The sequence below is a fragment of the Pleurodeles waltl genome, chromosome 3_1, assembly GCF_031143425.1.
Source record: "Pleurodeles waltl isolate 20211129_DDA chromosome 3_1, aPleWal1.hap1.20221129, whole genome shotgun sequence".
Classification (NCBI taxonomy): domain Eukaryota; kingdom Metazoa; phylum Chordata; class Amphibia; order Caudata; family Salamandridae; genus Pleurodeles; species Pleurodeles waltl.
Window position 1 is genome coordinate 825,421,972 of NC_090440.1, and position 72,089 is coordinate 825,494,060.

Sequence of the window (72,089 nt, forward strand, 5' to 3'; positions counted from 1 at the left end):
GGGGATTCCTCACTGGGGTCAATAGCCAGGACAGGTTGGGGTAACCAGAGTCACCAATTAGTCACACACGGTGTCTCTGAAGTAGTTCCATCACATAAGGAATGCTGCTATTTCGCATGATGTAAGCGTCATGCACTGACCCAGGGAACTTGGCATTCACATGGGAGATGTACTGGTCAGCCAAACAGACCACCTGGACATTCATCGAATGATAACTTTTTCTGTTCCTGTACACCTGTTCACTTCCTCTGGGGGGAATCAAAGCCACATGGGTCCCATCAATGGTACCAATGATGTTGGGGATATGTCCAAGGGCATAGAAATCACCCTTCACTGTAGCCAAATTGCCCACCTCAGGGAAAACAATGTAGCTCCGCATGTATTTCGTCAGGGCAGACAACACTCTGGACAACACCTTTGAAAACATAGGCTGAGACATCCCTGATGAAATGCCCACTGTTGATTGAAATTACCCACTTGCCAAAAAATGGAGTAGTGACAGAACCTGCACTAGAGGTGGGATCCCTGTGGGTTGGCGGATGGGTGACATCAGGTCTGGCTCCAGCTGGGCACAGAGTTCCTGTATAGTGGCTCGGTCAAGTCTGTATGTCAGTATGACATGTCTTTCTTCCATTGTCGCCAGGTCCACCAGCGGTCTGTACACAGGAACATTCCTCCATCTCCTCGCAAGTCCCAGCGGACGGTGCCTAGGAAAGACAACATGGAGCACAGAGTCAAGCAACCCACAGGTACGTTCACACAGCTTGCACAGTACACGATTCTCTATGCAGTGAATGGCTTGTATGAGTGGCAATGCAAGGCCTAGGCCTGTGTGACGCAGTAGAAATTAAGCCATGTGGGCCCTTGAAATGGCGGCTGCCTGACCTGTGAAGTGTGACAATGGGATGTGAGGTCAATGCGCTGGCGTGGCACACCGTGGTGGTAGACGGTTGAAGACCGCGGGGCAAAGCCGCATTGGTTAACATTGAACCCTATGGGTTTCAGGAGCCAATGACGATGTGCGCCGGTGGCCGCGGTACGCACCGCCGCGGGCATGACCGCCATTTTCTATCTGCTTAATCACTCGAGACCTGATCATCCACAGGAGAGGCCCTATACTGCAAGTGCTGCTGTGACCTCGGTCTGGAAGAGACAATGGCTGCTGCGACTGGGGAAAGGGCCCCTGCCTTCACTTCTGAGGAATTGGAGAAACTTGTGGATGGGGTCCTCCCCCAGTATGCGCTACTCTTCCGTCCTCCAGACCAACAGGTTAGTACACTGGGACCATGCTTTGTGGGCAATGCCTGGGTTGAGTGGGGTGAATGAACGATGGTGGGGAGGGGAGCGAATGAGGCATGCATCAAACGACAGATGAGAGCATGTGCCACATGGCAAGGGTGGGGAGGGGGGGCCACTCACATCGAGCATGCAGAAAATGTTGAAATAATTTTTTTTCTCTCACTGTACATGTCACATAGGTCAGCGCCCATCAGAAAATAGACATTTGGCGTGCCATCGCCAAGGACGTCCGGGCCCTGGGGGTCCACAACAGACGGGGCACCCACTGCCGCAAGAGGTGGGAGGACATCCGCCGCGGGAGCAGAAAGACCGCGGAGGCTCTGCTGGGGATGGCCTCCCAATGTAGGAGGGGGGCCAGTCGTCAATTGACCCCCCTGATGTCCCGGATCCTGGCGGTGGCCTACCCTGATTTGGATGGGCGCGTGAGGACATCACAGCAGACACAAGGGGGTGAGTACAAGCACATTCTGCTATCTTAGCACGCAGTGGAGGTGTCTGGGTGGGGGAGGAGGGATGTGGGTATCCCTAGGCCAGGGCGATTTCTGTAGGCTAGGCCCCTCCGTAAGGCATTGCCCTGTGCCCCCGCTCCCCACCTCTGTAGGGTGCCAAGTACAGTTATCCATGGCCCTGTGTCACCTATGTGTGCAGTTGTCGTCCTTTGCCTTGTAGGCCATGTCCCACGGATTGTGTAGTGTCCCTAAGTGCGCGGCGTAGTGCAGGGGGCTTCTGTGTCTGTCCTCTCCGCCAACTGTGTTGCCAATGCATGCACTCAACATGTCTTTATTCCCCCCCCCTTTTTTTATCTGCTCTTCCTGTTCCTGTATGCATTATCATCATCTGGCGGAGGAGAAGTGGCATTGGAGCACGAGGGAGCTGCATCTCACATGGCCCCGGAGGGCCATGCAACGGACTCTGATTTCACCAGTGAGACTGAGGGCGAGGGGGGCTCCACAACGGGGACACGTGGAGACATCAGCAACACCGACACGTCCTCGGAAGGGAGCTCCCTTGTGGTGGCAGCAACATCCGTGCCCACCGCAACAACAGGTACAGCCGCCACCCAGCGCACCAGCTCCGCCCTCCAAGCAGCCCCACAGCGTTCGCCCCGTGCCCGCTCGCACACCAAGGCGGGCATCTCCTTCACCCCAGGCACCTCAGGCCCTGCCCCAGTTACCCCTGCTGCCCTCAGTGAGGAGGTCATTGACCTCCTGAGGACGCTCATTGTTGGGCAGTCTACCCTTTTGAATGCCATCCAGGGGGTGGAAAGGGAGGTGCATCGGAGCAATGCATACCTGGAGGGCATTCATTCGGGTCAGGCTGCCCATCAGCGATCGTTCAACGCTCTGGCCTCAGCACTGACGGAAGCCATTGTCCCTGTCTCCAGCCTCCCTCCTCCAACTCCCTCCACCCAGTCCCACTCCCCTGTTCCACTGCCTATCCCAGACACACCTACAGACCAGCCTGCACACACCTCAACACCCAAGGGCAGCTCATCCAAACATAAGCACCACACATCCCACAAGCATTCACACAAGCAACATCCACATGCAGACATGCCAACATCCACTGCCTCCTCTGTGTCCCCCTCCTCCTCGTCTCCCTCCTCCCTCCCTGTGACGTCTCCACTCACACTAGCATGCACTACATCTTCAGCCACTACGTCCATCACCAGCACACTCACCAGAACACTCCGCACACGTGCAGTCACCACCCCCACTGCCATTTACACGTTCCCTGTGTCCTCTCCCACTGTGTCTGTCACCCCCTCATCCAAACCACACAAACGCAGGCAGCCACCCACCCAACAGCCATCCACCCCACGACAGCCTCCAGCACAAGCACCTGCACCCAAAGACACCAGACTTCACTCTCCTACAGCCACATCCTCTTCCTCCACTCCCATACCCACTCCACCTACCCTTCCCATTGCTCCGAAAAAGTTTTTCCTCTCCAAAATTAACCTCTTCCCATCACCTGACCCACCCCCTCCATCTCGTAAAAGTCCAATCAGCACCTCAGCCACCACAACCCATGGACCTACAAGGACCATAGTCCAGGGATATTGGAGTCCACCACCTTCGAGGGCAGCCACATCGGCCAGCAGCAAAGGGACAGCCAGCCCACCCCCTGGGAAAAAATCTAAAAAAGGGAAGGCCCGGCGCGAGAGGACAGAGACAGAAGCCTCCACAGCCACCACCCTGGCACCGTCAGGAAGTGGGGTGCCACCTGGCACATCTACAAAGGGAGGCAAGGGCCACAGAGACTCACAAAATGATGGCAAGGGCAGCACGGCCGACAAGTCCGGCAGCAGGCGAGCAGCCCAGGAGGGCCCAACCTGCCCCATTCCTGGGGTGAAGGAGGACACCCATGGGCACGGGACACCAGCACAGGAGGGCCCCGCAAGCGAAAAGTCGGATGGCGAGTGAACACCATCTATTGTCCCGATCTGGTGCTCTGGAGACACATGTGACCAGCACCGCTGAACAGGGCACCGCCGTCTCAAGAACCGCTGAACAGGGCCCATCAAGACCAGCACCCCTGAACAGGGCCCTTCAAGACCAGCACCGCTGAACAGGGCCCATCAAGACCAGCACCGCTGAACAGGGCAACGCCGTCCCAAGAACCGCTGAACAGGGCCCATCAAGACCAGCACCCCTGAACAGGGCCCATCAAGACCAGCACCCCTGAACAGGGCCCATCAAGACCAGCACCGCTGAACAGGGCACCGCCGTCTCAAGAACCGCTGAACAGGGCCCATCAAGACCAGCACCCTTGAACAGGGCCCTTCAAGACCACCACCGCTGAACAGGGCCCATCAAGACCAGCACCACTGAACAGGGCACCGCCGTCTCAAGAACCCACTGAACAGGGCCCTTCAAGACCAGCACCCCTGAACAGGGCCCTTTAAGACCAGCACCGCTGAACAGGGCCCATCAAGACCAGCACCGCTGAACAGGGCACCGCCGTCTCAAGAACCGCTGAACAGGGCCCATCAAGACCAGCACCCCTGAACAGGGCCCTTCAAGACCAGCACCGCTGAACAGGGCCCATCAAGACCAGCACCGCTGAACAGGGCACCGCCGTCTCAAGAACCGCTGAACAGGACCCATCAAGACCAGCACCACTGAACAGGGCACCGCCGTCTCAAGAACTGTTGAACAGGGCCCTTCAAGACCAGCACCGCTCCGCTGGGCCCTTCATCTCAAGCACTGCTGCGCTGGGCCCTTCATCTCAAGCACCGCTCCGCTGGGCCCTTCCTGTCAAGCACCGCTCCTCTGGGCCCTTCATCTCAAGCACCGCTCCGCTGGGCCCTTCCTGTCAAGCACCGCTCCGCTGGGCCCTTCATCTCAAGCACCGCTCCGCTGGGCCCTTCATCTCAAGCACCGCTCCGCTGGGCCCTTCATCTCAAGCACCGCTCCGCTGGGCCCTTCATCTCAAGCACCGCTCCGCTGGGCCCTTCCTGTCAAGCACCGCTCCGCTGGGCCCTTCATCTCAAGCACCGCTCCGCTGGGCCCCGCCGTGTCTGCACCGCTCCGCTGGGCCCTTCATCTCAAGCACCGCTCCGCTGGGCCCTTCCTGTCAAGCACCGCTCCGCTGGGCCCTTCCTGTCAAGCACCGCTCCGCTGGGCCCTTCCTGTCAAGCACCGCTCCGCTGGGCCCTTCATCTCAAGCACCGCTCCGCTGGGCCCTTCATCTCAAGCACTGCTCCGCTGGGCCCTTCATCTCAAGCACCACTCCGCTGGGCCCTTCCTGTCAAGCACCGCTCCGCTGGGCCCTTCAACTCAAGCACCGCTCCGCTGGGCCCCGCCGTCTCTGCACCGCTCCGCTGGGCCCTTCCTGTCAAGCACCGCTGGGCCCTTCCTGTCAAGCACCGCTCCGCTGGGCCCTTCATCTCAAGCACCGCTCTGCTGGGCCCTTCCTGTCAAGCACCGCTCCGCTGGGCCCTTCATCTCAAGCACCGCTCCGCTGGGCCCTTCCTGTCAAGCACCGCTGGCCCATTGGCAGAAGGGGCAGGCCCGGATCAGTGTCGGGCAGGGCTGCACAATACACTCTGGGCACCAAGCCTCCTCCAGTACCAGTGGATTATGTCATCCACTTGAGAGACTGTGGCTTTGCACTCCCCAGGATGGCACAGTGGGCAGGCCGCCCACTGTAGAGACTTGAGAGACTGTGGCTTTGCACTCCCCAGGATGGCACAGTGGGCAGGCCGCCCACTGTAGAGACTTGAGAGACTGTGGCTTTGCACTCCCCAGGATGGCACAGTGGGCAGGCCACCCACTGTAGAGACTTGAGAGACTGTGGCTTTGCACTCCCCAGGATTGAACAGTGGCCATGGAGGCCCCTCGTGGATCTGGCGTCGTGGACTCATCTGTCTGAGGTGCCCCCCTTCACTTCCCCCTGAGGTGCCTGTAGTTTTTCTATCTGACGCCCCTTCAGTGTTCTCTCCAATGGATTCGGGTCTCTGGTGTGGGCTTTGCCCATGTGTGGAGGACCATTGGCCCACGTACGATGACTGTAAGACAATTTTGTCGGGACAATTTACATATGTGTATATAGTTATAGGATGTTCGAATTACTTATTTACTTAGCCTTACAATATATTTGGATTTCGATATCATATTATTTTGTCTTTGCATTCTTCCGGGGGGTTTGGGGGGTGTCACTCTGAGTTGTTGCTCTGCATTGGTGTGTAGGTAGTTGGGGGGGGGGTGAGTGTGTCGCGTATGTGTGTGCCCGTAACCTTTTCTCCTCCCCCCTCCCCTGTGTCGTAGGTGCAGTACTCACCGTTGTCTTCTGCACCGGCGTTCGTGCTCCTGGTAGAGGAGCAGGTAGAGTGTGTAGAGGTGAGCGTTTTCCCGTTCGTGATCTGTTTCCGCCGTGTTTTTATCGGCGGGGCTCCCGCCCCGGAAAAGGTGGCGGATTGGTGAGTTGTGATAGGGTGGGCGGTACATTGTCTGCCGCCTGTCTGTTGGCGGTGACCGCCGCGCTGTTTGTTTGTCCCGCCGTTGCAGTCGGAGTGTTAAAGTGGCGGTCTGTGTTGGCGGTTCCCGCCAGGGTCAGAATTCAATTTTTTTGACCGCCTGCCTGTTGGCGGGTTGGCCGCCGCTTTAACACCGACCGCCAGGGTTGGAATGACCCCCATATTTTGGACAATATGTTGTCTCTGATGCAATCCTGCAGCTTTGTTTGGATGGTCCCCCTCATGTTGATGGGCAACATCCTCCTCTTCAGGCATTTGTGGGTCGGGTTCATAGGGGAATGTTCCTTCTTACACATATGTTGTGCAGGATGGCACAGGTCAAAATGATTTTGCACACCATTTCAGGTGAGTATAGGAGGCTGCCTCCAGTGATGTTGAGGCACCTGAATCTTGACTTCAGGATGCCAAAGGTCCTCTCGACTATGGTGCGTGTCTTCCGATGTGCCTCACTATAGGCACACTCTGATACTGTGCTTGGGTTTGCAAATGGAGTCATAATCCATGGCTGTATCCCGTACCCCTGATCAGATGAAAGAGAAAATGAGTGAGAAAATGTTGATGTTGCTTGCACCATGATTATCACTTTGCATGGCAGTTGTTCTCTTGTGTTGTCTGTGACTCATCTGTGTTTGTGTTATTGTGTGGAATCCTAGTCATCTAGGATGTAACATCAGCATTGGGTTCTTTCCTTATCTGAACGGGTGTTTGGCTGATTGACCAGATGTCAGCAGTTTTTTTTGTAGCGTTGCTGTACATTGTGTACTCCCTTGCATTCTGTACTGTGAAAGAGGTGTCCATGTGTCTTAACTGGGGGTGACATGATACTTCCATACACAGAATCAATTCCACAGTGGTGATAACACGGTTGAATCTATATACCCTGGACAGCCCATCCAATTTCACATATGCAATTGAATCATTCAAACATCAGTGAGACCCTTAGATTTGGCAAGGTGACAATATACAACATATCTCCGTACGTTTTCAGCACTGAAGTGTTGAAATTTGAGTAGGCACAAATTTCACATGTGTGACAAAATCTCTGCAGACCTATTTCTCTGCCCTTGCCAAGTCGACTGAGGTTGTAACGTGTACCTATACCACTAAACATGTTCTAGTTCAGCTGGCTAACTTGGTTGTGAGGTTGTCATTTGGAGTGTCCGTATGCCTGTACATCTGTTGTGTGTGTGTGAAATTGCCTCAATCTGTATGTGTAGGAATGTGCACTTTCAATATTGTCCCATCAATATGTGTTCTTCGCACAGTCCACTTGCTTATTGGTAGTGGGCAATGTGAGAGCAGGAGTGATGTGAGATATTGGTCCAGCCTCAATGATTCCATGTCACCTTCATTGTAGTCATCATCATGCTATGTGTCATGGTGTTTGACCTGCAGCACAACACATTACACACCCTTACACAGTACATATTGGTTGGAAGGGTGTTGATTGAGTGTTATTGATGTGATATTGAAAGATTAATCTTCCAAGTTGTACTGCCAGTTGAGGCCATGTCATTGTCATTGTGTTGTTTTAAATTGTTCCCTTGTGTCTGTGGAGTGGCATCTGTTATTATTTGGTTCTGTCATTTGTCCATAGGTGTATATCCAAATGGGTCAGGATATCACACATGCCTAGCAGTGTCACAACCTCATTGTCTTCCTGGCCACGTGTCAATGTAGTGGTGTATGTGGTGTTTGTCCTAGAGGGTTGCTGTGCTATGTGTATATAAGTAGTTTTCTGTACTTACCAAAAAGTAGGCCATTTCCATATCGTCCATCCTGGAAGTGTTGATTGATGGTGCAGTGACAGAATATGAATGAATCAAGTATACTCCCAGGATACTTTGCAACGATGATGGTGATCAATCCCCGGTGATCGACAATGGCCTTGCCATTGATGGAGTGTGTGTGCTTCCTGTTGCGGTATAGATGTTCGGTTGCAGCAGGTGGCACTTTGCATACATGTGTGCAGTCAATGGCACCAAGAATGTGTGGGAAGCTGTTGATTTGGTAGAAGCCCTGTTTTGTCTCCTGCTGCTTCTGCTGTGTGTTGGGGAAGCTGATTTGGCGGGTGTGAGGGAGATGATGGCATCCAGTACCTTGGGTAGGAAGGCAGAGAATGAGGGCTGTGAGATCCCGGCAACCAGGGCACAAGTGGTTTGAAAGGAGCCACTTGCCAACATGTGGAGTACAGCTAGCAGCTTGGTTTCTGGTGGAATGGTGCAGGGTGTCTGCAAGCTGGGTGAGAACTGTGGCTCAATGTTGCGCAGCAGCTGCTGAATGGCTTGCCAGTTGAGCCTGTACCTCTGGATGATATTTTTGTTGGCGGAGTCTCAGAAGGGTTGTCCTGGTGCGGAATATCCTCTCCTGCCTTCTGCATTGCCCTTGGGGTCCCTGCTGGTGTTGTGGAAGCTGCTATTGCTGGTTCTGTGCTCTGCGTGTGCGTGCATGCTGGATGAAAAGCACCTCCATGTCTTCCTTTTGGAGCTCTGCTGTTGCTTCTGTGTGTTTTCATTAAGTACAGGTGTGTTTGCCCCATTTTAATGCCTGCCCTGACCCAGGCATTAATTTTTGACGCAAATCGGGCTGTGTGTCATTTTTCGACTCTGCCTCCCGGCCGTGCGAGATTTTTTCGCGATTTAATAACTAAGGCACACAAGTGTTTAAGTCATTTTTTGGATGGGAACTCCTACCTTGCATGTCATTAATGCAAGGCAGTTTCCCGCATCCAGATAATGACACAAACAGCAGAATTTTGGCATTCAGGGGCGTCAAAGTTTAAATATGGTGCACGGTTGGTTCTGAATGTGCGTCAACATTTTTGACGCGCATTCGGCGCAAACAGAGAATAAATATGCCCCTTATTTCCTTGGATTTAGTACTCCTCATCAGATGGGCTCATCACTTTTGCCCTCCCCCCAGTTTGGACCTAATATTACCAAGTCCAATTGATCACGTGGTCTCCTCAATCATTGATTACTCTTATTCTGGATTTTAGGTGTCCCTCTTATTTGTTGGTTCTGATGAGACCCCACATCCGTTAGAGGGTCGAAATTCCGTTAACTGTGACCTTTTGAATCTAAATTGGGTCTTGTATGTGAATGTTCTACTAACTTAGGTCGTTAGATGAATTTTGGAAACCTTGTTGCTCTGTGACTACTTTTTGTTTACTATTTGTGTTGATTGTGGGTTCCATTTGCAATTGGGGTATTTTTTGTTCAACTTCAGAGCAATATATTGAATAATACATTAATTAACTATTGTGTCTGGCCTTATTCTTTGTATTACATTTTGGCTTTGGCTCCTTTTGATGCCATCTTACCATTGTGCTATTGTTAGACCTGACAACCTTGGGTGGTCACCCCTACCTTTTTGCCTGCCTCCCTCCACTTAATATTTTTGCTGGTTTTTAGACTCTGTGCACTTTACCACTGCTAACCAGTGTTAAAGTGCATATGCTCTCTCCCTTTAAACATAGTAACAATGGATCATACCCAATTGGACTATTTAATTTACTTATAAGTCCCTAGTAGTGTACCCTATATGTGCCCAGGGCCAGTAGATTAAATGCTACTAGTGGGCCTGCAGCACTGATTGTGCCACCCACTTAAGTAGCCCCTTAACCTTGTCTCAGGCCTGCAATTGCAAGGCCTGTGTGTGCAGTTTCACTGCCAATTCGACATGGCATTTAAAAGTACATGCCAAGCCTAAAACTCCCCTTTTTCTACATATAAGACACCCCTAAGGTGGGCCCCAGGTAACCCATAGGGCAGGGTGCTGTGTAGGCAAAAGGCAGGACATGTACTTATGCAGTTTACATGCCCTGGTAGTGTAAAACTCCCAAATGTGTTTTTACACTGCTGTGAGGCCTACTCCATTCATAGGCTAACATTGAGGCTGCCCTCATACATTGTCTGAGTGGTAGCTGCTGATCTGAAAGGAGTAGGAAGATCATATTTAGTATGGCTAGAATGGTGATATAAAATTCTGCTGACTGGTGAAGTTGGATTTAATATTACTATTCTAGAAATGCCACTTTCAGAAAGTGAGCATTTCTCTGCACTTAAATCTTTGCCTTACAATCCATGTCTGGCTGGGTTTAGTTAGCAGCTACTTGTGCAATCACTAAGACACACCCCAAACACAGGATACTCATCCTCACTTGAATGCATCAGCATTTTGAATGGGTCCTCCTGGGCTGGGAGGGTGGAGGGCCTGCTCTCCCACAAAGGACTGTCACACCCCCTACTGGGACCCTGGCAGACAGGATTGAACTGAAAGGAGACTTGGTGCAGTTCTAAGCCACTCTTTGAAGTCTCCCCCACTTCAAAGGCACATTTGGGTATAAAAACAGGGCCTCTGCCCTACCACCTCAGACACTTCCTGGAGAAGATAACTGGAACCAGAACCTGCATCCTGCCAAGAAGAACTGCCTGGCTGCCCATAGGACTCACCTGACTGCTTTCTGTGAAGGACTGCTGCTTTGCTGTTGCCCTGCTGCCTTGCTGCTCTCTGGCTGTGGTGAAGCAGTGCTCTCCAAGGGCTTGGATAGAGCTTGACTCCTGTTCCCTGAAGCCTCGGGACCAAAAAGACTTCTCTCTTGCAACTGGACTCCTTGTGCGGCGAAAATTTGACGCACAGCTTCCTAAAAACGACGCACAGCCTGCCCCGTGGTGAGAAATTCACCACACACTGAACCAGAATGACACAGCGCGACTTCTCACGGAGCAGATCGACGCGGTGCCTGCATTGCGACTGGAACTTCGACGCACGGCCCACCGGATCGACGCACAGCTGACCTGGGATGATGCGGCCCGACTTCCAGAGGGGAAATCGACGCAGCACCTGCCTTGCGGAAGAAACTTCCATGCAACACCCACCGGAATGATGCAGCGCTTGTGACTTCAAACTCGCAAGCCCAGGATTCCACGCACAGATGCCGGGGCGTCTGAAAACCCCGCAACCCAAAGAGGATCCATGACCGAGCACCAGAAATCGACGCACAGCTGTCCCTGCATGGAAACTAAACAACGCATCGCTGTGTGCGGCCCAAGAAATAGACGCACATCCCTTTGTTTCCACACTTTTCCTCCTCTGCGGCCCTCAAGGTACTTTGTGCTTGAAAGAGTCTTAGGGGGTGATTCTAACCTCGGCGGGCGGCGGAGGCCGCCCGCTGAAGTTCCCCCACCAAAATACCGCTCCTCGGTCGAAAGACCGCTGAGGGTATTTTGGGATTTGCCCTGGGCTGGCGGGCGGCCGCCAAAAGGCCGCCCGCCAGCCCAGGGCAAATCAACCTTCCCACGAGGACGCCGGCTCCGAATGGAGCCGGCGTAGTGGGAAGGTGCGACGGGTGCAGTGGCACCCGTCGCGTATTTCAGTGTCTGCATAGCAGACACTGAAATACTTTGTGGGGCCCTCTTACGGGGGCCCCTGCAGTGCCCATGCCATGGGCATGGGCACTGCAGGGGCCCCCAGGGGCCCCACGGCACCCCCTACCGCCATCCTGTTCCTGGCGGGTGGATGGCGGGAGGGGGTGTCAGAATCCCCATGGCGGCGGAGCGCGCTCCGCCGCCATGGAGGATTCTGCAGGGCAGCGGGAAACCGGCGGGAGACCGCTGGTTTCCCGCATCTGACCGCGGCCGAACCGCCGCGGTCAGAATGCCCTGCGGGGCACCGCCGGTCTGTCGGCGGTGCTCCCGCCGACCCTGGCCCCGGCGGTCAGAGACCGCCGGGGTCAGAATGACCCCCTTTGTTTGCTTTTAAAAGACTTAAGACCCTTTACATCACTTTTCGGTAATATCTCTACATTTACTTAATGCATCTTTGATCGTTTTTGACCTGCAAATATCCAGATAAATAGTACGTATTTTTCTAAACACTATGTGGTGTATTTTTGTGGTGCTATATTGTGTTATTGTATGATTTATTACACAAATACTTTCACATTGCCTTTTAAGTTAAGGCTGACTGCTCAGTGCCAAGCTACCAGAGGGTGGGCATAGGATAATTTGGTTGTGTGTGACTTACCCTGACTAGAGTGAGGGTCCTTGCTTGGAATGGGGGTAACCTGACTGCCAACCAAAGACCCTATTTCTAACAGCTATTATTGTGATTGTGCTTTTACTTAATGGAATACACTTTATTACTAAGAAAAACCACTCTTGTTTGAACATATGGATATGTTCCTGGTTCTTATTGGATAGGGCTGTCTTTGTTGATTTGTATAAGGTGGCTGTGCTGCAAGGGCAGTATTCCTTTTTTTGTAATGTCAACCTTCCCTATATAGTTACAGGGTTCACTCTGATCCCACTGGTCAGATTACCGACAGGAAGGCCCCTCTCTCACTGATGAATATAATTGCAAAAATAACAAGTGGCCCATACCTATTTATTTCACAACCCATCAGACAACCTAATCCAAAACAGATATTTTTAGAGAAGCTTGAAAATCTAAGAAAACACATGTGTGAACAAAATGATAGGCCCACATGCTAACAGAATACCTGAAGGCAGGAATGATCCCGAAGGATTAATAGTCAGGAATGTGCCAGGCATTTTCAGGGATGACAAGAAATTTAAGGGTGAAATCGATCATGTTTCCATCACATGCTCACATCATAGGATGGTACTCAAGTTAGAAATAGCTCTACAGCACTCGAAGGATAAGCGTAACAAAATGGAGGCCTTAGAGAAAGATCTTCTAGGAGGGACTGGTGTAACAGAGACTAACCAACAGCTGCTTGAGAGCCTAAATAAGACAATAGATGAGTATTGAGCTTAAGAAAAAGGTAGACAAACTCATGAAAGATATTAACAACTATTCAAAAGAAAAAGCCTTCTCTTATTTGAGAGACGATTACTTCTCTGCAATACCAGTTCAAGATAAACAATATACCTGTGGAAGATATAAAAAGGACCAACCTTCACCTTTTTTGATAAATTAGCAGACTCTGACGACTTGGATCCCCAAAAGGGATCGAGGCATGTCTAGGCCGGCCTTTTTTGACCTGTCTGGCCACAGGGCAGAGGGAGGGACAGACCTTGGTACCAATTTCCAGGAGAGCGCCAGACGGGCAGGAAGTTATACAAATGGGGCCTTCAGGCACTGTAAACACATTCATCACATCCACCAACGAAGATTCACGAATACCCATCTTTAATTTATCACAGCATATTCTTTCCTCCTAGGAAATTAATTTACTGAGTAAGGAGCTATTGTTTGTGATCACTGAGAGAACAAATTTCTGTACGTTTAATACATCAATTTTGCAATTTTTCGGGAAAATAAGATTGCGGATTTTTTTTTCAGGGTGGAGTGGCCCCATTTTGGAGTCAGTAACTGGCCTTAGACCTCCTTCAGTTTTTTGTACCTATCTAATTCCATGACGCCTTGCCAATATGAAGACCACCAGATAATTCATTCCATACAGCATTTCAATTGCTGAGAGACAGGCATTACAGACACTGAAGAATAATACGTTCCTAATTATCAAACCAGCCAATAAAGGGGGTGTTATTGTTCCAAAAGGATCCAATGCTTATAACCTTGAACTACGCAAACAAATTTTGGATGTTTGGTATTATACCAAATTATCTGCTAACCCCCTCAGATAAGATCAGAACAGACGTTTTGAAAGTTACCTCAAGAGGCAAAAATCAGGGTTGCATTTCTGAATTTTTTTAATGTTTTTTAATAATGATAATCCTAGAACACTTGTCCTGTATGCTTTGCCCAAGATTCATAAAGACAACCAGAATCCCCTTGGTAGATCTATTCTATGTGGATGTGGCTCTACCCTGGAAGCATTAGGGAGATAAACCAAATTTCACTACCTCAAGCACAAGCTAAAGTAAAGTCCAATACTAAAGTCTTCCTGGTAACAAACACAAAAATGTCGATTCCAATTCTCAGATCTACTGTTTATTAAGATTCATTGCCCTCTGCCAACACGTGTTTCGGCATTTATGGTATGTAGCCTCTACGACGTCATCAGGGCTAGGAAATAAAACTATCATAAGTTATTTTCACTTTCTTTTCAGGATAGTAAAAAACTGTGTCAATCACATTTATAACATGCCAAATATTAATAAACAGCTTGGTGGGAAACACATCTGTTGTCAGAGGATGAAGGAGCTTAATAAACAGTGGATTTGCGAATTGGAATGGACATTTTTGTGTTTGTTACCTGGAAGACTTTATTATTGGACTTGAGGCATTGAAATTTGGTTTATCCTTTGGATATGGGGATGTGGGGTGGACGTCCTCCCTCTGAGCACCATATCGAATATTGGATTGGAAAATTAGTGTGTAATATATAAATGAGCGCTGGCTCTTCCATTTTCACCCCATACTTGGTCGCATTAGGAAGATACATTAACTTTTTATTCAGGAATATGTGCCCCAGCAGGAGAACTATGTAAGAGGTAGCACCTTTATGGTTAATTTGATGGAAGAAATGCCGTTCAATACTGACACTGATTGGTTAGTCACACTAGACATTGCTTCCTCATATACGAGAGAAAAATTCGCTTGCTTCCAATAGCATTTATCTGAGGGTTCATACAGATGGCTTAACTTTTGGGCAATTCTTAAAACTACACAGAAACTGGTCACTGAAAGACGATTATTTTAAAGAAGCCCACATTTTGCAGGACAGACTTTTCTTTTCAGGGGTTACCCCAGGAGGACCATAAGAACAGGCATGAAGTGGGGCTTGTATTGCTCCACAGAAAAGTGACCACACACCAAAATTAAAACACCATTAAAAAGACTTGTATGTGTATCTACTCCCCCCCAAGACAAGTACAATTTGAAAGATGGTAAACAAGAATTGGCAAATGTATACGAAGTACTGATGATGAACTACAACCACCTATGTTTGCCTTCAAGAAGCAAGTGCATTAAAGATTATTTTGTTTACTCTACCAGTAGAAATGTAGCATTGAGAGATTCTCGAACATTGGAGTCTTCGACCCCTAGCACATGCCTTCACAATTGATACGTAGATGGTTGAACATGGGTCATTGAGAACGATTTGTTCCTTCAAATTGCAACTCTAAAAATGTATATGCTGTATGGTGTCCCTGAAAATTAATTTGTATAGGGCAGACTTTGCAGCCTGTGAAGAAACGCATTTGTCAACATCGGAGCCTAATTAGATCATCGTTGACTGCTGCTCCGATGGAATCCCATTTCCAGGAAAAGAATCATACGGCTGATGACTTGAGATGGCAAGTAATTGACATTTCTTCGATTGCTACGAGAGGCGGAGACATTGCGATAATTCTCAAACAAATAGAGGTGACATGGATTAAACGCTGTAATTCTATACCAAGGAGTGAATACAACAGAGGAATGGCGTTCATATGTCTATTGTTGTCCTCTAATTGGATTTTTGGGGTCCCATAATAACTCTCCAGAACTCCGATATGGACATTAAGGGAACCATGGACCTTTTACCTTCCTGCCTCTTACATTTACAGATGGCAGTATTGCTCTCATACTGCAGTAATATGTTTTCAATCTAGTTTTCCTTTTACTGGTTATATTTTAGACTATATCGTGCAAGTATGTAATATTGGCTCTGGTCTATATTTTCTCTATTGGGTAGTGTTGCACAGTCAATGGTATGTTCCTCATTCTGGTGGATCTCACATCCTTTTCTCTTCCTTTTCTGGCAGTCACCTCTATTCTAATTATGTGCCTCATCTGCCGGGGAATCTCTGTAATCCTTCATTTATTTCACATTCACAGGTGATGAATTAAGCACTGATCATTGCCTTGATAGTGCACTAATTTCTAACTGTAAGCTTCTTCTGCTAGGTATTTCTATCATCCCTATTAATTATACATTTGGTTATATTCTGATGTATTAAGCTTTCGCTACTAACCTTGATAATGCTATTATCTTTTGTGACCACACCCCTCCAACACCATCATACTGTTGGCCATTAACTTTCAAATTTTTTACTAATTCCACGTTGGGTACACAAGCACGGCTTCCTTTATTTCCATACTGCTCTCTATGTGATGACCACGCTGCCTCAGGCCACCATAAACTGAAGCCATGCAGTTCTAGCCTCGCTTTCACTTCTCAATTTATCTTTAGCTGTGAGACACAGCGCATGTCAAGGTTAATTCCACTAATATGTTGTGTGATGAGGCTCTGCAGACCGCCGTCTTTATTCTGCCAATCAGGCCAGTTTACAGACATGTAGCGGACCTTTTTCCTTCCTATACGGCCTCAGGCATCAGATTATACCATAACCTGATATATTGAGTTGATGTATTCCATCACTTTTGAAGTCTTCTTGCTTGTGGGTAAGTTCTTTCCCTCATGCGGCATACTTTTACATTGGTCATGACTCTATATATTATGGTAAATCTTTTGTTGTCTCCCCTTCTTTTGTCCCCCTTATAAGTACTTTTTAATATTGCGTACTCTGGATGAAGAACACTTATTCTTCTTGGTCTCATTACATTTAGAGTCTTCTTCCTTGGGGTTAAGTTTTTTCCCTCTAGAGACATACTTTTGGATCAGTATGACTCAACATTTATTAGTTAATTAATTGTTTTCCTCTTTTTTAAATTATTTTGAGAAACGGGGTATCTAGTTGGCAGTGGTTTGCACCTTGTCCAAGTAGGGGGCCCTCATTCTAGTCAGATTAAGGGAGCCTCACAGCTAATAAAACCCCTTCTCCCCCACTTGGAAGCTTGGCACAAGCAGTCAGGTTTATCACAGAGGCAATGTGTAAAGTATTTGTACACACACACACACACACATAGTAACACAGTGAAAACTACAAAAGGACTCCACACCAGTTTTGTGAAAAAGGCAATATTTGTCTGAATAAAACAAGACCAAAATGACAAAAATCCAGTATACACAAGCAAAGATATCATTTTTAAAAAGTTGCAAAGCTCCTAAATACAGAGGAATCAATGGTTGTCTCTTTTTAACACACAGTACCGGAGATGCATCAAAAGCAAAGACAATGCGGGCCACAGCAAAGGTAAGGCACTGGAAAACAAAGCAATTTGTTGGTTCCTTACTGTGCAGGGGACATGATGCGTTGGTTCCTTACTGACAGGGGAGGGGATGCGTTGATTCTCTCCTCGCAGGAGAGGTGATGTGTCGGTTCCTTACTGGCAGGGAAGGTGATGCATTGGTTCCTTACTGGTAGGGAGGTGATGTGTCAGTTCTCTTCCCGCAGGTTTCCGGTCACGTAGACATGGTTCCTTGCTGTGATGCAGGGTTGATGCGAAAATGACACCCAGGAAGGATGTGTAGGAAAATCCAGATGCATAGTGATGATAGAGCTGCAGTGGAACAACACTGCGTTGGTCATACAGGCGCTGCGTCAATCTTTCCACCAAAAGGCAGGTCCTTCATCGATTCTTCTGCCACAAGTCCAGTAATGCTTTGATTTTTAGCCGCAGTGGTTGACCACATGGTCTCCTCAATTCATGATTACTCTTGTTCTTTATTTTAGGTTTCCCTCTTATTTGTTGGTCCTGTTAAGACCCTGCATCTGATAGAGGATTGAAACGCTGTTGACTGTGCCAAAACAAATTATAATAATGTGATTTTTTTAATCTAAATTGGGTCGTGTACACAAATATACTACCAACTTTTGTTTTTTTTTTGTTACATTTTGCAAACCTCTTTGCTCTATGACTTTTTGTTTACTGATTGTGTCAGTTGAGCATTCCATTTCACTTGGAGCGATTTGTTTTTTTGTACAACTTGTGCACCAATGTATTGTTTATGATATTAACTACTGTCTTTGGCCTTATTCTTTGTATTGTGTTTTGGGGTTGGCTCCTTCTTACTATTGTGCTTTTAATGTGATTGCGCTTTTACTTCATTGAATAGAATTGTATTACCAATAAGAACTGCTGTTGTTTGAGAATATAGATATGGCCCTATTCTTATTTTAACTGAATAATTACCAGTTATTGAGATTCATTCAGACTTTCCACCCATCATTTTATTTGTCTAAGTGAGACACCCTATTCTTAAAGGGTATTCCCAGAGATGGATCCTAAGCTCACTGTTCCATAGTGCTTGTGCTCATCTCACTGATTAGGCCTAGTAGACCAAATGTCTTTGTGGGGCTGTTTCTGTTTCCAATGTTCATGGCCTTGCAATTCAGGCTGTAATGTTCCTATTGGAACAGGTCAAAGTCTGATTTTCATATGACTAGTCTCTAGGGCTCATTAACAGTTTGGAAGTCCCAAAATGAGACCGCCAACCTCGCAGGGAGGACGCCACAACCATGGTGGTGGTGTCCTCCCTGCCCTATTACAATGTTTCCACCTACCTGACCTGGCTGACTAGCAGAAACCTTGAAATAAAGCGTTCCCACCGGGCTCCCATGGTTCAGCATATGTCAATTCCAGCTAATCCACATACCCCAACTTCTCTGCACCACAACTGTTTATGCTACAACCTCAGATAGAGAGCCTACCACCAAGTGACTGGTCTTATTCCCCAAGTCCCAAGTACCCCAGACCTTTTCCAATTTCTTCTCACAGCCCCTGCTCTTATAAACCTCAAGCTCCTCAATTTCGCAGCAATTCATCTCTTCGCCCTGCAGCCGAAAAGATAGAACCACTTTGCTTCCCCACTTCTAGGCAATATTTAGTTTGGCCAATAGAAAGCCCAGCTTTACCAGTATTGTTTTTATATTTGGTGAGATCTGAGGGTGGCAATGCGCCCAGGAGGGCCAGCCACAGTGTCAGCTCAAGGGTACCTCCCACTGCTCATTACCACTCATTCCCAGAAACAGCATATACGTGAGCAGTACCAACATGGGTGGATGAATGTGTCTTCTGCTCTGCAGTTTCTATGGCATAGGGAATCTCCTGCTTTCCTGATCTAGTGCAGTAATAATCTAGTGTAATATGTCCTGTGTAGGAATTTTAGTTGAATGAGTCTGTAATTTGTCTTAATTGCTCCCTAAGCTGGAAAGCGGAGGGTGTCCTACCAATCCTCATTGTGTATTTCTCCAGTGTCTTACTACCATCTATTTTTGAGGTGTGTCAAGGCATCATGGGTGTTCTGCGTCAATGTTCCATATGTCAGAGAGATCAATTTACGTTTAATCCACCCATCTAGCAGTCTGCTTTCTAAGAGAGACTCTTCTTGGGTCTCTTCATCCTTAGCAGCACTATGTGTGAGTGTGTGCCTTCACTGCCTGTATTTTAGCCATTGTGTAGAAGACATTTGATGCTGCCTTTGCAGATAAGCAAATGGAACTGTGCCATTGGTGTCCCATACGTCCACCAATGTGGTTACGTCTATCCTATCCCAAACCTGGAAAATTTACAGAGTGGTCTACCTTTGAATCCATGTGCTTTTTCAGAGTGGGATCTTGGGTGTAAGTCCTGTGTCCCACTTCATCTCTCTAAGTAGTTTCTTCCAAACTTCTAAGACCACCCCTGTTGCCAGATATGCCCTATTATTTAACCTGCCTCTGTACAAAACATGTATGCAGCTTTGATCGCCCATCCCCCATCTGTCTACCCTGGTTGCCGGGTCATCTGTATCCGCATCATTTACCACGCCAACTTGCGCTGCCTTATAGTATTTCCTGATATTGTAGAGCATGATGCCACCATCAAATTTAGAGCATTAAAGGGTCTTCAGCGCTATCCGGGGCCGCCCCTGCCCAGGCAAAAAAGGTTCTTGGTAATGTTTATGGCATGTTCTGTAAAACATACTCCAGCTGAGGGAGGGCTATCATTTTAAACATAGCCGCTGTACCCAGTAAGGACAGTGGCAGCCTTGACCAATGCTTAACGTCGTTCTCCAATCTCTGGAGCAAGGGGTTAAGATTTGCTTGTATGTATGAGTCTACATCTCTGGTTATCCAGAAGCCTAGATATTTAAATTTGTGAGGTTCCACCCACAGGGGCAGCAGTTGCAGGCTACTCAGTGCCCACCCTACCATTGGGAAGCGGAGTGATTTTTCCCAATTGATTGCAAATCCTGAAAGTTCCCCAAAGATCTGGAATATTTCTCAGATGCGGGTCAGGGAGTCTTCCGTTGAGTCAAATAAAGAAGTGTGTCGTCAGCATACAATGAATTTCACTCTTCCCAGCCTGAGCCTCCCATCCAACCTTAGACTCAGGCGTCGACCACCGAATCAAACGCCTTGTTTGCATCAAGTGATATGTTTGCCCAGGGGCCATCCTTCACACCCGGCTGTGTCACATTATTATGGAGGCATTGTGAATTCAATTTAGTCAAGCGATAAGGCATGAAGCCTGTCTGGTCCACCCCCACTAGGCCCAATATCACCATACGTAACCTATTGGCCAGCACTTTTGCAAGTATCTTTATGCCAGCATTCAGCATGTATATCAGCCTGTAGGAATCACACCTATGCCTGGGTTGTCCGGCCATAGGTATAAGGACAATGGTTGCCACACCATAAATCTGGTGGTCCTGACACTGAGGGCGTCTCAGTACATCAGTAACAGCGGCTTCGTCACTCGTCTAGCCAAATTGTGAAAAAGCTCTGCGTGTAGTCCATTGAGGTCAGGGGATTCCCCTTTACAGCTGAGCAAGTGCCACAGTAATCTCAGCGTCTGTTAGGAATCCAGAGACTCACGCTGCTTGTGGCTCAAGGCCTTCACCAGGCAATCTTTCACAAAGTCCCTGATCTCTTTATCCGATGCCTCTGTTCTCGGTGCGTAAAAGGCAGCCATGTAGTGCACGAAGGCTTCTGCTATGTGTCTGCTACCTCTTACAGTCTCTCCCATTTCAAATTGGACCTCCCTTATCTGCATAGACTCTCTTTCCCTGCTACCAATCCATGCCAGCAGCTTGCTAGTTTTTTTACCAGTTTGTATAGCTGCTTCTGTTGAGCCAGAAAAGTAGATTTGACCTCATGGCCCATCATTTCCTGGCACTCCATGCATTTGCGTGCCAAACCCTGACTAAAAGACTCTGTGGGTTGGGTAGCCTGATCCCTTTCCAGAGCCTCTGTATCCTGCTGTAGTTCACCCAAGCACCTACACCAAGTTTTCCTATCGCCCACTTCTGTTATGGTCACCTCTCTAAATGTTGCCTTATATGCTTCCCACATTGTACTAGCACTAGTTACCGTGCCCTCTTTTTCCCAGAAGAAGAGTTCAGTGGCCTTATCTAAAGCCTCCACCAGTCGCAGGTCACCGGGGTCATAGGGGGCGGCACAGGGGAGGGGGTGGGGAGGACATTAAAAACATTTTTTTTAAACTAAATTTAAGAAAATGTACCTCCGCTCCGCATGCCACTCCTCTCCTCCGTTGCTGCAGGTACAGGCTTCCAGCCTGCCCTGCGGCCAGTCCTGATACTGCTCAAAGCAGCGTCAGGATTGGCTGGGAGTGCCCAGCCAGGATGCTCCCAAGCAGACTGGAAGACTCTACAGGCCTCTCCAGCCTGGCAACTGTATTGCCGGGCTGGAGAGAGCCCTGTGGGTATGTGTGTTTGGCCAGCCCGAGACGGCCGAACAAACATACATGCACAGTGAGGGGAGTGCACAGTGACCTCCCCTCACTACTCGTCACCCAATATGCCCCGCCCTTTAACAAGGAAAGGATAATAAACGTAGTTAAGGTATTTGCAGTGGTTGCTGCTGGGGGGGTCGCTAAGTAGCCATCCTCCACTCATTGGGCTCTCTCCACCTGGCACTGCTCACAGTCACCTGCAGGGGGGAGTGATCCGATATGCCTTGTGCTAAGTGACTTGCTGTGAACCTACCCAGTGGTTTCTGTGGGTGTCTTGATGCAGTCAAGCTTTGAAGATGTTGCATGTGTGTATGAATGAAAGGAATATTCCTCTCTGGCCCAGGTAAGGTTCTCCATACCTCTGTCAGACCCATTGCCTGTAGGAATCCCTCCAGTTTCCCCGCTGTTGTTTCCTTTTCAGATCTCTTACTGACCCTGTGTAACTGTGAATCATGGAGAAGGTTAAAGTCACCTCCAACGATTGTAAAGACCTGTGGGAACCCTGTCAGGAGCTGCCCCAACTTTTGAAGTATCTGTGATTGGAGGCCTGGTGGTACATATATATTGAGAAGCAGCAATGTCTCCCTTTTCCATTCCCCCAGCACATCTGTCTAGCACCCTGCAGCACCCGACCATGTCCAGAGGGTGTGAAAAAACATAGATTTTCAAATCAGAATTACTTTCTCCGGGACCCGAGGTGTGCTGTGCATGATGCTGCTGCATATTTCCCTCTACCTAGGCTATTGTGTTGTGCGTCCATCATGTGACTTTCCTGTAGGAAGGTGAGGCCGGCCTTATATCTGTTTAGAGCTGTGGTAACCAGACCTCTCTTCATCTTGTTGCCAAGCCCGTTGACGTTCCATGAAATTATTGTTAAGTCTTGGGTCTGTATTTTAGCCATCCCCTATCAAGGGGGATACGGTCTCCTCCCTGAAACTGGATGTGTTATACTCATCACACTATATTTGTAGCAATGTCATTGTCTGGCAACAGGTAGCATAGGAAGAAATCATTCTTCTAAAGTATTACCCCTTACAATGATCAGTATACTTTTTAGCTTGTTATATTTGATAAATGTCAATAGGTTCACCTGTTGCTGCATTTCCAGAAACTGTACTTTTTCAAAGTCGTCATGCAAATTGCTAGTTCTACCAAATCAGGTTTGATAAGTAGGTCAACATAAAATGCATTGTTTTGTTTGTAATTTTGGGCTATCTCAATCTTGCTTATATTTACTAATCATTGCCATTTTTATATATGTTCCAAGTACTCTATGAGGTAAGTTTTCAATATGTTTATTGAAAAGACTGCAATCTATGGTAAAATGGTAAAATGCATGAGCTGCAATGATTAGGATAATAAACAATAAAAGGAACATAATTGTGAAGATGAGAGTTGTGAATACAAAGACCCCCGCCATCTTGCAGTAAGCATGAAATGTAAAATCCCTAGCATAGAGAACCTAATCCCTAACTTAATGAGAGATAGGTGTGATAAGCCTAACCTGCCAGTACCATGTCCATGAGAAGCGCCCCCAACCCTCGTTACTCTGGAATGAGGTCTCTAGGTCAGACTCCGTGGCGACATGAAGGCTGATTTCTGCAGCAAGGTGAGGTGCAGCATTGATGACATCAATGGCATTTGATAGGAATCCCTCTGATAACCCTGTCTGTGTGAGGTGTATTTATAGAGACCATGCAATTCTCTTGATGCAGGTGTGTTCCAAAACAATAGATAAGGAGGCATACTTGTGGGAGCAATTCTGTAGACAATCCCCGACAAGTGTACCTTATGTTCCTGTCACCCATAAGTGAGAAAGGGACATGATGTGCCTACCTACATAACTTGATTATGGCGCTGAAAGTGACACCTTCACAGTGGGACTGAGAACGCAAAATCAAAACATTTCTTGAACTATGAACATGGCAGCCATTTAAAAATAAATAATAAAATAAATGGGCTGAAACAGAGCATACTAAGGGGCATATTTATAAGCTTCTACTGCCACCTTGCACCACATTAGCGTAATTTTTTTAAGCTGATGTGGCCCAACGAGGCCAAACTCCTTGCATGCATTGCGCCACTTTGTAACCCTTTGTGCTACATTTTGCCTGCATCAGGCATAATGTATGCAAAGGGGGCGCTCCCCCATTAGATAGGGCCAAAAAAATGGTACAATAAAATCTAACAGATTTCCTTGCAGCATGTTTTACAGCACTTTTAACGCCTGCTCAGAGCAGGGTTTAAAATGGGGCTTCCATTATTTATAATGGGCCCCTATGTGCTCTGCAGGAGTAGCACCAATATTTCGGCGCTACTCCTGGAGAGTACATCAATAGCGTCAATAAAAATTATGCTATTACCCCCTACCCTGTGCCTTGGTGCACTGTATCTTAGATATGGCACACACCTGGTGGCGGTAGGGGGGTACTAAGGGGTGCAAGGAAAGTGGTTCTAGGTGCAAAGTCACTGCATGCCCCTAAGTAGCTTAAAAGTCACTGCAAGCCTATAGGCTAAGTCCCAATAAAACTAACAGGATCCACTACACCCTTTGCATTGACGGAACAAGGATGATGCCATAAAGATGATGCCATAGAATGTGTACGAGTCCAAGCTAAAAATGCTCTGAGGTAAAAATGTTAAAATCTATCTAAAACTAGCTAAAACATACAAAGAGACAAAATGTCGTTGATGACAAGCACAGCAGGCCAAAGTTAATCTCATTTAAGAAGGCAAGTAGGCATAAACTTTCAAAACTTTGAAATAAAGCCAATAATCAAATTAGTTAACAATAATCGTGATCTTGAAGAATGTCTCCGAAGTCATCAAATGGGAGTACATCCAGCAAAGACTCCACATTGTCAGACGTCAGATAAATGATAAGTGACAACAAAAAAACAGTGGCTATGCATAAGGTTTGCACCTCCTATATATGAATGTAATATGAATAAAGAAAGCAATGTCCATAGGTTATATGAAGTATTGTAGAGGGTGCCAAACTGGTGAGCACCCAGCCACCTCGGGCGCAGTTGTGTTGGTGGAAGATCAATCAACACATGAAGATTCAATAGCGGTAAACCAAGGCACACCATCAACATCAGTTCCTTATTGTTGTAGTAATCAAGTTCCAACTCAGCATGAGTAATATAGTAGATATTTTTTATTCCTCAATGTGCTTCAAGGGAGTACCAGCCATCATGAGTCCAAACAAACATCAGCCAACACGTCTTTCGTCAACAATGACTTTTTCAAGGCTGTAGAATATATACACAAGAAACAATATGCATCCATAAACAGAGTACCAAACAAGATACAGGGAATGAGGTTCACAAAAGTCTCCCACTAAGGAGACCCCTATCAAACATATTTAAAAAATGTGTGCACTCCGTGCATACAAAAAAGTGCCACAATCATGAAGAAAAGCAATCCAACGTGACTTGAGTTAACAATATCTCAATTAGCTGGGCCCAATACCTATTTCTGTGAAAAGTTATCATCCACAAGCAGTGTACAGTGACAGATGCCATGAGCAGAACATTAAAAACCTATACTGTGAATCCCCTAATGCTATAGAGAAGTCGTAAAACTAAAAGGAAAGGAAAAAGGAAAAAAGAAGAAAATAGAAACCAATATGACATACCCTAAGAGTAGATAAACTCTGAGATCCCCAAACAAATATGCATATACTGCGGGTTCAGAGATTGTCTGGACGAATCAAAAGTCCTGAAATACAAGTATCAAATCCTCCGTGCGTACGAACTGTATCCAAAAGGGTACGGCCATGATGAGCCTAGTTACACAAAAAAGAGGGGGAATCCAAATCACACCACAGAAAGAAAAATATGAATTATACATTATAATCAGTAGCACACGAACCATAATGTGCCTAAAAAAAGGAAAACGTCACGATCGTGAAAAAGAACAGGAATGGTGCAAAAACTCAAGATGTTCACTTGCTTATACTACGTGAACATTGCTCTACACTCAGGATAGAAAGTAGAGAGCGAAATGCTAAGGTGAGCGATTGTCATGCATAATCGAAAAAAAGTGTGTTTGTAAAACACTCACACCAAACGTTTTAACAAACTCAGGAATGTTGACCAATAAACACTCCACACGCACGCACCAAAAACACAAAGGCTGGCCAGATATTTATGTGTGTGACCAGACCGGTATGAATATAAAAGGATGTCATAATATAGAATTATGTAAGTCATCCCAACTCATATTTGGATAAAAAAAACAAATACAAGCATAATTTGGGGAACTTCAAGTTGTCAAACTTGTGAACGCTAATCGTATAATTGGAAAAAACACACACCAGGCCCAATTGGCTTGTAAAGAACAAAGATTCTTCTTACCGTTAAGTAAACGCGACCCCAATACACGATGTTTTGTTGATAGGAGCATGCCACCATTTTCACACATATATTAAGGAAAGCAGTCGCTATGGAAAGAGGACTACAAGCGTCAGTTCCAATTATGCCGCTATGTGAGTACCGCCCTTTTAACATATATATAAAAGAAAGCGGTCACTATAGAAAGAGGACTTAAAGCGTCAATAAATAACAATAATACCGAATAGATAATACCAAAACCAATGTGCAATAAAAAGTGTCATGAATAGAGTATCATGCAAAACGAGGGAAGGAAAAAGAAGTACCTTTCACATTACATAAAATAACATAAGACATAACGCAAGTAAGGAAGACTATGATATGTACATTACATATTACAAAAGGGATATCAGTTGTAACATATGCAAGGAAAAGATAAACATACGGCATCCCAAAAGGCATATATTGATAATGAAAACGGGATTGTAGGAACACAAAAATAAACAAAATGACAAAAAGAAAAAACAATAGACAACATACGTACAAACAGATATATACATTCCATACTCAAAAGGATATTACAAGTACATATAAAATAACAAACCTGAAACCAATTAAATATATGTGTCAAACGACTCTTTCAGATATAGAGTAATAAGTTACAGCATAGTACACATTAGACTACATGTAATGTACCTGCTTACAAAAATACATGTAAATCTTTATCCGTATTGAGCCCCTTCTCTACAGCTCTTAATTTCAAAATCCATTTGCTCTCCATTTGCCTCAGAATTAAGGTCCTTTTCCCACTGCGTGGGCAACTCCTCAGCATGTCACTGCCATGTACAGTAATCCCCAAAACTTATCTCTACCCATGCATAGAATTGTAGTGGGCTGCGAAAGGATAATCAATATTATTGTGCCTAACGACCCTAATATGTTCCTGAATCCTTTCCTTGAAGGCCCTAATTGTACTGCCCACATATATAAGTTTACAAGTACAAACTATGCAGTAAACCACATATTTGGTGCTACAATTCATAAATTTGGAGATCATGTAAGATCTTCTGGTATTATACTGAAAGGTCAATAATTTGTCTTGCACATAACAACAAATGCTAACATGGCCAAATTTATGGAAACCAATCGGTGGTTCAGATAACCATGTCTTAGTCACTGCAGGTGCCATAAAACTGTGACACAACCAGTTACATAGTGCACTTACCCTGCTGTGTATAATACTTGGTCTGTCCGAAGTCCCTTTTTTCATAGTGTCATCTGCTAGTAAAAAGGACCAATTTTTAAAAAAGTTTTTGTAAATTTATGCACTGAGAATGCTGTAAGGGATAATTGGGGACAATTTGTTGTGTCGTTTACATCTTTCCTTGGTAGGTGCCATGAGAAGAGTTTGTCGATCAATCTTGGAAACCCTCTTATTAGTGTTTGTTAGGAGGGTCTTCGTGTAGCCCTGCATCTGGAAGCGTTGTTCTAATCCATGAAGTTCATGCAAAAATATCATCCTGGCTGCAATTACATCTTATCCTTATAGCTTCACCACAGGGAATAGCCTTAATTTGCGATTGAGGGTGCAAACTCGTGGCATGTAATATTGAGTTACACGCTGTCGGTTTCCTAAATATCTTCAAGCATATTTTATCGTTTTCGATATAGAGGGTGACATCCAAAATGTCAAGACTCTTGTCTCTTTGCACGCTCATAAATTTAATGTTAAATGTATTATTATTGAAATGTTGAGTAAACAAACCTTAGGAATTGATGTCTCCAGACTAGAACATTAAAACATCGTCTATGTATCTACCCCAGTATAGGACATGTTGAATCAAATCAGGGGGACAGTTCGGCCATAGATGTTCCATCTCAAAGAAACCCATGTATAGGTTGGCAAACGAGGGAGAAAATTTCACCCCCATGGTTACTCCTTGTACTTGACGGTACCATGAGCCATTGTGTGTGAATATGTTATTGTCTACAACTGTCTCTATAAGATCAACCAACATGTTAGAGTGTTCAAGTAAAGTGGCATCCCGTTTGTCAAGAAAATGCTGTACAGCAACCATGCCTCCTATTCTGGGGATACTAGTATAAAGTGAGGCAACATCTAAGGTGATCAGGGGGTGACCCCTCATCCATTCAAAATCACTGACTTTGCAAAATAGGGCCCATATTTATAGTCCCTTTGTGCCGGATTAGTGTCTTTTTTCTTTTACGCTAATCCGGTGTAAACTTAACACCATATTATATTTTGACGTTAGACCCGTCTAGCGTCAAAATATCGGAGTGTGCGTCATTTCCTGGATGCGTGAAACCGCCTTGCGTCAATGAGATGCAAGCTAGGCATTCCCGTCCAAAAAATGACTATAAACACCCATGCACCATATTTATTCAACCGGGCAAATATGACGCACGGATGGGAGGCAGAGCCGGAAAATGACGAAAATCGTGATTTTAATGCCTGGGTCAGGGCAGTTGGTAAAATGGGGCAAACACACCACAACTTAAGGAAAACTCACACAAGCAACATCATTGCTCAAGAAGGATGACATGGAGGTGCTACTCATGCAGCATGCCAGAAGACGCGGAGCACATGACCAACAGCAGCAGTTACCACCACACCAAAGTGGACCCCAAAGGCAACACAGAAGGCAGGAGAGGCTTTTCAGGACCAGGACAACCCTCCTGGGCCTCAGGGAACATGATATCATCCAGAGGTACAGGCTCAACTGGCAACCCATATAGCAGCTACTGCGCCAAACTGAGCCACAGTTAACAGCCAGATTGCAGACACCCCACATTATTCCACTGGAGACCAAGCTGCTAGCTGTCCTGCACATGTTGGCAAGTGGCTCATTTCAAACTATTGGTGCCCTGGTTGCCGGGGTCTCACAGCCCTCATTCTCCACCTTCCTTCCCAAGGTACTTTTCCTTTAATCCTTCTGTCTCTTATTTATTTTCTTTGCTTCATTTCTAGGGTGTCTTCTTCTTTGGCCGGAGGCTTGCCGACATCAGGGGGGAACAGCAAGGATGAGCTGTCAAGGGGGGAAAATAACAAAGAGGAAGACAGGTAAGTGGTTTGCTTCAACTGTTGTTTGTAAGGTTTAGGAGGGAACGTGCGGGGTGGTGGGTGACGGAATTGAACAGAGAATAATGGTTGCCCAGATTCTCACCGCTGTGTTGGGGTGCTTTCTTACAGATTTAATGCTTCCTTTGGTGGGTTTTATGTCTGAGCCTGTTACCGTCACAGGCTCTGCTTAGTGAGGGTTAGTAGCGATGGGAAAGTAAGATACTAAATCAAATACACAAGAAAAAAATACCAATCGTATTGTTGCCTTTCTACCTTGCAGACGTTTAGGTAGAACAACAGCAGACACTGTACTCCCTTCCCAGCATTTGCCCCCAAACCACCCCCCTTCCTCTCCCACCTGTAAAATATGTTATTGGGCTTAGGAAGTAGGTATGTACCTTGCGATAGCCAGGTCCCTCAAGGGATGTGTCGGGACATTGTCTCTAAATGCTGCTCAACCGCCGGGGTACCTGTGCTTCGGTTTCAGGTTGGCTAACCGGCTTCTCGGATTGCCCTTCTACTCTCTGGGTCCGGTCGCTCTCCCTGGCTCGCGTCTCCGTTTGTCTCTTCTGCCTTCTCTCCTCTTCCCCGACGTGCTGGTCGTCCGTTGTCTAGTTCTGCTTTCACACGGATATCCGGGTTTGCGGTTGGCTGTTCCGTTTCTTGCCTCTTTTCTGTGCCCCTGGGGTACTGGTTGGTCGGTCCAGGACCGGCATCCGTAAACAGGGCCCGTGACCCTGGTACAACCAGTTTTGCTAGTCAAACAACCCAATGCAGAAAGAACCTCACAGAAGCCTAGGGTCCCACACATTACCACAAACACATATGAGTCACAGACGACACAAGATAATAACTGCCATGCAAAGTGACTTTCCCGGTGCAACCAAAAACAAAATACTTACCCCCATTTTCTCTTTCAGCTGATCAGGGTTACGGGATCCAGCCGCGGATCATGACCCCATTTGCCAACCCAAGCACAGCAGCAGAGCGTGCCTATAATGAGGCACATTGTAGGACACGCACCATAGTTGAACGGAATTTTGGCATCCTGAAGTCCAGATTCAGGTGACTGGATATCACCGGAGGCAGCCTCCTATATTCCTCAGAAATGGTCTGCAAGATCATTTTGGCCTCTGCCATCCTGCACAACATTTGTGTTAGGAGGAACATTCCCCTATATGAACCTGAACAACAACTGCCTGAAGACGAGGAGGATATTTTTTCTAACAATAGTCACTATCACCACTTTGGATGATATGGAATTAAAAACCTCACTTCATCACTCAATCATGCTCTGGGTAATTATTTATGCATCACATGATCTCTAGGAATCATAATCAGAGTATTGCCTCATGGAGCATTGCAGAAAGACACATTTGCATACTTCAGATGCCACATCACATTTGATGGGTATGAATGTACAGCAAACATCACACACAGTTTTTATGAAATACATCCTGTCTATTTCACACTTGAAGGGCAATTTCATAGGACCACAACTATGAGACACATCCATGTTGCCAACATGGTCCATTGCAGCATATGACACCCAACTAAGACACCATCAATCATAAGGTAAAAAAGTGCATCATACACGAGGCAGTGGATGTGAAATTGCATTGGTAACAGGAAGGTATGACCAGACCCTTGACAGCAGTAAGTGTGACATCAGTTATCTCTCCACGGAGCATGTGTGACAAGAAGTGCATCAAACCTGAAAATGGATAGCACAAGTGCTCCAGGTATGACAAGCAATGCTCACAAGACATGCCCTGTGCAGTCCATCCCAGGTAATAAGTCCTGCTACTGCCATGTTTTAAGTCTCTGGCCACCCTTCTCTAGGGGGCGCTGTAAATGGACTATCTGTACCCTGGGAATCATCATCTACACTCACCCAGACTCCCATTCTGACTCCTGTGTGCTTCCCTCTTCAATATGGCATGCCATAGTTCTACTTCATCAGTCTGTATGGACTTCAGGTCCCATAATGCACTGCTTGGTAGTCGGTAAGACCTGTAATCTGCTGTCCATTGCTTCCCATGTGAACGGTCCGGTTGGCCCCTTATACTGGATTCTCAACTCCAGGACTTGTGAGAGACTGAAGCTGCACACATCTGTGAGCACTCTCATGCAGCCCAGCCATTTGACTCTGCCCTGCCCTTGCTGCTTCCTGGAACTGCTTAGAAGCTGCCATTTCCTAAACCGCCTTGTTGTTCATTGGAATACAATTCATTTGTGTACTAGAGCCCTTGTGGGATTGTGTTACAGTGCAGAGTACACCAGAAACAGCTCTTTGTTTCCACAGTGTTGTTCCTGCTTGTTCCAGTCAGACTCTGCTCACTGTGTATTTGCCTTGTTCATGTTTGTTCCTGACTGAGCCTACATTCTGTTAGCCAGATTGGTTCCAGTCTTTGCGTTAACCAGAGACGTTCCCTGTGGCTACATTTGCCTCATAGTTGGTTTCCATGCCCTCTGTTTCCTCTTGGGGTATTGTGTCTGGTAGGTCTACAATCAGTCATCAAATTTATGGAATAGTTGAATTTGTTTTCTTATCTTACTTTGTTCTGGGACATGTTTTCAAAGGGGCGAATCCAGCCCCCAACCCTTGTCTGGTTTTGCATGTATTCATTAGTGCCAAATAGAGACAGTGTGCTATGGCTGTGTGCCTGGAATTGGTACTGTGCCACCAGCCCAACAAACAAGGGCTGCTAATGTGTATGTGAGGACAATACATGTTTGTGCCCTGACGGTCCAGACACAGATTCACTTCTGCCGCCACCTTTTGATGGGGCTTGCGTGTTGACTAGCTGTGAGATTAATCAGGACAGAGGCACTGATGTCCCCTGTTGCAGTGGGAATTTCAGAGCCCTACCCTGTGTACAAATGTAGTGATGAAACGTGCCTGTTTGTCTATTTCTGATCCATAAAGTATTTGACCAGACCAAGGTTGTTGCTCTGTCATCACCCTTCTGAAATTTGTGCTGTACCATAGCTGCCCTATCCCATTGTATGCCGTTACCTGATTTTTGGCTTTAGGTCAAATCTGCTTCAAAGGATACTCGGTTAATTCAAGGGTTGGCTCCACAGACTCCTGAATAGACCTGCACGTAACTGTTACACCATGGAGGCCAATACTGACACAGGTACACATGGCCACACACTTGAAATGGACACTTTTGTGCAATGAACCACTGGAAATATGTGAACACATGCAGCATGGCCTGCTGGTCCACCACAGCCACAGGCGCAACATAGGTCATTTACATTAGTCAAACTGTGGTGTACATAACAACGTTATGATTGGATTTAAGACTCTGTGTCACAAACACTGTACCGACGTAGCATGTTCAAATGCCTGATTCATGGGCAGTATACACAAAAGTGGAGTGGTAGCCAACATTTCATGAGATGTGAGGAGTAACATATCTGACATAGACCTCATCAGCTGTCCTCGATCTTTCCTGTGTATAGTTTGTCATGGAAAATGTATTGTCCCCATGTCAAGCAAGTACACACAGCATAAGAAGCAACAGATATTACAAACACATATCATGACTGATGTACCTCATCGATTGGCCTCTGATGGTTATACCCATTGGTAACACATTCATACATGAACATTACGCCAAATGTTTTGCATGCCGTTCCCACAGAGGCACACAAATAATTTTAACAGACAATTCACACACAAAACACACAGGCCATGAATCGTTTTTTAGTAGCGTAGCCTTGCTGTCCTCTACTGATGCAACACCTGCGCAAACTTGAAAAATCAAATTTCAATTTCCAAAGTTTGTGCTGCTGTTGCATCAGTTAAGAGAGCTAATCCTGCACAACAACATGAGTATTATGGGCCGCAGTAGTATGGTCTGCCACATGTGCCCAAACACTAGAACACACACTGCAGGTCATACCATCCTATCTTTGTCTAGTTATAGGCTGCATGCAAGTTAAAATTTGAAAAATGACGCAAACACAGTTTAATACAGAGTTTTTGACGCTATTGCTGCAAAAAATGACACTCCTGCACATTATACATCAACTGGTCCCTAGCGTTAATTCCACCAGCGCACCCCAGGCATGCGGATATTCATTGAAAATGTATTGATCCATGAATGCGTGGGATTTTAGCGTACATGCATCAACAAATATTGACACAAACCCCGTAAGCGTAAATAATTTACATGCAAGATAAAAAAACAGCTGCAAATGAGACAGGAAGTGATGTAATAGGATATCCTGTTTGCAGAAATGGTACAGTGGGTGTACTTTCACTTTCACTTTGCAGTCTGTGTATATCCTATACTGTGTGGCTGTGTTTTTGATTGTCTCTCTGTGGATTTTGTGATTTTGTCTCCTGTGTGTTCTGTATATTGTCTTTTGGTGTTTGGTAAGTGTCTTTTGTATCCTGTGTAAGTGTATTTGAGTCATTAATTGTAGTTAGATTTGTCTTTGTACTGTTGGAAGTCCGTTTGTGGGTAGTATTAGTTGGGGTAGTTTTGGGCTGTCTTTGGGTTAGGTAAGTTTCCTTTTTCTACCTCCTTTCCCTGTCTTTCCCTCTTTACTTTTGAATTATTGTTTTGGTGTGATGTCGGGAAGGCCACAGCTGAGGCGAATGGGTGAGGAGGAGCTATTGGCATTTGTGTGGCTGGTGTGCCACTTCCTCCCCCTGATGTTGGAGGCTAGGGGCCGTGTGATACAGGCAAGGTGGCTGAGGTGGGCAAAGGTGCTGTTCCACCTGAGGCGTATTTTCAACACTCAGCGTAATGATCACCAATTGAAGCATCGCTGGGCTGACCTGGTGGCCTGAGAGCAGGACCTGCTGGGTCACCTGGATGTGGTGATTGGTAGCCCTGTTGGTGAGTACCAAATTGACTAATGTGTACATTACAATGCTCTGGAGTGACAGTAGCAGATGCTGTGACATGCTGCATGCAATGTTTGTGGACATGTGGAATGAAAGTTGAACAAACTGTGAGTGTACCAGGAATGGGATGTATTTCACATGGTAATACATGGAAACAATGCAATCCAGAGTTTTGTGGAACCATATCCGAACATTATTCAGTGCCATATGTATCAAGCTCTTCATAACCTTCACTATTATCTTAGGCCCATATTTCTACTTTGTTTGCGCTGCATTCGCATAATTTCTGGATGCAAAAGTAGCGCAAACTTGCTACATTCAAATTTATTTTGCTAAATTGCGCAGCTGTTGTGTCAACAAATAAAGCAAATGCAACACAAAATAAATTACACATCTGGGCCTTAGTTCACTGTTTCTGTGTGTTTACGTCTGGACAAATAATTATTCACATGGCCAAACCCAAATGTGCCATTATGCTACCAGATTGCATTATCACAAAACAGGGTCATCTCGTGGCAGGGCCCAATGACATTTTTTGCTTGGGCACAATTGCCGGGACTGAGCTATTGCAGTTACCATCTGTGTCACTTTGGTACCAACCCATTTTCTAAAGTGAAAGGGTCAGCATGGGATCCCTGCTCTTTGTAAATGCATGGTCACAAACTATTTTTGTGCCTGATGTTGCACAAGGGACCACTGGCTGCTTCCATACTATTTTAGTGAAGAAATAGGTTGTTAAATTACTCTCGGTACACCCCTGCTGAAATACAGCAGCATTTCTGCAAATGTAAACTTCTCAGTATGAAGGCAGTCACAGACATGGTGGTCTGCTGAGCTCAGCAGGCTAGCATTCCTGTGAGGGCCGTCATTCTCAAGGTGTTTTAAAATAGAGACCTACCTCATCATGATTGCAGAAGTAGGACATTTGCTACCCCATTTTTCATTAGCGAACAGTGTCAGTTTGGGTGTTCTACCTCTGATCACCTAACTTGCTAATTGTAAGTTGATGAATCTGGCAATGTGTGATTCACAATACCTGATATAGGGCCCCAAACTATGAGTTGGAGTGACTACATTATGCGACAGTCAAATCTGCAGCATGTTCTCTACTATTTATATTATTGTATTATATGTTATTATGTAGCTAGTTTGTAATTTAAGCACACGTGATAGAAAGAATAAAGCTATGTAGAATACAGCAATTAAAAACAAAAAAAGAAACAATGTGTACAGCCTTTGGGTTGAGTAAATGAAGGATATACTCCCAATGAACACTTCTGGATATCTTTCCTCCTCCACCCCTCCATTACTCCAGTCAATCTAACTAACAAACTCTCATATCCGAGGCTCATATTAACTCATAATAATACTAAAACTGTACTCATTATTTCCCGATACTAATCCATCACTAATTCTTTGTTGGGTTCCAGAGTAGCGTGCTACTCACCGAAAAGCGCTTCATGCCTCGTCAGGGGTAGTAAGCGCTATATAAATACAATTACAATACAATACAATACAATATACGGCTTAGGGTACACTGCCAATGTGGCATATGTAACCTACATAAAACACTGGCACACCTATTATGGACCACTGAAAGCACAATAATTCATGAAAGTAAATCAATCCACATGTCTATAACACAGTTACTCATTGTTCCTTGATGCACAGGCCACAATACCTGAGTCACTGGTATTGTAGTGCACCCGGAATGTGGCATTGCATGTGTCTCCCAGTTACAAAAGATGAAATGGAGTACCATCTAGAATGTATTATCCACAAAACTGAGTAATCATATTTGGCACCACATGATTGTTAGGGCCAGTGCATGTGTGCATATGTGTGTCTATCACTCACTGGAGTGACAGTGTCAATGCATGTTTGCAGTGGTATGTCTGTTGGGGTGTCTACATGCCTGATGTGCAGCTCTATCATATAAAATGTAACACACTGTGATTTGTTGTTTCAACTTTTGCACAGTGAGCAGACATTGAGCACATATCACCCTTCCATGTTTTACAGGTGGACCAGCCCCATACACCATAGGAAAAGTGGCTCAATTTGAGGACCCAGACGTATCCAGTAAGTGTGAAAATGTTTGTCCTGTGTTTTCAGCTGTTGTGTGATTGACTCCTGTGTGTTGCAAGATGTGATGAGCTCGCACATGATCTGATATGTGACTTGACAGGAGGCTGACATAGGCCCTCATTCTGACCTTGGCGGGCGGCGGAGGCCGCCCGCCAAAGTCCCGCCGTCAGGTTACCGTTCCGCGGTCGAAAGACCGCGGCGGTAATTCTGACTTTCCCACTGGGCTGGCGGGCGGTCGCCTTCAGACCGCCAGCCAGCCCAGCGGGAAAGAGGCTTCCACGATGAAGCCGGCTCGGAATCGAGCCGGCGGAGTGGAAGCTGTGCGACGGGTGCAGTTGCACCCGTCGCGTATTTCACTGTCTGCGCAGCAGACAGTGAAATACATGTAGGGGCCCTCTTACGGGGGCCCCTGCAATGCCCATGCCAGTGGCATGGGCACTGCAGGGGCCCCCAGGGGCCCCGCGACCCCCCCTACCGCCATCCGGATCTCGGCGGTCCGACCGCCGGGATCTGGATGGCGGTAGGGGGGGTCGGAATCCCCGCGGCGGTGCAGCAAGCTGCGCCGCCGCGGAGGATTCAATGGGGCGGCGGTACACTGGCGGGACCCCGCCAGTGGTGCCGGTCCGACCGCGGCTTTACCGCCGCGGTCGGAATCCCCATTGGAGCACCGCCGGCCTGTCGGCGGTGCTCCCGCGGTCCTCCGCCCTGGCGGTCAAACACCGCCAGGGTCAGAATGACCACCATAGTGTTTCATGGAAGAGTTAGACATTCACTGGCAGATGAATGGCAGGTGAACAAGGTGATTTGTAGCTACATGTATGCCCACAATTGATTTGGAGGTGGCCAGTGTCATAATTTAGTCAGCAAGTCATACCCTAATTCACACAAAACAGGGATGCATCATTTTTATACACACAATTGCGCATCCCTGTTAAGTGATGAACATGTAGGACTGTATGGGTGACTGTCCCACAGCATTGAGCTCCACATGTTGTACTCCATTTACGTGGCACTTGAGTGATATGTCATAGGCTTATGTAGGTCAAGGCCAGATGGGTGCTTGCATCAATGTGGTTGATTTAGTAAATGTGTCAGTGACATCTGATGTTGATGGTTGTCCACAAATAGAAACATGAATGTGGATGGGATTGTCCAACGGTTGGTTCAATCCTAGTTGGCAGGCCTCCTTCCCTGTGGTATACTGACTAAAATCATGTACAGCTGAGCAAAGCTTCGTGCTTGTACTTGATGTTTGATAATATGTATTGCATGCCCATCCCCCCTGAAGCACAGGGTTAGGGGGAGGAAATATATGAAGCTAGGTGTGCTGGTCACAGTGTAGATGACAGATATGTAATTCAAGCATTCATGTGTACCAAACTACAATGCCACCTTATGATTACCAACTGCATACCATCCTACCAGTTCCATATACAAATCACAGGTCTTGTGTGCCTTGAATTTGATTAAGAAGATAGGGATTAGTTGGCCTGTCACATGCTGAGTACTTGTAGCATTTATGTGACCAATAGCACTACATATATGCACAGAGCAGTTAATTAAGTACACACCTTGTTGTGTATTGCTGTGCTGTTAGATAGTTGATAGGTAGGCTGCGCTGGCATGTCATTCCTCAGGGACATTCTGTCATCTGTACTGTGATTTGGACTGCATGTGCTATTTGTGAGGAAGTTTTAGATTATGATCTGTACATGTATCACACAATTATGTCACTAATGTTTGCCTGTCTCTATTTTTACAGCTGCCCACATGAATGCACAGGAAATCTGTGAATTTCAGCGGCGGGCAGCGCAGTACAGACACATCCTCAATGTGGAGGCTGGGTACCGTATGATGGCTAGGTGGTATCGTCACGAGAGAGCCACAGGGGCATGGAGGGCTTTTAGCCAAAGGAGGCCAGCACTGGCCACAACAGCCGCCATCACACTAAGTCCAAGCACAGTGGACACTGGGATGACAGCCACTCCAGCTGGTCCCTCAATCTCATCAGCACAAGGCCCAACAGCAGCACCATCTGCACCACCACCTCCAACCACAGCACCAGCACCTGCAACATCAAGTGCTACTCAGACCACCATAGCTGGAGTAATGGACATGGCAGCTTTCTGCAGCCTCCAACGTGACATGCAACGTATGTTGCGGTGCATGGACAGTCTACAGCAGGAGGTGGCCTGCAACAGCAGGAGACTGCGATCGATAAGAAAAACGCTGAGAAGGGCAAATCTTTGAGTTGATTGTTCCTCACCCCTAATTCCGTCCCTCCCTCCTCTTTCCTCATACTGTTTTTTAGTGGGTTTAGGGGGCTTAGTGATAGGTTAGAGTAGGAGGTTAGTTTAGTTAGGATAAGTGGGTTGGGGGTGGGGGGAGTTATATTATTACATGTTGGTTTGTGGGTTGGTGGGTCGGTTTGTCCCGCTGATGTTGGGGTTCATGTGTATTCTTTTTTTAAATAATTAAAAAAGAATACAAATAACTACAAAAACGTATATTTGTTTAGGATTAGTTAGTATGTGTTTATGTTAGTATATGCTGTCCTACATGTGGATGTGGGGGGTGGAGGGTTGATGTTTAGAGCTTTTAGTTACAGGTGGTAAGTACGTTTAGCTTAGGGTAGTTAGGGCCAGTTTTGGGTAATGTATAGTTAGGATAGGTTAGGTTAGTTTAGATGTTTGACATAGTTTAAGTTTCTTTTCATGTCATATGCTTGGGGATCAGGGCCTTTGCATGAGTGTCAAATTTGTGTTTGCCAGTGTGTTCCATCCTGCATCCACATCCCATTCTTGACATGGTTATTCCCACTTCCAAATGAGCTGTCACATTGGCAGCTACAACAAAGCTACTTCTCTATGCATCTGCCATCCATTGGGCCCACCACTCAAGGTAACTATGTTCCCAATGTATTGTGAAGGTTGCTGTGATTTTAAATCTGTCATCATGTGAGTCTTGTGTTGGAATCTTGGGTACTGTGGGACGTCTGCCTGCAGCCTGATGTTCATGTGAACTCTGATAAACTGAGTGGTGTCATAATCGTATGAAGTTCAGTATACATAAATCACACCTATGATTTATTACATTGTACTCCCAGGTGACGTTATTGTCCAAACACTCGTACACATCCATTCCTGCTGTATGGTGTGGGTGTGGGATGAAAGTTTAGAGTCATATGTCACATACATAATGATTGTCTTGTAGAGGATGTGGGAAGCACTGAGTTTCATCTTGTAGATACTTTGGGCCTAACATATACATTTCTACACAGCATTATACTGTTTGTGATGCTTTAACTTCATAAATAACACAGATGATGATAAAATCCAGACCCTTGTGCATATATATCAGTCCACATTCTTTCTACACTATTAGATTGACATTCTGTGGCCATTGACATTTTACATGCATCACAAATCTCCTGCACAGTTGATGTGGCACTTTACGCAGAGACAAAGTGGTTGTGTAGGTGCTGTTTATTTTAAAGTGCTGTAGTGCAATATTTACATAGTCCAGGATTTTAAGTCCCTAGTGTGACGCCTTCTATTGTGACGAAACACAAGTGCAATGGTGAGGGACATGTCATTGGACATGCTGTGATGGTGTGTCATTCAGTGCAGAGGAACATGAATTGGCAATTAGGTAGTGAGAGATAATTGCAATCCATAGTGGTAAGGTAAACGGTGTGTTGGAGAACAGTGCATGTTATCAACTGTAGCAAGACTGGCATGTTATCAAGCACAGGACATAGGAAAATCACTGCCCATGTGGCATGGACTGGTGCTACCGGGTACTCCTACGGCTGACGGCAATCTGTTCCACGTCTTCATCTTCTGATGTGTGTGTAGTCTCCTCTGCCCTTGGTTGTGGTGGGTTTGAGGGGGAAACACACACTTCAGTGTTTGAAGAAGTGGACTCTGAATTCCCGGTTGCTGCCAACTGTGGGGCTATTAAGGGCATAACTGCAGTACGGAGGAGCTGCTGGTTATTGAGTATGGCAGCTACATCGCTGTGGTAGGCAGACAGGTTGGCCCTAAGGGGGTCATGATTGTAGTCATGCACGCAGTGAAATGTTTGGGATGCAAAGTGTTGTGGCAACTCCCTAACTGCTGTGGTGAAGACCCTCACACACTGTTGTAGTCCTTGCAGTAGGGATTGTTGGACTTGCCTGGCTGCTGACTGTCCTGCGGATGTCATCATGCACATGCGCATCCCCAAAGGGCTGACTGCCATATTCTGCGTCCTCACCCGCATCTCCTTGGCCAGCTCCCGCTGTACTCCCACTACTGTCCTCTCAAAGGTGGTACCAGTGTTATCAGAGTCCTCAGCTGTGTTTGTTCTGGCAGGTCATACTATTGGGGTGGTGGGTGAGTTCTCTGTGATGGCTGCTACATCTGTGCTCCTCCTTGCGACTGAAGGTGGGGTCTGGAGGGTTCCCAGGACATCTTGGAGGGTTTCCTGGCTAATGGTTGTCAGCTCATCATCCATGTCATCAGGGTAGTCCAGGACAGGCATATCCACAGGAGAGCCATCGTCCTCTGCAATGAGATATTGTACAATTAGTGTGTCTGTGTGGTGCCAGTTGTAATGTGACGTCACTGATTTCCTATTAGTGGAACATTGTAATCTTGGTTCCTGTTCATTGTTCCTGTCATTAATATTGGCATTCTCACAGGCCTATGCCCCACCTGCATGTCAAATGAAGTGTGGGCAATTTGGGGAATTGTCTGCGTCACATCCTCTAGGTGTAGGTTCTGTCCAAATTGTGTCTTCCTACCTTCTTGTCATACGCACCCCTTCCTCCACTTCCATTAGCATGGTGAGGCCTTGCAATGCCTGTGGGTGTTCTGATGCCACTTGTACCACACATAACAATATGGGACTGACCCAGTCTATGATATTTCACATACACCTATACGTTGCTAAGACCTAGCACATACAATGTATTGCATTGGCATGACATGATACAGGTGTCAGCATTGATAGTGTGTCATGTTCATGTTTGCCAACATGTACTACATTGGATTGCACTGATGGGCCCGGAAGTGTTCCATTTCTTCTTATGACTGTGTGGGTGTGTTTCAATAGCTAGACACATATGTCCTCCCCCTCAATGTTGTTGTCTTAACAGTATGACAGTTGAGATGTTGCAAGGTGGCATTGCAGCTATTGTAACACAGGCACGGGGTAGACCCTGGAATGGGCAGCATGGGTATGACATTAATGCTGTGTACTTCATAATGTAAGTAACAATACATGATGTTTATTGCGCCTACAGACATGAGCATTTGACAGGATTTACACTTTGTTAGGAATTGGAGGGGATTGATCTCGTCATCATCCTGAACCCTCTATTTTGGTTGTGTTTGTTCCATGGGCACCTAACTGCCATTTCCTACTTGACCAGCACACACAACACAGGTGGTAGTGGCAACTGTTGTCAATTGAAATGCTGCTTGAGTAAATGGCCTGAGACTGGGCATTGTCCCCTAGTTCACGTTGTGACAATAACAGCTGTCCTGTGACAGCAGCCCAGTTTTACGTTCTACCCTACCCTACCCTCCTGGACTGGCTTTGCCTTTCAAACAGTCTTGGCATGACGGAGTACCCCCATGCAAAGGTTGTTGGTGTTGTGCTGTGCCCATGGATTTCCCTGCACAGCCCATGCACCCGTGCCATGCCCCTTTCCACTGCCTGATTTCCATGGCTGACATGCATTGTGTAGTAGGTATGTACTTCCCCCTACTTGCAGTTAACATTTAGGCATTTTGTCCCCCATGCAACTTACCCTGCATATGTGTTGTTTCCTGGTAGTCTGCGCTGTCCTCTCCTGTGATCCCTGTGACGATCTCCTCGGGGATGACGGCTGCCACCATCTCCTCCATCTCATCCAGGGCCTCCTGCGGTGCTGGACTCCCACCTCCAGTCTACAGTGCTGCCTTCCTGTTCCTTGCCATTTTTTCCTTCGTCCTGCGCTTGTAGTCATGCCAGCGTTTCTTGCACTCCGTGACAGTTCTCTGGACCTCTGCCACACTGTTTGTCTTGTTGACAATTTGTTGGCAAATTGCATTTCTTCTCCCAATTGGCAATTTTTAGGTGATGAAAAGTTGATGCTGGTGCTCCATCACCTCTCTGACCAGTATTTCATGATCCTCTGCACTGAAACAACACTTCTTTTCTTCTTGTCTCTCCCCTGGGTCTTGTCTGTGTCCTCCTGGTTGGTTCCTGGTAGATTGGGGTCTCCCTGGAGTCTCTCCTGGCTTCTGGGATCCATTTTGGGGCTTCTTAGCACTGTTTGCTGCATTTGCACCGCTTTTTGATGCTAATGCGGTGGAAAATGGCGCATATCAGGTTTGAGGCATCACAAACCGGATTAGAATCATTTCCCCCGCGTTGACATGGGTTTGCTTTACGACGCGGCGAAATGGTTAGAGTTAAAAGACTCTAATCCGTGCTTTGCGCCACGGTGCGTCAAAGTATAAATTTGATGCACGGGTGGCGCTAAGAAATGGAGTTAGCCCGCGTTAACTTTTTTTGACGCAAATCTGCGTTCGCTCAGATTTGCATCAAAAAGTATAAATATGGCCCTAGATCTTTTGTGTCCCTAATATATGATGGTAAATTAACAACAAATGGTTGTAAAAAGATATCAATATATTCTGATAGTCTCGCAGTAGGGAGTCCTATCCCTGAGATAATGGGCCTAGCAGGTGGAAAAGCATCCGTCTTGTGAATTTTAGGAAGAATGTAAATACATGGAGATTTCGGTATAGGATTAAACAAGTATCGATATTCAGCATCTGTTAAGAGACAATGGTCCTTCCAATAGCAACGTTTGTCCTGTATGGTCCTGTTAACGTCTTTGACCGGAATCTGAGAAAGTTTGCAATAAGCCAATGAGTCAGACAACTGCCTGTCAATCTCACAAATATATTCCTCTTTGTTCATTAAGACTATGTTGCCTCCCCTTATCTGCCTCCTTGATGACGATATCTTTTACCTCAGAAAGTGACTGTATAGCTTCATGTTCTTGTTTAGTAATATTGTATTTGATGCCTTTACGTCTAGAGACATACAGATCTTCCAGTTTATAGAGATCCAAAGCCACACGTTTGTAAAAAGTGTCAATCATATTATCAGGTGATAAGGATGGAGTAAATTTAGAGGTTGTTTTGAGTCCATTATCAACACTAAGAAAAGGGTCAACATTCAAATCTGCCAAGATCTCGGACAGGGACAGACCAGAGGTTTCATTAGTGGCATATTCCAAAGACAATAGTGTCTGTATATCTTTTACATCCTTAATGGTGAAATCACTAGATGCATGAATGTCAGTGATGGAAGATGGAGACTATAAGAATATATTGATATCTTTTTACAACTATTTGTTGTAAATTTACCATCATATATTAGGGAGACAAAAGACCTACTTTGCAAAGTCAGTGATTTTGAATGGACGAGGGGTCACCTTGGATGTTGCCTCACTTTATACTAGTATCCCCAGAATAGGAGGCATGGTTGCTGTACAATATTTTCTTGACAAACGGGATGCCACTTTACTTGAACACTCTAACATGTTGGTTGATCTCACAGGGACAGTTCTAGACAATAACATATTCATACACAATGGCTCATGGTACCGTCAAGTACAAGGAATAGCCATGGGGGCGAAATGTTCTCCCTCCTTTGCCAACCTGTACATGGGTTTCTTTGAGATGGAACATCTATGGTGGAACTATCCCCCTGATTTGATTCAACATGTCCTATACTGGGGTAGATACATAGATGATGTTTTAATGTTCTGGTCTGGAGACATCAAATCCTTAGGTTTGTTTACTCATCATCTCAATAATAATAAATTTAACATTAAACTTACGAGTATGAAAAGTGACAAGAGTGTTGACTTTTTGGATGTCACCATCTAAATCGAAAATGATAAAATATGCTAGAAGATATTTAGGAAACTGACAGCATGTAACTCAATATTACATGCTACAAGTTTGCACCCTCAATCACAAACTAAGGCTATCCCCTATGGTGAAGCCATTAGGATGAGACGTAATTGCAGTCAGGATGATATTTTTTGTTCATGAACTTCATGGATTGGAACAACGCCTCCAGATGCAGGGCTACACAATGACCCTACTAACAAACACTAACAAGAGAGTTTCCAAGATTGATCGACAAACTCTCCTCATGGCACCTACCAAGGAGAGATGTAAACGACACAACAAATTGTCCCTAATTATCCCTTACAGCATTCTCAGTGCACATATTTACAGATTTTATAAAACAAATTGGTCCTTTTTACTAGCAGATGACACTATGAAAAAAGGGATTTCGGACAGACCGAGTATTATACACAGCAGGAGACGTGCACTACATAACCGGCTGTGTCACAGTTTTATGCCACCTACAGTGACTCAGACATGGTTATGTGAACCACCGATTGGTTTCCATAAATGTGGCCACTGTAGCATTTGTTGTTATGTGCAAGACAAACTATTGACCTTTCAGTACAATACCAGAAGATCTTACAGGATCTCCAAATTTATGAATTGTAACACCAAATATGTGGTTTACTGTATAGTTTGTACTTGTAAACTTATATATCTGGGCAGTACAATTAGGGCCTTCAAGGAAAGGATTCAGGAACATATTAGGGCCATTAGGCACAATAATATTGATTATCCTTTCGCAGCCCACTACAATTCTATGCATGGGCAGAGAGACGTTTTGGGGATCACTGTACATGGTATTGACATGCTGAGTAGTTGCCCACACGGTGGGAACAGGACCTAAATGCTGAGGCAAATGGAGAGCAAATGGCTTTTGAAATTAAGAGCTGTAGAGAAGGGGCTCTATACGGATAAAGATTTACATGTGTTTTTGTAAGCAGGTGCATTACATGTAATCTTATGTGTACTATGCTGTAGCTTATTACTCTATATCTGAAAGAGTCATTTGACACATATATTTCATTGGTTTCTGGTTTGATATTTTATATGTATTTGCAATATTCTTTTGAGTATGGAATGTACATATCTGTTTGTACTTACATTATCTTGGAGGGTTCTTTTGGTTGTTCTTTCTGTCTTTTTGTTTATTTTTGTGCACCTATTATCCCTTTTTCATTATCAGTATATGCCTTTGGGGATGCCATATGTTTACCTTTTCCTTGCATATGTTACACCCAATATCCCTTTTGCAATAAGTAATGTACATGTCATAGTCCTGCTTACTTGCGTTGTTATGTCTTATGTTATTTTTTGTAATGTGAAAGGTACTTCTTTTTCCTTCCCTCGTTTTGTATGATACTATATTCATGACACTTTTTAGTTGCACATTGGGCTTGGTATTATCTATTCGGTATTATTGTTATTTATTGATGCTTTAAGTCCTCTTTCTACAGTGACCGCTTTCTTTTATATATATGTTAAAAGGGCGGTACTCACATAGCGGCATAATTGGAACTGGCGCTTGTAGTCCTCTTTCTATAGCGACTGCTTTCCTTAATATATATGTCAAAATGGCTGCACGCTCCTATCGACAAAACATTGTGTATTGGGGTCGCGTTTACCTAACGGTAAGAAGAATCTTTGTTATTTACAAGCCAATTGGGCCTGGCGTGTGTTTTATCCGTTACACGATTAGCGTTTATTCACTTGACTACTTGAAATTCCCCGAATTATGCTTGTGTTTTTTTTTATCCAAATATGAGTTGGGATGACATATATAATTCATGACATCCTTTTATATTCGAAACCAGTCTGTTCACACACATAAATATCTGGCAAGGCTTTGTGTTTTTGGTGCGCATGTGCTGAGTGTTTATTGGTCAACACTCATGAGTTTGTTTTAACGTTTGGTGTGAGTGTTTTACAAACACACTTTTTTTCGATTATGCATGACAATCGCTCATGTTTGCATTTTGCTCCCTACTTTCTATCCTGAGTGTACATCAATGTCCACGTAGCATAAGCAAGTGGGCATCTTGACTTTTTTGCACCATTCCTGTTCTTTGTCACGATCGTGACTTTTTCCTTTTTTTAGGCGCATTATGGTTCATGTGCTACTGATTATAAATGTATAATTCGTATTTTTCTTTCTGTGGTGTGATTTGTATTCCCCCTCTTTTTTTGTGTAACTATAATATCATGGCCGTACCCTTTTGGATACAGTTCATACTCAAGGAGGATTTGATACTTGTACTTCAGGACTTTTGATTCGTCCAGACAATCTCCGAACCCCGCAGTATATGCATATTTGTTTGGGGATCTCAGAGTTTATCTACTCTTAGGGTATGTCATATTGCTTTCTATTTTCTTCTTTTTTCTTTTTCCCTTTACTTTTAATTTTACAATTTCTCTATAGCATAAGGGGATTCAAAGTATAGGTTTTTAATGTTCTGCAAGTGACATTTGTCTCTGTACACTGCTTGTGGGTGGTAACTTTTCACAGAAATAGGTATTGGGCCCAGCTAATTGAGATATTGTTAACTCAAGTCACTTTGGATTGCTTTTCTTCTCTATTATGGCACTTTTTTGTACGCACGGAGTGCACACATTTTTTAAATATGTTTGATAGGGGACTCCTTAGTGGGAGACTTTTGTGAACCTCATTCCCTGTATCTTGTTTGGTACTCTGTTTATGCATACATATTGTTTCTTGTTTATATATTCTATAGCCTTGAAAAAGTCATTTTTGACGAAACATGTGTTGGCTGATGTTTCTTTGGACTCATGATGGCTGCTAATCCCTTTAGCACATTGAGGAATAAAAAATATCCACTATATTACTCACGCTGAGTTGGAACTTGATTACTACAACAATAAGGAACTGACGCTGATGGTGTGCCTTGGTTTACCACTGTCAGATCAATGATAGTATTGGCAGACGATCCATGGAGCAGAAGTGCGCAGAAGCCTCAAGCGCAGGATCACCCGCAAAGGCAGTATCATCCATAATGCTTGGTGGATCCAAAAAGTTCACAAGAGGTGGCTCATAGGTAGCCTCGGGAATCAGCCTCAATCTCATGGAGCACGACCGTGAATTAATTCTCATCGGGAACATCAGCTGTTGTTTGTCCACAGGAGGCACTGGCGGAACAGCAAGACACACTGATTGTAGACACTCAAAGAGGCGCCAGGTGCAATGAAAGACTATTTGCATGTACCACAGGACTGGTCAAAAAGACAATGAGCAATCATGCTCCAATTCTTTCAGAAACGGAGCACCAAAGAACTGTACCATGCAATCACGGAAAAGCTGGGCTGGTGGTAGTAGCTCTATCACTCCGCTTAGCTGAGAACAGCAGCAGCGTATCCCGCCTATCAGTGCCAAAGGCACCCGGAAGCTACCAAATACACTTGAGAAGAGTGAATGGATAGCTGATGGAATGACTCCAAAGACAGTGTGGATGATGGAAACAAATTCAGACCCTACATCCTTAAAGAAATGTACAATCCCAGTAGTGCTCAAAGCATTAAATATTCTGGAAACCAGCTCTCTAAAGTGCTTAGGGATGTTGGTATTTATTAGGGATTGTATCTCGGCTGACGATCTTGCTTTTTGAACAGCATACATCTCTCCGGATGATGTCAATGCCACTTGTTTTGGAACAGTAGTGCCTTTAGACTGCTCAGCTTCTTGTAACTTACATTAGTAGTATCAATGTGAAGCCACATTTCTGCTACTCTTGTCTCTTGTGTGTGGGGGAATAGAACATGTCCACAACAAGTTACAATTGGAGAGACTGAAATTGCGTAGGCAATTCCTGGTCTCATCCTGCAGCAGCTCTGTTCAATCAAAACCACATAGCTTCCATTCCAAAGTATATGAAATGCTGGATGAATTAAAGGGACAGGAGTACCATTCAGAAAGCAGGCCAAGTGTGCGACCCCGCATTGCAAAAGCCATGAGGTGACACCTGTTTGCAAATCATTGAATGACTAACAGTAGTCTCACATTCACTTCTGCTCAAAAAGACCTCTTTTTCGCCATTCAGACATTTGAACTCTAAAGGCAACTCCCACTCTGCTTTAGTATAGCTATCTCCTAGCCGCTCCTATCTGCTCACAGTAAAATGTTTAGAACATTTTGTGAAACGAAGGGTGGAAATTGGCAGATTTATGACACCATGTACAAGCCATACTGTTGAATCACTTTTTGCTACTGTGAAAGGCAGCTTTTCTAACTTTTTAATATAAAGCATAGTGTAACTCGCTTCTTTTTTAGCCATTATCTGTTGCTCTCTGGAGAAATTAAAAGCAGAAACAAGTCACTACTGTTAATATATTTCCAGAGCACGCAGCTATTTTTCAGAATCTGCCCATGATTAAATAGGGGCATGTCATTCTGTATGATTACAATTGCAGAAGACACTATGGCCCTCATTACAACCCTGGCGGTTGTTGATAAAGTGGCGGTAATGCCGCCACAGGCTGGTGGTAAATACCGCCAAATTATGACCATGGCAGAAAGAGCACAGATAGACAGCCACTTTACCACACCGACTGCTAGGATGGAAACAACAGCCACCATGGCGGTAGCTGCCTACAGCCAGGCAGAACACAATGTTCCGCCGACTGTATAATGACAATCCAATCCTCCACCTTTTCCGGGGTGGTACCAATGACATCAAAAGCCTGGTGGAAACACTGTACAGAAGGGAAATGACTCACCTTTGGAGACACAGGGAACAACCACGCCGCCATGGAACCAAGCTAAAGATTTTTCCAATTATCTTCTACGTCCTGCTCCACCACAAACACCAACGAGGGCGAAGATGACCACGGTGAGTACAGCCACCTAGCACACAGGGGAGGAGGGGAGGAAAAAGAGAGTGACACACACACACGCACAACACCTCCTCCCCACCCCCAGCACCAAACACACAATCAGATGCAGTAAGAAAACATATTTACCCCGTACCCCTCAGGAATAATGCAAGGACAACACAAATAGATGAAAGAGAGTGTAATAATATAAATACATCAAAAATACGTACATCCAATCTAAAAGTATATACATATGTACAAATCAAGGGACATTGCCCAGTCCTCAATGTGCTTGTGCCATAGAGCCACATGACAAAGTCCAAGGCCCCACTTGCATCCTGCAACAACACGGAGAGAACACTGTAGGGGCATCAGTTCGAACATAGGCAGGCACCTCAGGGTACAGGGAACGGGGGGGCACCTCAGCCTGCAGATGGAACAACACCACTGCAGGCTGCAGGTCCTGGAGGGGGCATCGTGCCCTGTGATCTTCATCCTAGGGAGGATGGGGGGAGTGGGTGGCTTCCCCACTGGTTCTGGAGAGGCCATGATGCCCTGTGATCTTCATCCGGGGGAGGATGGCATGAGTGGGTGTCATACCCACTGGTTCTGGAGGAGGCAACATTCCCTGTGCTTCCGATCCTGGGGAGTGCAAGGTCACAGTCTCTCAGCTGTGTGTCATACCCACAGAATTTGCAGGGGGCAGGCCGCACAACAGCGCATGGAGGCAGGTCTACAGAATGTCCACAGGCATTGACGCTGCTCAGTAGTGGCAGTGGTGCTGCTGCTGGTGGTGGTTGTGGGGGGAAGCTCCAGCCCATCCCCGGCAGCCTCAGATGGCTGTCCACTGGTGCTGCTGCTGGTGGTGGTGGGGGGAAGCTCTAGCCCATCTCCTGCAGCCTCGGACGGCTGCACAACCATGGTTGGTGGAGGGGGCTCTGACTCAGTCCCTGCACCAGGCCTCTTGTCCTTTCTGCCTGCTGGTGCAGGCCCCTTGCCCTTCCTGGCTGCAGCTGGGGATGGCTCCTTGCTCTTCAGAGCAGCAGCTGGTGCAGGCCCCTTGCCCTTCCTGGCAGCAGCTAGGGATGGCTTCTTGCTCTCCAGGCCAGCAGCTGGCGCAGGGCCCTTTCCCTTCCTGGCAGCAGCTGGGGATGGCTCCTTGCTCTTCAGAGCAGCAGCTGGTGCAGGCCCCTTGCCCTTCCTGGCAGCAGCTGGGGATGGCTCCTTGCTCTTCAGAGCAGCAGCTGGTGCAGGCCCCTTGCCCTTCCTGGCAGCAGCTAGGGATGGCTTCTTGCTCTCCAGGCCAGCAGCTGGCGCAGGGCCCTTTCCCTTCCTGGCAGCAGCTGGGGATGGCTCCTTGCTCTTCAGAGCAGCAGCTGGTGCAGGCCCCTTGCCCTTCCTGGCAGCAGCTGGGGATGGCTCCTTGCTCTTCAGAGCAGCAGCTGGTGCAGGCCCCTTGCCCTTCCTGGCAGCAGCTGGGGATGGCTTCTTGCTCTCCAGGCCAGCAGCTGGCGCAGGGCCCTTTCCCTCCCTGGCAGCAGCTGGGGATGGCTCCATGCCCTTCCTGGTAGCAGTTGGGGATGGCTCCTTGCCCTTCCGGGTAGCACTTGGGGCAGGCCCCCTTTCCGTGAGGCTGCCTGGTGCCCTGAATCCTTTACCACCACGAGTTGCTGTGGACAGGGTGGCTGAGGTGCTTGCCTAGGTTTTACCCACCCTGGCCAGACGTGAAGGACAGGGTGGGGGAGGGGTAGGGAAGAGGTCAATGGTGGAGAGGCATAACTTCTTAGGGACATTGGGGCAGGAAGAGGGAGAAGGTCTGGGAGTGGAGGAAGAGGGAGTGGTTGTAGGAGGTGTCTGTCTGCTGTGTTTGGGTGCAGGTGCATTGGTAGATGCTTTTGTGAGGTGGTTGTTGTTGGGTGTCTGAGTGCTTGCTTTTGTGTACCTTGGGGGGCACAGACACAGTGGGAGAAGACACAGGGAACATGTGCCTGGCTGTTGGGGTGGTGTCTGCCAGTGAGGTGTGTGTTCTGATAGGTGTGCTGGTGATGGCGGTAGTGGATGAGGATATGGTGCATGCAGGTAGACGCAACTGGGAGGGAGGTGGAGGAGGAGGAGGAGGGTGACACAGTGGAGGCAGTGGATGTTGGTATGTCTGCATATGGACGGTTGTTTGTGTGAGTGCCTGTGGAATGAAGTGTGGTGCTTCTGTTTGCCTGAACCACCGTTGTGTGTTGTCTTGTGTGCATGCTGGTCTGCCTGTGTGCTTAGGATAGGTTGGGGTGAGGGGAAAGGGATTGGGTAGACGAAGTTGGAGGGGGAGGGTGGAAACAAGGACAATGGCTGCCATCAGAGAGGAGGCCAGCCGCTGGATTGTTTTCTATTGGGCCACCAAGCCGGTGTGAATGCCCTCCAGAAATGCATTGGTTTGTTGCATTTGGGCTGCCAGCCCCTGGATGACATTCACAATGGTTGACGGCCCAACAGAAATGGATCTCAGGAGGCCAATAGCCTCCTCACTCAGGGCAGCAGGGCTAACTGGGGCAGGGCCTGAGGTGTGGGGGGCTGTGATGCTATTAATTGTGTTTGACCAATGACTTTGTGTTTCACCACTGCGCAGATTAGTTGCTCAATGTTCACCAGTAGCACATTATATATTCTGTATTCAGTTTAGCTGCCTACTGGCTTTGACATGGCATTAGCTATTACATTCTGTATTCAGTTTAGCTGCCTATTGGCTTTGAGATGACATTAGACATTACATTTGATATTTAGGTTAGCTGCCTATTGGCTTTAACGTGGGGTTAGACATTGCAGTTGAGACATTGCAGATAAGCTGTGTTTTTCCACAAGATGGACCAAGCCATTTTCTTCACACCAGACCTTAGCTGATAAGAGCACGTAGATTTTGTGTTTACCTCGCAATCCAGTCTGAGAGTGAGGGAGCTCGGGAGAAGTACTTTGATTTATTTTGCTTTCATTGCTGCGACTACATTTGAATGTGTGCTTCCAATCTACTAATTTCGTCTCTCAGGAACCTCGTGGTGGAAAATGAATATCAATAAATGTCTTCTTTAAACTCAGAAGTGCATTCCAGAGAGGTTCTGTAAGCTCGGTTATGAGATAAGAGGGAAAGCAGAACAGGGGCCAAGGAGATACCCACCCTCCTGGGTGAGTGTGCACGGGCAACTCGCTGAGGGGCTGCTGGGAGGGTGGTGCTGGTACAGGGGTGTACCTGTAGCTGGGGTAGGCACAGAGGTGACAGCCACCAACAGGGAGCTTCCATCGGAAGAGGTATTTGTGTCTGAACTGTCGCCTCCAGTCTCCGCTGTGTGCTCCCCTTGCCCTCCGTCCCACTGGTGCCCTCACTGTGGACTTTGCCTTCTGGGTCCTGTGGGATGCATCTCCCTCCATCACCAGTGCCTCTGCTCCTCCGCCAGATGATGCTAATGCACATAAGGACAGGATGACAAAACAAAAAGAGGGGGGGAAAAGAGACAAAGGAAACACTTGGTCAATTGCTGCACCAATACCACTGTTGGCGTACACAGCACCCTCACACACAGTGAACAGCCCTACGCACTATGCAGTGCACTACCAGTAACAATGCTAGTCACCAGGGCATGGGGAGGGACACAAACCACCAACTGCAGCATACCTGGGACCCACACAGCCCTGTCCAGTAGTGGATGCCTACTAGCTAGGTAGGAGGAATATCACATCAGAACCCTGCCTAACATGGGACCTACTCTGCGATGTCATCCTGGCCTAGGGACACCCACAGACACACATTCCCCTACCATACATAAGTTGTAATGATGGGAACTGTACTCACCCCCTAGTGGCTGCTGTGATGCCCTCAAGCGCCCATCCATCTCCGGATAGGCCACCTCCAGTATGCGGCCATCAGGGGGGTCAGGATTCGATGGGCACCCCCTCCTTGTAGGGAGTCCATCCCCAGCTGTGCCTCCGTGGTCTTCCGTACCCAGCATCACAGGTCCTCCCACCATTTACGACAGAGGGTGCTCCGCCAGCCGTAGACTCCCAGGGCCAGCACGTCCTTGGCAATGGCACACCATATACCCTTCTTTTGATGGGCGCTGACCTGCAGAGAAAATACAGACAGGGAAAGGTATTAGCTAGACTGTCCTGCCTGTTACACTCATGGCCCACCTTACCCTTCCCATTCCCATTTACACAGATATGGCCCAACACACAAGCTGCACATCGCCCCGGGGACATCTAGCCCCACTCCATAAGGCCTTCACACACACCACTCCATGCATTCATGCCCCATGAATCATGCTGGCAGTGTACTCACCTGTTGGTCTGGAGGCCCATACAGCAGTCCGTACTGGGATAGGACCCCATCCACCAGTTGCTCGAACTCCGCCGAGGTGAAGGCAGGTGCCCTTTCCCTAGTCACACGAGCCATGGTAGGTTCCAGACACAGGTCACAGCAGCACATGCAGTGTAGGTCCTCTCCTGTTGAAGATCAGGTAGCAGGTGTGTGAACAGATAGAAAATGGCGGTGACGTCTGTGGCGGCGCATACCGTCACCACCGGCGTACATCACCATTGGCCACTGTACCTTATACGGCCCAATATTATCCAATGAGGCGTTGCACGGCGGTTCCCGACCGCCTCCCGCAATGGCGCACACCGTCAGCGGAATTACCTCACTTCCACATGTCCATCCACACAGGACAGGCGGATGCCATTTCAGGGGGGGCAGGCCCTGGATTATAACTGTCACAGTTCACAATTGTACATATGGGACAAATGCCACATATACATATCAAAATAACATCATGCATTGTACTGTTGTGGCTACAATGTACAGTTTATGACTGGCTCCTCACTCTTTTTCCCCATAGATTGCAACTGCTGTGGATGAATAGGAGATGGAGACATACCCCCGTGTACAGACCCCTGGTAGACTTGGCAACAATGGAGGACAGGCACATTATCTTCACCTACAGACTTGACAGGGCCACAATCACGGAGGTGCGTACCCAACTGGAGCATGACCTGATATCTGCTATCCGTCACCCCACTGGGATCTCCTCTCTTCTGCAAGTGTTATCTGTGCTCCATTTCTTGGCAACTGGTGCTTTCCAAGTATCAGTGGGCTTGGCAGCAGGAATGTCAAAGCCAATGTTCTCAATAGTGCTTACCAGAGTGTTGTCTGCCCTGATTAAACACATGTGCAGCTACATTGTTTCCCCCCCAGGTGGAGGATTTGGCTACAGTGAAGGCTGACGTCTATGCAATGGGACATATCCCCAACATAACTGGGGTGATTGATGGAACACATATTGCATTTGTTACCCCCCCCCCCGGCAAAATGAACAGGTCTTCAGAAATCAATAGAGTTTTCATTCCATGTGTGAGAAAACAGGGCTGATTGCAGAGGCCCCCTAACTTTTTGCCCCCATTTTCCACTTTATGCTGGTGTTTTCCTGACTCTGATGGTGCCCTGGGTACTGCTAACCAGTCCCAGGGCATGTGCTCTGTGTAAAATCAATATGCAAATTAGGCTAATTATAATTGGCTAAGTTAACCTACCTATAAGTCCCTAGTATATGGTAGGGCATGTAGGTTAAGGGACCACAGCATAGGTGGTGCACACCTAGGTGCACTGCTGAAGTGCCCAGTGTCATTTTAAAAGCAAGCCTGCCTTGCTGGCTGCTTTTAAATTAAAGTTATATGCAAATTCGACTTTGGAATTAAAAGTACTTCCAAAGTCTTAAACTACCTTATTTTTTACATATAAGTCACCCCTAAGGTGTGCCCTATGTGCCCCTAGGGCTGGGTGCCATGTAACTATAAGCAGGGACTTTATAAAAATAGATTTATAAGCCCTGGTGAGGTAAAAACAGCCAAATTCGTTTTTCGCTCATTGAAGTAAATGGCCTTCATAGGCTAGAATGGGGAGACTTTATTTAAAATTTTAAAGTCTCCTTAAATGTTGCATACCAAGAATTTGGTATCAAATTAATTGTTGTAATAAATCCCACAACTTCCAGTTGTGGGATTTAATATAACTTGTTCAGGTAAAAAGTTTAGACTTTACCTAAAAAGTTGCCAATTTCAGCTCTGCATTGTTTTTGCTGCTGTGCTCTGATTGGCCAGCCTGCAGCAGCTTTTGCCAAGCTGCCTTGATGAGGTGTGAAGTGGCCTGGCTTCACACAAAGGAATGTGCTTGGGGGAGAGAATCTCCCCTCAGCAGATGGTGAGGCAGGAAGGGGGAGGGCTGCCAAACTGGTCTTCAAAGGCAGAGAAGGACATCTGGAGCACCCAGCAACACCCCCACATCCTGCAACCCCAGACAGCTAGGTGCCCCCTTGATTAGATTAGGAGAGGGCAGGAGAGGGGTGTGTTTATGATTTTTAGCCACACCAGTGGGTGGGCTCAGCCAGATGTAACCTCCAAAAATCAGATTCAGCCATGTTGGATTTTTAGAGACTGTTGCCTTTTGGGATGGATTTTTGCCACACTTCCCAGGAAGTGGTCATCACAGGTGGACGACCCTGTACCTGATTGGAGGACCAGGACCCCCCTGCTTTTCACCCAGGAACAAGGATAAAACTGGCAGACCTGCCCCCACACCTCAGATCCCCATCAGATTCTAACAAGGAAGAACTAAAGGAGAAGAAGGACTGCCCTGCTGGACCCCTGGCCTGCACCTGGAACCTGCACTCAGAAGGACTGCACCAGCTGCACACTTGGGCTTCACCACAAGAAGGACTTTGCCTGGCTTCAACTGGTTCAAGGAGGGACTCCCTGTTTGCTACAGGTGAAAAATTGCTAACCAGAGTCCCCTGCACCAACTCCTGAAGAAAGCGACCAGCTGACCACTACCCAGTGGCCAAAAAGGAGTTTGCGCCAGGTGCATTCTGGGAGTTGTAGTCCGCACCCCCCAAGGACCATCTCAGAACTTCTGGACCCTTGGGGTGAGCTGTGGACCCCAAAAGAACCTTAAAAGAACATCTGGGTGAAGCCCCAGCAGTTTGGAGAAGATTTGAGAATTTTTGTTCAAAAAGCTCCATAGAGGGACCGACCCGCCGCGTTCATTCTAGCCGGCTTGCCTCAACCGCGACCCGGCCTGACTTGGTGGTTCGTCCCGGTAAAGAAAAATCTCCAAAAAAGAGACTAAGTCCGAAGGTAAAAAGTTGACCGGGACCTCCCAGCCAGCGTATCCGAGGAGGGCTCCATGGACATCGGATCAAGATCCAGGTTTACCCCGGTCGAAGGATTTTCACCTCGAAAAAACGACTAAGTCCGAAGGTAAAAATCTCCACCGAGGAATCCAGCATCGCATATCCGGAGAAGGGCTCCAGGAGGTCAGATTGGACTGGCAGGCTCGTCCCGCTGTAGAAAATCTTCAAAATAAAGACTAAGTCAGAAGGTAACTTTTTAACCGAGGCCTCCCGCGACCTGTAGCCGAGCAGGGCTCCATCGCGGTCGGCCTGAAACTTTGACTTTGCCCCGGTCGAGGTGCAACCAGATGACCCGATTGACGCTTTTTGTTTCTAAGCGCTAGAAAAAGAATAATTCTTTAAAAATTCATATCTCCGGTTCCCTTTATCCGATTTTATTCGTTTTTGTGTCATTTTAAAGATAAAAATATCAACTATTTTTATAAATTAGTTTTGGATTTTTAAACTGTTTCCTGTGTTTTATTTAATTACTGTTTTGTGATATTTGAATGCTTTACACACTGTCTCCTAAGTTAAGCCTTGATGCTCGTTGCCAAGCTACCAAGGGTTGAGCTGGGGTTAATTTACTGAGACCTAACTGGACCTAAGTGGAGGCTAGTGGCTTGTTGCTAGGTGTAGGTACCTACCTGCCCTTACCAATAACCCATTTTCCAACATTTTTGGTGGCAGCGGTGGGATCCTGTACTTGTGTTCAGTATCACGTTACAGTTTTAAGTAAAACAAATTAAAAATCCTTTAAATTGTCCTAGTGCAAAAATTGTTTAAAAAAAAAAAAAAAACATTAATTTTTAATTTGGATTAATTTCTATTATTGAATTTTTGTGATTTTTCTAAATTATTGTTTCCAATTTTTGCAAAAAGTTTTTGTTGACACAAAACTAGGGAACCATGGAGCTTGATCTGGCTAGCCTACCCACACTGACAGTAGTCCAGCTTAGGGGGTTGTGTATTGAAAGAGGGTTGCCTGCAACCACTGATCTCAGGAAGCAAATCCTGATCAAATCCCTGACAGCATGGGCTGAGGCTCAAGAGGTAGACTCAGAGGAAGCTCCAGAGGAGGGAGAAAGAAGGGAGGATGCTAACTCTAACCACTCAGGAGAGGGAAGGCATCTGAGCCTAAGTGAGGATGAGGAAGAACGGTCCTCAGTAAATACAGTCACAAGGGGCAGACCCAAAGCTAGTGGTGGGAAGAGGGTCCTTTCAGGAGGAGAGAACCCATCCATCAGGGAAAGAGAGCTGGAGGCCCAGCTAGCATACATAGCTTTGGAAGCAGACAAGCTGGCCCTAGAAAAGAAAAAGTGGGCAAAGAAAGAGAAAAGAGATGGTGGCAGCGACAGAGAAGTTGAGGTGTCAATGGGTGGGGGAGTTTGCCCCAGATTACCCAAGGGGGTGGTTCCTGCCTATGTAGAAGGGGATGACATAGATAAGTGGCTGGGGGCCTTTGAGAGGGCCCTCCAGATGAGGAGAGTCAAGCCTCAGTACTGGGGTTCACTTCTTTGGGAGTTAGTTCCCAACTCTGGGAGGGATAGGCTCCTAACTATGAGTGGGGAGGATGCAGACTCATACCCCAGTATGAAGAGTTGCTTGAATAAGAAGTTTGGTCTGACCCCACAGCAGTATAGGCTCAAGTTTAGGGACACCCAAAAGACAAGCACCCAGTCCTGGGTGGACTTTGTAGACACCTCACTTAAGGCACTAGAGGGCTGGATTATTGGTAACAAAGTAAATACTTATGAGGGGTTATACAATCTGATCATGAGAGAGCACATATTGACCAATTGTACCCAAGAAAGGTTACGCCAGCATCTAGTGGACTCTAAGCAGACCAACCCTAGAGAGCTAGGGGAGGCAGCTGATAAGTGGTTGAGAACCAGGGTGGTTGTCAAGTCCCAGGGGGGAGACTCCAAGAAGGGGGGGTCAGGTCCCCAAAAACCTAAGGAGGGAGGTGGTAAGCCCACCACAGAGACTCCCTCTGTACCCCAGAACCCTAAGAAGGGGGAGAGTAAATCCCACTCCCACTCTGACAAGCAGAGACAGGGAGACCCAGGGTTAAAAAAGCTCTTGGACAGTAGGGCTTGCTTTGACTGTCAGCAGACAGGTCACTTCAGAGGAGATGCAGCCTGTCCAAAGAAGGTGGTTAGCACTGGGCTGTCCAGTGTAGCCATGGAGGAGGACTCCTCAGATGATGAAGTCCTCCTAGCAATGAGCTGGGAGACAGGACCAGATGGTAAGCTGGTGATCCCTGAGGGTGGGAGTAGGCACTTCCACCACATTCAAGTGAATGGGATCCCTACCACTGGCCTGAGAGACACCTGTTCCAGTCACACTATAGTGAGTGACCGGTTAGTGACCCCAAACATGTATGTCCCAGGAGAGACAAGGAAAGTCAGGATAGCCACAGGGGAGGTCACCTCCAAACCTGTAGCCATAGTGCCCCTAGAGAGGGAGGGTATCCTTGACTGGTTTAAGGTGATAGTCAGTGCTGACCTCCCCCTAGATTGTATCCTGGGCAATGACCTCCCAGAGGTGGGTCTGGTCCCAGATGGGGCGGTCGCCCAGGGCGCCCCCCCAAACCAAAGTCCTGGGGAGTCAGTCCTTACAGTTAGGAGACAGGGGTCCCCAAGAAAAGGAAAGAAGAAAAGGAAGGGTAGGCCACTCTTAAAGAGAGTTCCAGGGAGCCAAAGGCCTTCTGCCCCAGTAGGGGGGGAGCCCAGAATTGGCACTGGTGAGGCCTCACCTGACCCCAAGGAAGTCCTGAGTAGTCAGGCAGCTGTCCAGATGCAGGGTGTTGCCCCTGCACTGACAGAAGGGAGAGTGGAAGGAGGGTGGCTGCCACAGGAGGAGGTAGCCCCCCACTCTAGACAGCAAGAGGGGTGCCAGGACCTCACAATTGCCCCTAAAGCAGCTCAGCCACCTGTCAGTGGAGAGCTTAGGGTGTGGTTCTGAGTACTGACAGCTGTCAGTAGCCTCTGCTGGGTGCTAGCCTTCCTGGCAGCACTGTACCTAACCTGGGAGGCAGACCCCAGGGCCAATAGCAAAGTAGGCCCCCTGACCCTGTTGGTCATGGTGGGGTTGCTCAAGTGTTGGGTGACCTCTTTGGGTAAGCTAGGTGTTGCCCTAGCAAAGTTAGGAGTAGGGGAGGTGGGCACCTCACTACCCAAGTTGGCAGAGAGAGAGGAGGATGACCCCCCTAGAGGGAAGTTTCAGTTTGAGATGGGTCCTTTCACTGTTGGGATGGCTCACTACCCAGAGGGAGTGACCATGACAGGAGGTTGTAAGGCAGAGTAGGCCCTGCAAAGGGACAGCCAGTTTTCTTCACTGTCTTCCTCGCCTAACAAGCCAGGAAGACTCTCCCAGGGTTGGGCTGAGTCTCCTGGGCGTGTGGGCTGGGGGGGGCTTGTGTGAGAAAACAGGGCTGATTGCAGAGGCCCCCTAACTTTTTGCCCCCATTTTCCACTTTATGCTGGTGTTTTCCTGACTCTGATGGTGCCCTGGGTACTGCTAACCAGTCCCAGGGCCTGTGCTCTGTGTAAAATCAATATGCAAATTAGGCTAATTATAATTGGCTAAGTTAACCTACCTATAAGTCCCTAGTATATGGTAGGGCATGTAGGTTAAGGGACCACAGCATAGGTGGTGCACACCTAGGTGCACTGCTGAAGTGCCCAGTGTCATTTTAAAAGCAAGCCTGCCTTGCTGGCTGCTTTTAAATTAAAGTTATATGCAAATTCGACTTTGGAATTAAAAGTACTTCCAAAGTCTTAAACTACCTTATTTTTACATATAAGTCACCCCTAAGGTGTGCCCTATGTGCCCCTAGGGCTGGGTGCCATGTAACTATAAGCAGGGACTTTATAAAAGTAGATTTATAAGCCCTGGTGAGGTAAAAACAGCCAAATTCGTTTTTCCCTCATTGAAGTAAATGGCCTTCATAGGCTAGAATGGGGAGACTTTATTTAACATTTTAAAGTCTCCTTAAATGTTGCATACCAAGAATTTGGTATCAAATTAATTGTTGTAATAAATCCCACAACTTCCAGTTGTTGGATTTAATATAACTTGTTCAGGTAAAAAGTTTAGACTTTACCTAAAAAGTTGCCAATTTCAGCTCTGCATTGTTTTTGCTGCTGTGCTCTGATTGGTCAGCCTGCAGCAGCTTTTGCCAAGCTGCCTTGATGAGGTGTGAAGTGGCCTGGCTTCACACAAAGGAATGTGCTTGGGGGAGAGAATCTCCCCTCAGCAGATGGCGAGGCAGGAAGGGGGAGGGCTGCCAAACTGGTCTTCAAAGGCAGAGAAGGACATCTGGAGCACCCAGCAACACCCCCACATCCTGCAACCCCAGACAGCTAGGTGCCCCCTTGATTAGATTAGGAGAGGGCAGGAGAGGGGTGTGTTTATGATTTTTAGCCACACCAGTGGGTGGGCTCAGCCAGATGTAACCTCCAAAAATCAGATTCAGCCATGTTGGATTTTTAGAGACTGTTGCCTTTTGGGATGGATTTTTGCCACACTTCCCAGGAAGTGGTCATCACAGGGGGACGACCCTGTACCTGATTGGAGGACCAGGACCCCCCTGCTTTTCACCCAGGAACAAGGATAAAACTGGCAGACCTGCCCCCACACCTCAGATCCCCATCAGATTCCAACAAGGAAGAACTAAAGGAGAAGAAGGACTGCCCTGCTGGACCCCTGGCCTGCACCTGGAACCTGCACTCAGAAGGACTGCACCAGCTGCACACTTGGGCTTCACCACAAGAAGGACTTTGTTTGGCTTCAACTGGTTCAAGGAGGGACTCCCTGTTTGCTACAGGTGAAAAATTGCTAACCAGAGTCCCCTGCACCAACTCCTGAAGAAAGCGACCAGCTGACCACTACCCAGTGGCCAAAAAGGAGTTTGCGCCAGGTGCATTCTGGGAGTTGTAGTCCGCACCCCCCAAGGACCATCTCAGAACTTCTGGACCCTTGGGGTGAGCTGTGGACCCCAAAAGAACCTTAAAAGAACATCTGGGTGAAGCCCCAGAAGTTTGGAGAAGATTTGAGAATTTTTGTAAAAAAAGCTCCATAGAGGGACCGACCCGCCGCGTTCATTCTAGCCGGCTTGCCTCAACCGCGACCTGGCCTGACTTGGTGGTTCGTCCCGGTAAAGAAAAATCTCCAAAAAAGAGACTAAGTCCGAAGGTAAAAAGTTGACCGGGACCTCCCAGCCAGCGTATCCGAGGAGGGCTCCATGGACATCGGATCAAGATCCAGGTTTACCCCGGTCGAAGGATTTTCACCTCGAAAAAACGACTAAGTCCGAAGGTAAAAATCTCCACCGAGGAATCCAGCATCGCGTATCCGGAGAAGGCCTCCAGGAGGTCGGATTGGACTGGCAGGCTCGTCCCGCTGAAGAAAATCTTCAAAATAAAGACTAAGGTGGTCATTCTGACCTCGGCGGTAAAAGGCGCCTACCGCCGGTCAGAAATCTTTCCATAATCCCGCCGCGGTCGCGGAAACCCGCCACGGTCATTCTGACCCGCAGAAGGCAAACCTCCGAAAATCCGACCGCCACAACAGACCGCCAGACCAGCGGTCGGCGGAAAGGTGGAGGTGACAAAACCTCCACCGTCACGCCAACAGAAATACGCCCATGCCATTACGACCCACGAATCCACGCGGCGGTCATTCAAACGCGGTATTCCATTGGCGGGACACACCGCCGCGGTCAGAATACACACAAACGAACAAAACTCAGCCACATTGGACGATTTGAATCACACACACCTGATACACATACACACACCACTCCCACACACACAATACAATATAAAACACCCACCCACATCACCCACAAACCCCTACGCTAAAAAATTCGTAAAGAAGGCAAGAGCGAGACACCAGCATCCAAAAAATAACAGCCACAGCCACTCAACACCATCACCCACACACTATCCACACACAAAACAACACACACCACCACACTCAACTCACTTAAATACACATACTCCACCCCACACATCATACACACCACCCCATGGCACCCCAAAGACAACCCCGCTTCACAGACGAAGAACTCAGGGTCATGGTGGAGGAAATCGTTCGGGTAGAGCCCCAGCTGTTCGGCACACAGATACAATACACCAGCATTGCCAGGAGGACGGAGCTATGGCAGAGGATTGTCGACAGGGTGAACGCAGTGGGACAGCACCCCAGAAATCGGGAAGACATCAGGAAGCGATGGAACGACCTACGGGGGAAGGTGCGTTCCATGGTATCCAGGCACAACATCGCCGTGCAGAAGACTGGCGGAGGACCCCCACCTCAACCCCCACAATTCACATCATGGGAGGAGGAAGTCTTGAACATCCTGCATCCTGACGGCCTCGCAGGAGTCGGCGGAGGAATGGATACTGGTAAGTTGAAGCTTCAATACTGCTTCCCCCCCACCTGCATGCTAAATCAGACCCCAACCCTCACCCCCATCCTCGAACCCCACCCTCACCCCCACCCCCATCCTCACCCCCACCCTCACCCCCACCACCATCCTCACCCCCACCACCATCCTCACCCCCACTACCATCCTCACCCCCACCCCCAGCACACCTATTCCCCGCCAATGTCTCACCATCACAACCCACACATCCCAAAACCTAGGCCTGCATGCGTCCACTAAGCATGGACACCCATCACCAAAGCATGCCCAATGCATATACACATCCCCCCCACAAGCCACCCTCACCAAAGCCCCCACACACGAATGCCAGCACTTGGGGACACGAGAACCCACAGATACACCCATATGCCACACATTGAAACTATAACCATACCTCTATACCCCTGCAGGACCCGACCGTCAACACACCGCGGCGGAGGGGCCAGAATTCTCCACACCCCCCACCCAAGAGGCCGTCAGCGATGACAGCAGCTCTGTCGACCTGGACACCGATGACCAGCCCGGACCATCGGGGACCTCTGGACAGTCGGTTCCCCTCACACAGGCCCAGGCCACTACAGACCCAAACCCCTCTGGGAACACCAGCACAGCTCCCACCCAGCGGGCCCATGCCTCTGTCTCCAGGGCGCGTCAATCTGCGGTGTGTCTACCACTACAGGGCACCCAGGATAACCCACCACCCCAACAACAACAGGGACCTGGGGGCAGTGGTAGTGGGCACACCGGCCAGGGGGCAGAGGCCCAGGGAAACAGGGGAACTCGGAGGGCAGCTGTGCGACAGGGGGGGGAGGAGAGGCCCAGGGAACCCACTCTCCACGAGGTCCTCACCACCATCATGGGAGCATACAACCGCTCCCAGGAGACGATGGCGACGGTACTGGCCCGGTTCCAGGAGATCCAGGTACTGCAGGAGGAACACTATCGGGGGTACAGGGAGGACATCAGAGCCATCAACACCACCCTGGTTACCATGGTAGGGCTGCTGCAGGACCTCGTCAACAACAGGGCGGACACTGAACAACACCCAAGGGCCCCTGCCACTGGCCTGGACCAAGAACAGCCAACCACCTCCGCCGGCGCTAGTGGACAGGAGGCCCCCGCACAGCAGCAGCCCACCAGACCCCCACCTCCTGCAGGAGAAGAACCACCCCGCAAGAGGGCCCTGAGATCTCGCAAGAAGACAGAGTAGGATGTCAAGACCCCCGCCAGCAATGGATACCACCTGATGTCATCCCACTGTCCCACATTGTCACCCTGTCCATCCTTGAACTGCCCATGCTCCATCTCTCCACAGGCCTCTGGACAATGCACCTGTGTGACTGTTACTCTGGACTCTGCCATGGACATTCCTTCACCATAGCCCCCACCCACTTGAAACCACCCATCCCATTTTGAGCACTTAAATAAACACCTATTTTGCACCAAAATATCTGGAGTCTGGCTGTGATTTCAATAGATTGTAATTGACATGACAGTGCAAATATGTCCTTGTACATGGTGAAGTCAACAAACAGCTGCCACAAAGCTGTAGTCCATGGGGAAACGAAGCACAGGACTCGTAGTGGGGACCCCAGATCTGAAATAGGGAGGGAAAAGCCAAAACTCAGTCATCATACACTGGGGCAAATAGACAGGCAGCAGAGATGCTGGAGAGTAGTTAACATTTACTAAATTATCTTTGAAATGTTACCTGTGTCCTATTGGAAGTACTGTTCAATGATTCTGTCCCTGTTGTCTGTTTCAGCCCCGTCGTCTTCCTCCTCGTCACTCTCCTCAGGTTCCACCGCTGCCACAACACCACCGTCTCGACCATCCTCCTGCAGGAAAGGCACCTGGCGGCGCAAAGCCAGGTTGTGAAGCATGCAGCAGGCCACGATGATGTGACACACCCTCTTAGGTGAGTACATTAGGGATCCACCTGTCATATGCAGGCACCTAAACCTGGCCTTTAGGAGGCCAAAGGTGCGTTCGATCACCCTCCTAGTACGCCCATGGGCCTCATTGTACCCTGCCCTGGTCCGGGGATTCCTTACTGGGGTCAGTAGCCACGACAGGTTGGGGTACCCAGAGTCCCCCACTAGCCATACACGGTGTCTCTGTAGCTGTTCCATCACGTAAGGGATGCTGCTATTCCTGAGGATGTAGGCGTCATGCACTGACCCTGGGAATTTGGCATTTACATGCGAGATGTACTGGTCAGCCAAACACACCACCTGGATGTTCATTGAATGGTAATTTTTTCTGTTCCTGTACACCTGCTCCCTGTCTCTTGGGGGAACCAAAGCCACATGGGTCCCATCAATGGCACCAATTACGTTGGGAATATGTCCAAGGGCGTAGAAATCACCCTTCACTGTAGCCAATTCGCCCACCTCAGGGAAAATGATGTAGCTCCTCACGGATTTCATCAGGGCAGACAACACTCTGGATAACACCTTCGAAAACATGGGCTGAGACATCCCAGAAGCAATTCCCACGGTTGTCTGAAATGACCCACTTGCCAAGAAATGGAGTACTGACATGACCTGCACCAGAGGGGGAATCCCTGTGGGTTGGCGGATGGGGGACATCAGGTCGGGCTCCAGCTGGGCACACAGTTCATGGATAGTGGCACGGTTAAGACGGTAGGTCAGGATAATGTGGCGTTCTTCCATTGTCGACAGGTCCACCAGCGGTCGGTACACGGGAGGATTCATCCGTCTCCTCGCCCAACCCAGCGGACGGTGCCTAGGAAGGACAACATGGAGCACACAGTCAAGCAACCCACAGGTACGTACTCACAGCTAGCACAGTATACGATTCTCTATGCAGTGAATGGCGTGTCTGAGTGGCTATGCAAGGCCTAGGCCTGTGTGACGCAGTTGAAATTGAGCCATGTGGGCCCTGGAAATGGCGGCTACCTGACCTGTGAAGTGTGACAATGGGATGTGAGGTCAATGCGCTGGCGTGGCACACCGCGGCGGGCGGCGGGCGAAGACCGCGGCGCAAAGCCGCATTGGTTAACATTGAAGCCTATGGGTTTCAGGAGCCAATGGCGAAGGGCGCCGGCGGTGGCGGGACGCACCGCCGCGGTACGCACCGCCGCGGACGTCACCGCCATTTTCTATCTACTTATCCACTTGCGACTTGAACTTTCACAGGAGAGGACCTATACTGCAAGTGTTGCTGTGACCTCGGTCTGGAAGGGACAATGGCTGCTGCGCCTGGGGAAAGGGCCCCTGCCTTCACTGGAGAGGAGTTGGAGAAACTTGTGGATGGGGTCCTCCCCCAGTATGTGCTACTCTACGGTCCTCCAGACCAACAAGTGAGTTTAATTCAATATGGATTTGGGGCCACTGGCTGGCTTGGGGGGGCCTGGCGGGGGGCCTGGCAGGGATGGGGGGCATGTTGGGCCTGGCGGGGGGCCTGGCGGGGATGGGGGGCATGTTGGGCCTGGCGGGGGGCATGGCGGGGGGCCTGGCGGGGATGGGGGGCATGTTGGGCCTGGCGGGGGGCCTGGCGGGGATGGGGGGCATGTTGGGCCTGGCGGGGGGCATGGCGGGGGGCCTGGCGGGGATGGGGGGCATGTTGGGCCTGGCGGGGGTCCTGGCGGGGGGCCTGGCGGGGATGGGGGGCATGTTGGGCCTGGCGGGGGTCCTGGCGGGGGGCCTGGCGGGGATGGGGGGCATGTTGGGCCTGGCGGGGGGCATGGCGGGGGGCCTGGCGGGGATGGGGGGCGTTGGGCCACTGGAAAGGAAAATGCTGACAAACTTGAACGTGGTATTTCTCCCTCCCTGTACGTGTCACATAGGTCCGCGCCCATGAGAAGATCGGGATTTGGCGTGCCATCGCCAAGGAAGTCCGGACCCTGGGGGTCCACCATCGACGGGGCACCCACTGCCGCAAGAGGTGGGAGGACATCCGCCGCGGGACCAAGAAGACCGCCGAGTCTCTGCTGGGGATGGCCTCCCAACGTAGGCGGGGTGCCTGCCGTCAACTGAGCCCCCTGATGTTCCGGATCCTGGCGGTGGCCTACCCTGAATTGGATGGGCGCGTGAGGGCAGCACAGCAGACACAAGGGGGTGAGTACAAGCATTATCTACTCTGTTGTCGCGCAGTGGAGGTGTCCGGGTGGGGGAGGAGGGCTGTGGGTCCCCCTAGGCCAGGGCGATATCTGTAGGCTGGGCACCCCCGTAAGCCCCTGTGTCCCCAGCCACCACCCTCAGTAGTTTGTCAGTACAGCCATCCCTGGGCCGTGTCATCCATGGGTGCAGTTGTCAACTCTAGGCGTGTAAGGCATGTTCCACGGAATGCGTAGCGGACCCCAAGTGCGCAACTTAGTGCAGGGGGCATCTGTGTCTGTCATGTCCGCTAACTGTACCGGAGATCCATGTACTCAATATCCCTTTATTTCTCTCTCCCCCCCCCTTTTTGTTTGTCTTTCTGTGCTTGTGTGCATCAGCATCATCAGGCGGAGGAGAAGTGGCATCGGGGCAGGAGGGAGCTGCATCTCACATGGCCCAGGAGGGCCATGCCACAGAGTCAGACTGGACCAGTGAGACGGAGGGCGAGGGGAGCTCCACGACGGGGACGACTGGACCCTGCAGCGACACGGACACGTCCTCGGAAGGGGGCTCCCTTGCGGGGGTGGCACCATCCGTGCCCCCCGCCATTACAGGTACAGCCGCCACCCAGCGCACCATCTCCGCCCTCCCAGCAGCCCCTCAGCGTTCGCCCCGTGCCCGCTCTGCCAGGAAGCCGGGCATCTCCTTCGCCCCAGGCACCTCAGGCCCTGCCCCTGTTACCCCCGCTGCCCTCAGTGAGGAGGTCATTGACCTCCTCCGAACGCTCATTGTTGGGCAGACTACCCTTTTGAATGCCATCCAGGGGGTGGAGAGGGAGGTTCATCGCAGCAATGCGTACCTGGAGGGCATTCATTCGGGTCAGGCTGCCCATCAGCGATCGTTCCAGGCTCTGGCCTCAGCACTGACGGCAGCCATTGTCCCTGTCTCCTGCCTGCCTCTACTAACTCCCTCCTCCCAGTCTCCTGTTCCTCTGCCTGTCCCACCCACACCATCAGACCAGCCTGCACACACCTCAACACCCAAGAGAAGCTCATCCAAACATAAGCACCACAGATCACGCAGACATTCACACACGCAACATTCCGATGCAGACATGCCAACAGTCACTACCACCTCTGTGACCCCCACCTCCTCGTCTCCCTCCTCCCTCCCTGTGACGTCTACACTCACACCTCCATTCACCTCACCATCAGCCAGTGTTTCCATCACCAGCACACCCTCCACTCCAGTCCGCACACGTGCAGTCACCACCCCCACTGCCATTTACACGTCCCCTGTGTCCTCTCCCACTGTGTCTGTCACCCCCTCTTCCACACCACACAAACGCAGCCACCCACCCACCCAACAGCCATCCACCTCACGACAGCCTATCCCTCCTGCACCTGCACCCAAAGACAGCAAACGTGACTCACCTACAACCACATCCTCTCCCTCCACTCCCATTCCCACTGTACCTACCACTCTCCATTGTCCCAAGAAGCTCTTCCTCGCCACTACTAACTTCTTTCCTGACCCTGAGCCCCCCCCTCCTTCTCGTCGGGGTAAGAAGAGCACCTCAGCCACCACCAGCCCTGCAGCCCCCTTGACAAGGGTGCAGGGGTATTGGAGCCCGCCAGCCCGCATGTCTGGATCTTCGCCCAGCAGCAAGGGGACAGCCAGCCCACCCCCTGGGAAGAGGAGCAGAAGGCGGAAGGGGCGCCGCAGGAGCCCGCCTTCTACATCCCCCCCGGACACCACCCAGAGACAGTCACCAGCCACAGCTCCAAAGGGAGGAAAGGGCCACAGGCCCATGACTAAGGAGGGCAAGGGCAGCAAGTCGGAGAGGTCAGGCAGCAGGCCTGCTGCCCAGGAGGAGCCCACAACCCCCATAGCCGCTGCCCCGGGAGGAACCGGCACAGCTGCCCCGGGAGAGCCCACCACCCCCATAGCCGCTGCCCAGGGAGGACCCAGCCCAGCTGGCCAGGAGGGCCCCACCACCCACAGCCCAGGTGGGCAGTGAAGGAGCACCATCCCCGCTGCCCAGGAGGGCACCACCAGGCAATTAGCAGTTGGCCATAGACCGTCCGCCGTCTCAAGAACCGCTGAACTGGGCCCTTCAAGGCAAGGACCGCTGAACTGGGCCCCACCATCTCAAGAACCGCTGAACTGGGCCCTTCAAGGCAAGGAGCACTGAACTGGGCCCCGCCGTCTCAAGAACCGCTGAACTGGGCCCTTCAGGGCAAGGACCGCTGAACTGGGCCCCGCCGTCTCAAGAACCGCTGAACTGGGCCCTTCAAGGCAAGGACCGCTGAACTGGGCCCGCCGTCTCAAGAACCGCTGAACTGGGCCCTTCAAGGCAAGGAGCGCTGAACTGGGCCCCGCCGTCTCAAGAACCGCTGAACTGGGCCCTTCAAGGCAAGGAGCGCTGAACTGGGCCCCGCCGTCTCAAGCACCGCTCCGCTGGGCCCCGCCGTCTCAAGAACCGCTCCGCTGGGCCCCGCCGTCTCACGCACCGCTCCGCTGGGCCCTGCCGTCTCAAGAACCGCTGAACTGGGCCCCGCCGTCTCAGGAACCGCTGAACTGGGCCCTTCAAGGCAAGAACCGCTGGCCCTTTGGCAGACGTGGCAGGGCAGGATCTATCTCGGGCAGGGCTGCAGGATGTCCTCTGGCCAACTTGCCTCCTCCAGTGGCAGTGGGGTCTGTTATGGACTGTATGGTCTGTGGTTTTGCTCTCCCCAGGATGGCCCAGTGGGCAGGCCACCCACTGTATGGACTGTATGGACTGTGGCTTTGCTCTCCCCAGGATGGCCCAGTGGGCAGGCCACCCACTGTATGGACTGTTTGGACTGTGGCTTTGCTCTCCCCAGGATGGCCCAGTGGGCAGGCCACCCACTGTATGGACTGTATGGACTGTGGCTTTGCTCTCCCCAGGATGGCCCAGTGGGCAGGCCACCCACTGTATGGACTGTATGGACTGTGGCTTTGCTCTCCCCAGGATGGCCCAGTGGGCAGGCCACCCACTGTATGGACTGTTTGGACTGTGGCTTTGCTCTCCCCAGGATGGCCCAGTGGGCAGGCCACCCACTGTATGGACTGTATGGACTGTGGCTTTGCTCTCCCCAGGATGGCCCGGTGGGCAGGCCACCCACTGTATGGACTGTTTGGACTGTGGCTTTGCTCTCCCCAGGATGGCCCAGTGGGCAGGCCACCCACTGTATGGACTGTATGGACTGTGGCTTTGCTCTCCCCAGGATGGCCCAGTGGGCAGGCCACCCACTGTATGGACTGTATGGACTGTATGGACTGTGGCTTTGCTCTCCCCAGGATGGCCCAGTGGGCAGGCCACCCACTGTATGGACTGTTTGGACTGTGGCTTTGCTCTCCCCAGGATGGCCCAGTGGGCAGGCCACCCACTGTATGGACTGTTTGGACTGTGGCTTTGCTCTCCCCAGGATGGCCCAGTGGGCAGGCCATCCACTGTATGGACTGTTTGGACTGAGGCTTTGCTCTCCCCAGGATGGCCCAGTGGGCAGGCCACCCACTGTATGGACTGTATGGACTGTGGCTTTGCTCTCCCCAGGATGGCCCAGTGGGCAGGCCACCCACTGTATGGACTGTATGGACTGTATGGACTGTGGCTTTGCTCTCCCCAGGATGGCCCAGTGGGCAGGCCACCCACTGTATGGACTGTTTGGACTGTGGCTTTGCTCTCCCCAGGATGGCCCAGTGGGCAGGCCACCCACTGTATGGACTGTTTGGACTGTGGCTTTGCTCTCCCCAGGATGGCCCAGTGGGCAGGCCATCCACTGTATGGACTGTTTGGACTGTGGCTTTGCTCTCCCCAGGATGGCCCAGTGGTCATGGCGTCCCCTCGTGGATCTGGCGTCGTGTACTCAAGTGGCTGAGGTGCCCCCCCTTCCCTTCCCCCTGAGGTGCCTGTCCTATTTTCTTTATGATGCCCCTGCAGTGTTCTCTCCGTGGAGTTCTTGTCGTGGGACTGGGCCTTGCCCCTTTGCACAGGACCCCTGTGATCCACGGACAGTGGTTGGACTACATTTAGTAGCTGTATATATTTTGTACATAGTTTATTTATTTATTGGGATTACTGGTGTACATATTTCAATATATCTGCCCGTTTATGATCTCTTCTTTTGGTCTTTGCATTATTTCGGAGGGGGGTGGTTTGTGGGTTGTGACAGTGATCTGTGGGAATGCATTGATGTGTGTGTTGTAGTGGGTGTGGGTGGGTGGGTGTGTGCCGGTAATCTTTTCCCTCCCCTGTGTCGTAGGTGCAGTACTCACCGATGTCTTCCGCGCCGCCGGGCGTGCTCCTGGTATATGAGCAGGAATAGGAGTGCGGGGATGACCTGCAACTCTGGTTCCATACTGCCGGAATCTCGCGTGGAGTGCGTAGAGGTGAGCGTTTTCCCGTTCGTAGTCTGTTTCCGCCGTGTTCTTATCGGCGGTGCTCCCGCCCCGGAAAAGGTGGCAGATTGGTGGGTCGTAATAGGGTGGGCGGTACATTGTCTGCCGCCTGGCTGTTGGCGGGAACCGCCGCGCTGTTTGTTTGTACCGCTGTGGCGGGCGGAGTGTTAAGTTGGCGGGCTGTGTTGGCGGTTCCCGCCAGGGTCAGAATTGCATATTTTAGACCGCCGGCCTGTTGGTGGCTTGGCCGCCGCTTTATCGCCGACCGCCAGGGTCAGAATGAGGGCCTAAGTCAGAAGGTAACTTTTTAACCGAGGCCTCCCGCGACCTGTAGCCGAGCAGGGCTCCATCGCGGTCGGCCTGAAACTTTGACTTTGCCCCGGTCAAGGTGCAACCAGATGACCCGATTGGCGCTTTTTGTTTCTAAGCGCTAGAAAAAGTATAATTCTTTCAAAATTCATATCTCCGGTTCTCTTTATCCGATTTTATTCGTTTTTGTGTCATTTTAAAGATAAAAATATCAAGTATTTTTTTTAAATTGGTTTTGGATTTTTAAAATGTTTCCTGTGTTTTATTTAATTACTGTTTTGTGATATTTGAATGCTTTACACACTGTCTCCTAAGTTAAGCCTTGACGCTCGTTGCCAAGCTACCAAGGGTTGAGCTGGGGTTAATTTACTGAGACCTAACTGGACCTAAGTGGAGGTTAGTGGCTTGTTGCTAGGTGTAGGTACCTACCTGCCCTTACCAATAACCCATTTTCCAACACCATGAATGTCCAGATGGTCTGCCTGGCGGACCAGTACATCTCCCACGTCAATGCGAAGTATCCTGGGTCTGTGCATAATGCCTTAATCCTGAGGAATAGCAGCATCCCAAATGTGATGGGTCAACTACAGAGGCACAGGGTGTGGCTAATAGGGGAGCCCTGGTTCCCACCCAGTGGATGTTGGTGTATGGTGTGGGCCATAAGGGATAGTGTGTGGCTAAATGTGTCCCTCGATATTTGCAGGTGACTCTGGTTACCCCAA